At 33.6% G+C, this 72089-nt stretch overlaps 3 protein-coding genes and 1 long non-coding RNA gene across 5 annotated transcripts; 3 read left to right on the top strand and 1 right to left on the bottom strand.

Annotated features, from left to right (window-relative positions):
• Positions 1–14688: 14688 nt before the first annotated feature.
• Positions 14689–28826, bottom strand: LOC111613126. Of its 2 annotated transcripts, none has more exons than XR_002754724.1 (3): positions 28447–28826; positions 19817–19877; positions 14689–14946 (listed from the first exon to the last, which is right to left on the bottom strand). It is a non-coding gene; the product is annotated as an uncharacterized LOC111613126 (long non-coding RNA). The 2 variants fall into 2 exon arrangements; XR_002754723.1 differs by lacking the exon at positions 14689–14946 and adding an exon at positions 15387–15635.
• Positions 21026–32710, top strand: LOC111613124 (rhomboid-related protein 2-like). The gene is made up of 10 exons (XM_023354446.1): positions 21026–21223; positions 23885–24037; positions 24433–24456; positions 24557–24721; positions 26421–26651; positions 28767–28909; positions 30250–30362; positions 30595–30695; positions 30789–30843; positions 30911–32710. Exons 2-10 carry the CDS (start codon positions 23942–23944, stop codon positions 31141–31143), a joined length of 1161 nt encoding a protein of 386 aa, XP_023210214.1. The 5' UTR covers positions 21026–21223; positions 23885–23941; the 3' UTR covers positions 31144–32710.
• Positions 32711–35670: 2960 nt separating this feature from the next.
• LOC111613125 lies at positions 35671–37100 on the top strand. The gene is made up of 3 exons (XM_023354447.1): positions 35671–35683; positions 36018–36077; positions 36635–37100. Exons 2-3 carry the CDS (start codon positions 36035–36037, stop codon positions 37012–37014), a joined length of 423 nt encoding a protein of 140 aa, XP_023210215.1. The 5' UTR covers positions 35671–35683; positions 36018–36034; the 3' UTR covers positions 37015–37100.
• A 1063-nt stretch (positions 37101–38163) lies between these two features.
• Positions 38164–43387, top strand: LOC111613128. Its single transcript, XM_023354448.1, has 7 exons — positions 38164–38245; positions 40055–40204; positions 40285–40548; positions 41974–42099; positions 42220–42549; positions 42622–42752; positions 43202–43387. The coding sequence occupies exons 1-6, from the start codon at positions 38164–38166 to the stop codon at positions 42735–42737; spliced, it is 1068 nt and encodes a 355-aa protein (XP_023210216.1). The 3' UTR covers positions 42738–42752; positions 43202–43387.
• The last annotated feature ends 28702 nt before the right edge of the window (positions 43388–72089 follow it).

Genomic DNA, 72089 nt, shown 5'->3' on the forward strand with positions numbered 1-72089 from the left:
TATGTCTTTTTCACCTTGTGGGCACTAAGAGGTTTTTTAAAGTAATACCTATCGCGGATTCGATCAGGTCCACAATGGGAGCGGCCAAGTGTGAGAGACGAGGTCCGACATATCTGGTACTAGAGTAACTAGACGAATGGATAAGCGGCCGGATGGCCGAGCGGCCAAAGTGGCAGCCTACCGCTCTAGGGACCCGGGTTCGAATCCGAACGAGTGGAAAAATCCCCAGAATTTTTCGGGGGTGGTCCGTTCGGCAGCCCCATTGTGGTTCACCACTCGGCAGCCCCATTGTGGGCCTGGCCGAACCCATAATGGGCTTGCAAAAAGAAGCCCTCTTAGTGCCCACAGGGCGGAAAGAGTTAAAAAAAAAAGCAGAATGGATAAAACCCCGAATACTGGTAGTTTGTCGATGTAAGTTTTAATGGAGAGCCGACCCCTGTGGAAAATTCCTGCTTGAAGTTTTCCATTAAAATTTTCACTCGGGAAGAAAATTACTCGTGTGTTATGTTGTCTTATTCCGCAAATCAAACCAAGACCTTCCACGAAAAATTCCTGGGTTTCTCGCCCGATTTGAATCCTAAGTTTATCGTAGGTAAGCTACCTCGGTCGGCCGGCGTCGTCACTTTTATGTTAAGCTTTTAAAATATAACACAAAATTTTATGACCAATCTGTACCATGGCTGGATGTCGAAGCGGCTAAGTTGGTCTACTGCTCTGGGGTCCTGGGTTCGAATTCGGACAGATCGAAAAATCACAGTCCCTCATCACCCGGCCGCCTCAGTGTAGGCTTGGCCTGCAGAAAAACGTTATCTTACTGCACTCATAGTGAAGTTTAAAAAGATCCAAACTTCAAGCATAACAAATGTTACTGACCACCTTTATCCGGGCTCGCCAATATGCAAGTAAGCACAACACAGAAAAAGAAATTATCAGTATACGCAAATAACATGAAGCTATATCTTACCCTCTAGATTCGTCTATATATAAGTGAAACGGATCATGGATTGTTCTCAATAATAAATTACACGTAAAATAAAAGCATAAATAAAAATGAATTATTGAGGCCCTGTTTGTGCTCACAGGGCGAAAAGAGTTTTAAAAAATGTATTCTGTCTTTTATCTATGAAAGAACGAAATCGAATAGTGACACAAGTATTAATGCACATCACAGAAACTCTTATATTGCACCAGCTTCAAAAAAAGCTGCTGAAATTACATATTGTATAGGGGAAGGTGGAGCAGGATGAGGACGTTAAGGTTTGAAAAGTCCACTGGACGGCAACCACTTTAATGAGAACAATATTTTTTTTTATTCTCAGCAACTACAACATGTGGTAATATATAACACTCAATTTAATTTTGTAAAACGTTTTTAAAAACAAGAAAATTTAATATTTTAAAATTATATGTAAATGCACCATCTTGCCCCACCCGTGGAGTAAGATGGGAATATTATTTTTATATACAATAAAAACACATAAAAATGGTTAAACTGTCGTTTTCTTCAATATTGACACAAGAACAATGCGTCCATTTATCACAGAGGCTACATTTATTTTTATTTTCCGAATAAATAAATATAAAAGTTTGAACTTACGCCTATTTACTTTACCAGACGATACCGTCACTTCGCGCACGCTCAGTTTCGCTATTTTGTAAGCAGACGATATATTTTTTTGGGTGAAAAAAAATTTTTATTTCGATTGTTATCTCACATTTTATTTCTTGTTAAGATAGTATTTAAATTTAAAAAATGTTTTCGCAAATAAAATAAAACGTAAAAACATAAATAATAAATTAATACAGTATATACTGTATAAATTTATTACAATTAGATATGATTTAAAAGTGGAATATTTCATTTTCTATAAAAAAATCATTTTTAAACTTATTATTTTATATATTCAAAAAAATGATATAGAATTATCAATGACAACGAATTTTGTTGACATTTAGTTCCCCAAATAACAGCTAGATGAAAGCGCGTTAACCGCGAATAAACTGACGTCCCCGTCTTACCCCATGGCCCCATCTTACGCTACCTTTCGCTATCTAACAGCATCTACTTTGTATATTATCACGGGAGGTCAGTTTTTGAAACGTCTTTCAGGAGTTTTGACGCCGTTAGTTCTACCTGTTATATCAATCGAAACCTAAAACCCTTTATCTTCTCTCTCCTTTTTTTTTTTTTTTTTTAGAATAGATAAAAACATTCGAGGGCAAGAAGGAGTAACGAGGTTGGGGAGGCTCTGGCATTTCTTTTATAGATAACGAGTTTATAAAAACAAGTCAACTAAAAAAAGGTACTTGAAGCCATCGGCAGCATTGTGACTTTTATAGTTTGACGAAAAACATGTCTTTAAAAGAAAAAAATAATTTTTTTTTTCTCGAAATTTTTAATTTCAAAAAAGAAATACAATAAACTTTAAAAAATAGAAGACTAATATGACATTTTTTAAAACTCCTTCCTCCCTGCGGGTACTAAAAAGGCCTTTTTCTAATAATCCCATTATGAGTTCGACCAGGACTACAATGATGCGGAGCCACTTGGAAAATTTCCTGGTTTTTTCGACCCGTCTAGATTCGGGTTCTCCAGAATTGTAGGCTGCCACCTTAACCGCTCGGCCAAATATTACATTTGTATAATGTTAATTTTTTTAATAACAAAAAATATATATGGCAGAACCTTAATAATGTTCAATGGCCTTGAAAACCATTTCATTTTATTCATTTCTTTATGTAACGTGTTTCTTTACATGTGCATATGTTGAATTATAACCTCGATTTTCACTAGTTATGGAAATTACAATAAAATATGTTAATGGAAAACTATAGCCGTAGAGTATGACGAAGCACAATTGTATCATTAAAACACAAAACATCTAAATCTATTGTATTAATCTTCGGTTAACTGTAACCACGTTTTGTTTTTGAAATTCGTTCGTTATACAAAAATAGTTCTTATGTATTTTTATTAAACAATTCTTTTATGTACAATTTTGTGGTTGTTTATAATACATTCATCACGAATTTGACAGAGCTCGCAGTAAGGGCAACCGGTTCGTGTTCGAGCAACGGTCCGGCTACTTGAAGTTTTCCGGTTTTTCTTCGCTTGTGTAACAACTAAATAGGCGCAGTTTCCCTTAGAAAATCATCCCGAAAGGCACTCTCCATATGTATCGTTCATGTGTTACGTTGCCTTATCCCATCAAACCAACCCCACAACGGCAGGACAGCCGACAATATAAAGATGTCAACCTGTCATTCTAGGCAATAGGGATCGAACTCCGGCGTTTAATCCCAGGCATTTTTCAACCAGATGGCCGAGCGGTCTGCAGTGATGGTCTGCAGTGCATGCTTTATTCAATCACACAGTTCCTCAAGGGACACAGGCATTGACGGTACATAAACTTGGTCTTTCACAAACCCCCACAAAAAGAAATAGCAGGGTGTTGAATCTGGCGAACGGGGTGGCCAGGGGAGCAGGTGTTGTCTGCTGTTGCGCAGCATCCAAACCAGCGTTGGAGAAGAACACGATTAAGAAGCTTGCGTACATTCCTGTGAACTTGGAAAGTTGCCGCTGCTTATGCTGTAAGGTTTGCTCATATAAGGTAATAAATAGATTTATTATTAATTTTTAAAACCGCGCCATTCATTTATAAACACCCNGCGTTTAATCCCAGGCATTTTTCAACCAGATGGCCGAGCGGTCTGCAGTGATGGTCTGCAGTGCATGCTTTATTCAATCACACAGTTCCTCAAGGAACAAGGGCATTGACGGTACATAAACTTGGTCTTTAACAAACCCCCACAAAAAGAAATCGCAGGGTGTTAAATCTGGCAAACGGGGTGACTAGGAGAGCAGCTCATATAGTCCAACCCAGCGTTGGAGAAGAACACGATTAAGAAGCTTGTGTACATTCCTGTGAACTTGGACAGTTGCCGCTGCTTATGCTGTAAGGTTTGCCATATAAGGTAATAAATAGATTTATTATTAATTTTTAAAACCGCGCCATTCATTTATAAACACCCTGTACATACCATATTACATTCAAAACCGCAAATAATACAAATGTAAATCAATGCTTTCCATATATAAAATATATATGGGAAGCATTGATATTATGCACTAAGAGGGCCTCTTTCAGCAAGCCCATTATGGGTTCGGCCAGGCCCACAATGGGGCGGCCGGGTGTCAATACCTCGAATGGGGGTGAGGTGTCAATACCTCAAATTACTTGTTTGTAAAGTTTGTTAAGGAGTGACTCAGCAATGACTGTGTAATGCGTTAACGGTGCATAAATTAGAATTATAAAAATAAATTTTTAAATATTTACTTTCAATAATATTCACATACGGCCGGATGGCCGAGCGGTCAAGGTGACNTTATTAATTTTTAAAACCGCGCCATTCATTTATAAACACCCTGTACATACCATATTACATTCAAAACCGCAAATAATACAAATGTAAATCAATGCTTCCCTCTCAGAATATATATAAAAACTTGTATATTCGGTTTTTTACTTTTTCTTGCCCTGTATGCACTAAGAGGGCTTCTTTCAGCAAGCCCATTATGGGTTCGGCCAGGCCCACAATGAAGCGGCCGGGTGGTGAGGTGTCAATACCTCGAATTACTTGTTTATAAAGTTTGTTAAGGAGTGACTCAGCAATGACTGTGTAATGCGTTATTTTTGAATAATGCCAAATGTCATTATTCAGAAACGATATTCATGTTATAAATGTCATTTTAAATATATATATATATATTCTTGATGTTCTTAGATTTGGCAATTCGCCTGCATAAAACTTGGCCACTCGTAATGAGCAAATTTGAGATCTGTTACCAACCCTCACGCGACACTTCTTCAATAAGTAACATCTTGTAAACTTTATCAGATCTTAAATGATTCGAATATGGCCCACCAGTGGCCGAGTGAATAAAACCACTGAACATTGGTAAGTTGCTCGCGGGTTCGTTCCTGGCCAAATTGTTGACCACGTAGAATTTTCCGGGCTAACGTTCTCATAGAAAGGATCGGAAACACTAACAATCCGAAAAATTCCTGGGATTTTCCGACTTGTCCGAATTCGATCCTGAGTTCCCAGGGAAGTAGGCCGACATCTTAACCGCCCGTCCATCAGGCCATCTGTAAACAGGCATTGAAATAGACGTCCGGATGGCCGAGCGGTCAAAGTGACAGCCTACTTCCCTGGGTGACCCGGGATCGAATTCGGACGAGTCGAAAAACCCAGGAATTTTTCAGGATGTTAGTGCCTCCGGGAAAGATTTTCTGAGAAAGTAATCCCTGTTTATGTGTGAAAAAGCCTGAAAAACTCCACGTGGCCAGCACGTTAGCGAGAAATTTTTCAGGTGGTGGTCCATCCCGATATATCGGCCATTCCTTCATCACCCGGCCGTCCCATTGTAAGTCTGGCTGAACCCGTAATGGACTTACTAAAAGAGGCCCTCTTAGTGCCCAAGGGCGAAAAGAGTTTACAAAAAGTATTGAAACGTGCATAAATTAGAATTATAAAAAATAAGTTTTTAAATATTTACTTTCAATAATATTCACATAGTTTTTGTGTGATCGAACCTTGAATGCGAATCGATTATCCGAACGTATGTTCGGCGACTGTTCGAATTTTTGTTAAACAACTAACACGTGACACAATTCTTCAATTCAATTAATTTCTGATGTGTACAAATCGTATTACGAGTAACACTAACGAACCGCCCGAGGTGATGAGATAGAAGGAATTGGACTTCCACTAAGAAGCTTCAAATTAGCCTCGCGCTAGTGTTCGAGGACAAACTTCACATTTCTTTCCCTTGATATTTACTTTCAACTATATATGGAAATTAATGGAAAAATAATATATATAACTTATTATTTACTTTTTAATTTTGGCATAGTTTAATGTGGCAATTTTACCTATTCAAATGAGAATATTTTGATCTTAATTATGAAACAATTCCATAAAACCATATAGTCGACTATAAAAAATCCTTCAATAAGCTGATTAATTTTCTCTGCAAAATAGTTAAAATTGTGTTTGGAGCCATCTTTTAGGGTATTTTATTAAAATGGGAAAAAGGCTTCGTTTCAGGATAGAGACGAGTTTTGTAAAAGAAAAGAAAAAAAATTAAAATGCTAATAACAAGTAAAATCTTAATTAGGTCTTACCTCACTGGAGATATGACACGTGACCGTCTTTATCTCCCCTCCTCCTCGACTTTAACCATCAAAATTTAATATTATTGATGTCCAGGGGTAGCCGTACACTGGAGTACTTGGGGCACGTCCCTCTATTTTTTTGTCTGGTTTGCTTTCTTCCTAATCACCAAAGGGTCCCCAAATTCCATTATTAACAAATAACAGAAAATGCGTGACTTCTAGTCTATTCTGAATATATGTACTGTACAATAAAAGCTAATGAAAGATATTTATCCATTGTCTCATGTAACTTCATCGTATGTTGACCAAAAATTGGCCTTGAAAAGAAGGCTAAAAATCATTCCTTGTTTCTTAGTCTTGATTGCAACCAGTGCCACTTTGTGGGATTGCTGATTCGACTTTAAATCACAGTGTGAAGCTTCTTGGATATTATATGATGCCTTTTTTTATAGTCTGCGGGTGTCGTTGTCGATGTCCCTAATACACAAACTTTCCTGCAAAATTTCAGAAATTTTTGATAAAAGACACGGGAGTTAATAAGTTAATAAGCTGCGAAGTAGGTGAACAAAATCATGCCTCTTATACACACTAACATTCATATCATAACCTTCTCATACATATGAAGGCCTGTTCTTAGCCTCAAAAGTCTGCCAGCCAATTCGCACGGTTTTGTCGCTAGGAGTCTATTACAAGCCATGCTCATCTTCAATGGCATTGTACTAGTTGAACACGTTTCTGGTGAAATTATTTCGCATAATTTTATTTGTATTAGCGCAAAGGCGAATAACACAATAGTTGATTAATTAAGTGCAAATAATAGTTTTTGAATAAAGCATGTATTTACTATTTTATATTTTTAATTAATAACCTAGCATTTGGCCATGGCATCTATTACTAAGAAAACAAAACTAACAGAAGAAAAGAGAAAATTCAATGTATTTTGGCCAGGAAGATATTTCGTAATTGAAACATGCAATAATACTATCTGCCTTATACTATATAACNTGTTTCTTAGTCTTGATTGCAACCAGTGCCACTTTGTGGGATTGCTGATTCGACTTTAAATCACAGTGTGAAGCTTCTTGGATATTATATGATGCCCTTTTTTATAGTCTGCGGGTGTTGCTGTCGATGTCCCTAATACACAAACTTTCCTGCAAAATTTCAGAAATTTTTGATAAAAGACACGGGAGTTAATAAGCTGCGAAGTAGGTGAACAAAATCGCGCCTCCTATACACACTAACGTTCATATCATGGCCTTCTCATACATATGAAGGCCTGTTCTTAGCCTCAAAAAGTGTCTGCCAGCCAGTTCGCACGGTTTTGTCGCTAGGAGCCTATTACAAGTTATGCTCATCTTCAATGGCATTGTACTAGTTGAACACGTTTCTGGTGAAGTTATTTCGCATAATTTTATTTGTATGAGCGCAAATGCAAATAACACAATAGTTGATTAATTAAGTGCAAATAATAGTTTTTGAATAAAGCATGTTTTTACTATTTTATATTTTTAATTAATAGCAAAAAACGATAAATTTTCTCAAGAATAATTAAATAAAAACACGGTTTTATAGATCAAACATAGATTTTTGGAAAATAAATGTGACAATAAATTATTTTTGGATTTTTTTCATTCTAGCTCATATGTAAATACATGGTATTCCATGGCCTGTAACAGCGCCCCTATCGACGTTATCATGAAACTGCCTTGACAGACTCCAAACAATGGAATTGAGGAGCTAAGAATAGGCCTTGATATATACGAGAAGGCCATGTTCATACATACAGAAAAACTCCCAAATTTTTACATGTCTCGACATTTGGAGGATCTCCGAGTCAAGAAATAAAAAACTTGGAGGGGTCATTTTTTGAGCCATCGACCTATCTTCCCTCTGTTATATATAGCAGCCGGGAAGGTAAAAAATAAAAACAGAAAACTTATTAATTTATAAAAGGTTAACAATTTCAGAAAGTTGTCATTTAAATAGCAATGCAGGTATTTGCATATTTCACAAGTTACAACGAACTCGAAGAGAATAAATGTATCATTCATTTCTGAAAAGTAACACGATATTTTCCTATTGAAATCAGACATAGGGTAACGTGCTACATGCAGACAACGATTCATCGATTTGATTTTTGATATCATGCGAAATAAGTAAACTGCATTAAAAATATTTGCCTTGCATTTTAATTTTATGTAATTTAAATTAAGAATATTTCTAAACCTTTATATTAGGAAACTCCAAATTTTAACCCATTTTCTCTAAAACAAACTTTACTAATTGCTCTTCATGCTGACTCTTTGCATAACTTAATACTTTACACTATGTACTTGTATTATTAAAAAAATCCATTAACGAGTTGCGTAACTTTCCAGGAGAAAAACACTGACATATTAGAGAGGTTGCGGCCGACGTTTTCATCGCGAAAACTTGTACATCAGACGTTCAAGCGCCGCCTTCCTGTAAGCCTAGAAGTTTGACAATGGCATTTGGAACGTCGAGCATGATTCCACTGACGTTCCAAACGTCATTGTCAAACTTCTAGGCTTACAGGAAGGCGGCGCTTGAACGTCTGATGTACACGTTTTCGCGATGAAAATGTCGGCCGCAATCTCTCTATTAACACAAAATTGTGGTGTCATATGTTACGAGATTTTGTTTTAAAAATAACTTTTATATTATGAATTGTTATAAAACGAGAAAAGGCTTAATTTTGAGGATAGAGGTGAGTTTTATAAAAATTGAGAATGCTAATAACGAGTAAAATAGAAGTCCGACTCCATTCGAGATATGACACGTGACCCCTTCTATCTTCCACCTCCTCCACATTTTTAACCACTAGAATTTAATAGTATCAATGCCTTTATTCGNGTTAGGAAACTGTCTAAATTTTAACCTATTTTCTCTAAAACAAACTTTACTAATTGCTTTTCATGCTGACGCTTTGCATAACTTCATACTTTACACTATGTACTCGTATTATTAAAAAAAATCCAGTAACGAGTTGCGTAACTTTCCAGGCGAAAAACACTGACATATTAGAGAAGTTGCGGCCGACGTTTTCATCGCGAAAACGTGTACATCAGACGTTCAAGCGCCGCCTTCCTGTAAGCCTAGAAGTTTAACAATGGCATTTGGAACGTCAGTGGAATCATGCTCGACGTTCCAAACGCCATTGTCAAACTTCTAGGCTTACAGGAAGACGGCTTTGAACGTATGACGTACACGTTTTCGCGATGAAAATGTCGGCCGCGACCTCTCTATTAACACAAAATTGTGGTGTCATATGTTACGAGATTTTGTTTTAAAAAATAACTTTTATATTATGAATTGTTATAAAACGAGAAAAGGCTTAATTTTGAAGCTAGAGGTGAGTTTTATAAAAATTGCGAATGATAATAACGAGTAAAATAGAAGTCCGACTCTATTCGAGATATGATACGTGATCCCCTGTATCTTCCCACTTCCTCCACATTTTTAACCACTAGAATTTAATAGTATCAATGCCTTTATTCGTTATGCCGTTTATCAATGCCCAAATTTGTTTTCTTAACCATTCCCCCCTCCTGAAATATTAAACGAAACATATGAACACTGATTTTTTTTTGTTTTTATTTATTCTTTTATTTTTGACCTTTTAGATTTAGTGGTCTGAAAACATCGATATTTTCAAAAATTCTGGAAAAATTTATGGCAACATAACACATGCGCTATTTGCCGAAAGGAATGCCTCCCGGGTGGTCTTTTATGAGAAACTGGCCACTATTTACCTGTACTTTTCCATGCTACATACACAACAAGCCGGAAAATGAATGCTCTTTATACGTATAAATGAAATGCAATATTTTGTATGAAATGTTTAAAATTTTGTGGCACTCCTACCAGAAATTTGTAGCACAGCGACTAGTTTAGAAGGTTGTGTTTTGTGGCATCCACAACAGTTTTCATTATTCTGAATTAACTTAATGTTTATGGCTTTCGTTCTATTTATAAATTGGGGGTTAACAAGCTTAAATTCTGTCAATTTATTAAATTATTTTGTTGTTCCTGAGATAACGAATGCTTGCATTCACCAGTTTCGAATAGAATACAGTACTTATTTTTAGTATACAAATTGCAATAACATTGTCTAAAAGCTAGGACTAGGTAACTCGAGACTAATATTAATCGAATAATCAGTAATACCGTATTAAACGTGAATAATAAATTGGACCATTGCGTGATGCAGAGCCTAACAAAAATACATTGTTTTGCTTAAATTACCATTTCTATTTGAATTAATATTAATGTTATGCGCATTTTCATTATCAGTTTCTAAATTTAACTTCACAGTTACATGTGACAAAATCTTGGCTTTGAATTTACACGCTGTCCATCGAAATTTAACGGTTTATTACTACGTTATAAAATTAACTGATTTATATAAATTTTGAACATTATACGCAGGACCGGCTTGCCATCGAACAGCTTGGATAAACAACTTCCTAACTTAAATAAATAGAGGAAATCGGCAAATTCCGGATGGAATTTGAACCCGAATTTCATAGGGTGCGGCCATTTTGTAGAAACAAGTCAAAGGCGCAGCCATCTTGCAGAAACATATTTTCTTAATTGGGCTGTAATTTTCAAATTGCAGACCCATATATTCCCACTGTCGTCCATCTGTCCTTCGTTAATCTCGAAAACAGAGTTAGATAGATGAAAATCGAGACCAGATATGAACTGGAAATCACGTGATTAATTAAAAATTGCAGCTCACCATTGTGGCATTGTCACAATATGAGTAGATAACTGCNGGCAAGATGGTAGGGGCAAGATGGGGTACCCCATCTTGCCCCTACCATCTTGCCCAAGTGCACGTTGGGCATCTTGCCCCAACGTGCACTTTTCATATTGACTGCAAACACGGGTCAACTTTATTTCAAAACTAAACAATTTCGGTCTTAAAGGTTACTTCGAATACCATAATATCTTCATCTAAAAGGTAATGTAAAAGTTCGCAATGATGCTTACTTTGTAGAAACTTTGTTGCGGGCGTAAAATTAGATGAAGTATTGCCGAAACGTGGAAAACTGTCTTACTTCCAAACAAAAAGAGCGATTCGGACGTTCTCTCTTTCCGTGATCTCTTTTGAGGTTGACATTTAGTTCCCCAAATAACAGCTAGATGAAAGCGCGTTAACCGCGAATAAACTGACTTCCCCGTCTTACCCCATGGCCCCATCTTGCGCCACCTTTCGCTATCTAACAGCATCTACTTTGTATATCATCACGGGAGGTCAGTTTTTGAAACGTCTTTCAGGAGTTTTGTCGCCGTTAGTTCTACCTGTTATATCGATTGAAACCTGAAACCCTTTATCTTCTCTCTCTCTCTCTCTCTCTCTCTCTTTTTTTTTTTTTAGAATAAATAAAAACATTCGAGGGCAAGAAGGAGTAACGAGGTTGGGGAGGCTCTGGCATTTCTTTTATAGATAACGAGTTTATAAAACAAGTCAACTAAAGAAGGTACTTGAAGCCATCGGCAGCATTGTGACTTTTATAGTTTGACGAAAAACATGTCTTTAAAAGAAAAAAATAATTTTTTTCCGAAATTTTTAATTTCAAAAAAAGAAATACAATAAACTTTAAAAAATAGAAGACTAATACGACATTTTTTAAAACTCCTTCCTCCCTGCGGGTACTAAAAAGGCCTTTTTCTAATAATCCCATTATGAGTTCGACCAGGACTACAATGATGCGGAGCCACTTGGAAAATTTCCTGGTTTTTTCGACCCGTCTAGATTCGGGTTCTCCAGAATTGTAGGCTGCCACCTTAACCGCTCGGCCAAATATTACATTTGTATAATGTTAATTTTTTTAATAACAAAAAATATATATGGCAGAACCTTAATAATGTTCAATGGCCTTGAAAACCATTTCATTTTATTCATTTCTTTATGTAACGTGTTTCTTTACATGTGCATATGTTGAATTATAACCTCGATTTTCACTAGTTATGGAAATTACAATAAAATATGTTAATGGAAAACTATAGCCGTAGAGTATGACGAAGCACAATTGTATCATTAAAACACAAAACATCTAAATCTATTGTATTAATCTTCGGTTAACTGTAACCACGTTTTGTTTTTGAAATTCGTTCGTTATACAAAAATAGTTCTTATGTATTTTTATTAAACAATTCTTTTATGTACAATTTTGTGGTTGTTTATAATACATTCATCACGAATTTGACAGAGCTCGCAGTAAGGGCAACCGGTTCGTGTTCGAGCAACGGTCCGGCTACTTGAAGTTTTCCGGTTTTTCTTCGCTTGTGTAACAACTAAATAGGCGCAGTTTCCCTTAGAAAATCCTCCCGAAAGGCACTCTCCATATGTATCGTTCATGTGTTACGTTGCCTTATCCCATCAAACCAACCCCACAACGGCAGGACAGCCGACAATATAAAGATGTCAACCTGTCATTCTAGGCAATAGGGATCGAACCCCGGCGTTTAATCCCAGGCATTTTTCAACCAGATGGCCGAGCGGTCTGCAGTGATGGTCTGCAGTGCATGCTTTATTCAATCACACAGTTCCTCAAGGAACAAGGGCATTGACGGTACATAAACTTGGTCTTTAACAAACCCCCACAAAAAGAAATCGCAGGGTGTTAAATCTGGCAAACGGGGTGACTAGGAGAGCAGCTCATATAGTCCAACCCAGCGTTGGAGAAGAACACGATTAAGAAGCTTGTGTACATTCCTGTGAACTTGGACAGTTGCCGCTGCTTATGCTGTAAGGTTTGCCATATAAGGTAATAAATAGATTTATTATTAATTTTTAAAACCGCGCCATTCATTTATAAACACCCTGTACATACCATATTACATTCAAAACCGCAAATAATACAAATGTAAATCAATGCTTCCCTCTCAGAATATATATAAAAACTTGTATATTCGGTTTTTTACTTTTTCTTGCCCTGTATGCACTAAGAGGGCTTCTTTCAGCAAGCCCATTATGGGTTCGGCCAGGCCCACAATGAAGCGGCCGGGTGGTGAGGTGTCAATACCTCGAATTACTTGTTTATAAAGTTTGTTAAGGAGTGACTCAGCAATGACTGTGTAATGCGTTATTTTTGAATAATGCCAAATGTCATTATTCAGAAACGATATTCATGTTATAAATGTCATTTTAAATATATATATATATATTCTTGATGTTCTTAGATTTGGCAATTCGCCTGCATAAAACTTGGCCACTCGTAATGAGCAAATTTGAGATCTGTTACCAACCCTCACGCGACACTTCTTCAATAAGTAACATCTTGTAAACTTTATCAGATCTTAAATGATTCGAATATGGCCCACCAGTGGCCGAGTGAATAAAACCACTGAACATTGGTAAGTTGCTCGCGGGTTCGTTCCTGGCCAAATTGTTGACCACGTAGAATTTTCCGGGCTAACGTTCTCATAGAAAGGATCGGAAACACTAACAATCCGAAAAATTCCTGGGATTTTCCGACTTGTCCGAATTCGATCCTGAGTTCCCAGGGAAGTAGGCCGACATCTTAACCGCCCGTCCATCAGGCCATCTGTAAACAGGCATTGAAATAGACGTCCGGATGGCCGAGCGGTCAAAGTGACAGCCTACTTCCCTGGGTGACCCGGGATCGAATTCGGACGAGTCGAAAAACCCAGGAATTTTTCAGGATGTTAGTGCCTCCGGGAAAGATTTTCTGAGAAAGTAATCCCTGTTTATGTGTGAAAAAGCCTGAAAAACTCCACGTGGCCAGCACGTTAGCGAGAAATTTTTCAGGTGGTGGTCCATCCCGATATATCGGCCATTCCTTCATCACCCGGCCGTCCCATTGTAAGTCTGGCTGAACCCGTAATGGACTTACTAAAAGAGGCCCTCTTAGTGCCCAAGGGCGAAAAGAGTTTACAAAAAGTATTGAAACGTGCATAAATTAGAATTATAAAAAATAAGTTTTTAAATATTTACTTTCAATAATATTCACATAGTTTTTGTGTGATCGAACCTTGAATGCGAATCGATTATCCGAACGTATGTTCGGCGACTGTTCGAATTTTTATTAAACAACTAACACGTGACACAATTCTTCAATTCAATTAATTTCTGATGTGTACAAATCGTATTACGAGTAACACTAACGAACCGCCCGAGGTGATGAGATAGAAGGAATTGGACTTCCACTAAGAAGCTTCAAATTAGCCTCGCGCTAGTGTTCGAGGACAAACTTCACATTTCTTTCCCTTGATATTTACTTTCAACTATATATGGAAATTAATGGAAAAATAATATATATAACTTATTATTTACTTTTTAATTTTGGCATAGTTTAATGTGGCAATTTTACCTATTCAAATGAGAATATTTTGATCTTAATTATGAAACAATTCCATAAAACCATATAGTCGACTATAAAAAATCCTTCAATAAGCTGATTAATTTTCTCTGCAAAATAGTTAAAATTGTGTTTGGAGCCATCTTTTAGGGTATTTTATTAAAATGGGAAAAAGGCTTCGTTTCAGGATAGAGACGAGTTTTGTAAAAGAAAAGAAAAAAAATTAAAATGCTAATAACAAGTAAAATCTTAATTAGGTCTTACCTCACTGGAGATATGACACGTGACCGTCTTTATCTCCCCTCCTCCTCGACTTTAACCATCAAAATTTAATATTATTGATGTCCAGGGGTAGCCGTACACTGGAGTACTTGGGGCACGTCCCCTTATTCTTTGTCTGATTTGCTTTCTTCCTAATCACCAAAAAGCCTCAAATTCCATTATTAACAAATAACAGAAAATGCGTGACTTCTAGTCTATTCTGAATACATATACTGTACAATAAGGCCCTGTACACACTAGGCGTTTTTCAACGCGCGTTAAACGCGCGCTTAATGCCGAGCTAACGCGCGTTAGCTCGGCGTTCGACGAGCGTTAGTTCGGCGTTTAGCACTGGCTCAGTTTGGAAATGGACGAGAAAGTAATTGATTGTGTGTGCTCCTCCATCGTCGCTATAAGGCAGCACATATATCTCAAAGCGCCCGTAAAGTGCCCGCAAAACGCGCGTTTTAACAAAAATCTATAAACGCGCGTTAAACGCGCGCTTGGCGTTTGAGTGTGTACGGCTACATAGAACTCTTGGTTCTTTAAAACGCGCGTTAAACGCGCGTTGAAAAACGCCTAGTGTGTACAGGCTCTAAAAGCTAATGAAAGATATTTATCCATTGTCTCATGTAACTTCATCGTATGTTGACCAAAAATTGGCCTTGAAAAGAAGGCTAAAAATCATTCCTTGTTTCTTAGTCTTGATTGCAACCAGTGCCACTTTGTGGGATTGCTGATTCGACTTTAAATCACAGTGTGAAGCTTCTTGGATATTATATGATGCCCTTTTTTATAGTCTGCGGGTGTTGCTGTCGATGTCCCTAATACACAAACTTTCCTGCAAAATTTCAGAAATTTTTGATAAAAGACACGGGAGTTAATAAGCTGCGAAGTAGGTGAACAAAATCGCGCCTCCTATACACACTAACGTTCATATCATGGCCTTCTCATACATATGAAGGCCTGTTCTTAGCCTCAAAAAGTGTCTGCCAGCCAGTTCGCACGGTTTTGTCGCTAGGAGCCTATTACAAGTTATGCTCATCTTCAATGGCATTGTACTAGTTGAACACGTTTCTGGTGAAGTTATTTCGCATAATTTTATTTGTATGAGCGCAAATGCAAATAACACAATAGTTGATTAATTAAGTGCAAATAATAGTTTTTGAATAAAGCATGTTTTTACTATTTTATATTTTTAATTAATAGGAAAAAACGATAAATTTTCTCAAGAATAGTTAAATAAAAACACGGTCTTATAGATCCAACATAGATTTTTGGAAAATAAATGTGACAATAAATTATTTTTGGATTTTTTTCATTTTAACTCATATGTAATACATGGCATTCCATGGCCTGTAACAGCGCCCCTATCGACGTTATCATGAAACTGCCTTGACAGACTCCAAACAATGGAATTGAGGAGCTAAGAATAGGCCTTGATATATACGAGAAGGCCATGTTCATACATACAGAAAAACTCCCAAATTTTTACATGTCTCGACATTTCGAGGATCTCCGAGTCAAGAAATAAAAAACTTGGAAGGGTCATTTTTTGACCCATCGACCTACCTTCCCTCTGTTATATATAGCAGCCGGGAAGGTAAAAAATAAAAACAGAAAACTTATTAATTTATAAAAGGTTAACAATTTCAGAAAGTTGTCATTTAAATAGCAATGCAGGTATTTGCATATTTCACAAGTTACAACGAACTCGAAGAGAATAAATGTATCATTCATTTCTGAAAAGTAACACGATATTTTCCTATTGAAATCAGACATAGGGTAACGTGCTACATGCAGACAACGATTCATCGATTTGATTTTCGATATCATGCGAAATAAGTAAACTGCATTAAAAATATTTGCCTTGCATTTTAATTTTATGTAATTTAAATTAAAAATATTTCTAAACCTTTATGTTAGGAAACTGTCTAAATTTTAACCTATTTTCTCTAAAACAAACTTTACTAATTGCTTTTCATGCTGACGCTTTGCATAACTTCATACTTTACACTATGTACTCGTATTATTAAAAAAAATCCAGTAACGAGTTGCGTAACTTTCCAGGCGAAAAACACTGACATATTAGAGAAGTTGCGGCCGACGTTTTCATCGCGAAAACGTGTACATCAGACGTTCAAGCGCCGCCTTCCTGTAAGCCTAGAAGTTTAACAATGGCATTTGGAACGTCAGTGGAATCATGCTCGACGTTCCAAACGCCATTGTCAAACTTCTAGGCTTACAGGAAGACGGCTTTGAACGTATGACGTACACGTTTTCGCGATGAAAATGTCGGCCGCGACCTCTCTATTAACACAAAATTGTGGTGTCATATGTTACGAGATTTTGTTTTAAAAAATAACTTTTATATTATGAATTGTTATAAAACGAGAAAAGGCTTAATTTTGAAGCTAGAGGTGAGTTTTATAAAAATTGCGAATGATAATAACGAGTAAAATAGAAGTCCGACTCTATTCGAGATATGATACGTGATCCCCTGTATCTTCCCACTTCCTCCACATTTTTAACCACTAGAATTTAATAGTATCAATGCCTTTATTCGTTATGCCGTTTATCAATGCCCAAATTTGTTTTCTTAACCATTCCCCCCTCCTGAAATATTAAACGAAACATATGAACACTGATTTTTTTGTTTTTATTTATTCTTTTATTTTTGACCTTATAGGTTTAGGGGGTCTGAAAACATCGATATTTTCAAAAATTCTGGAAAAATTTATGGCAACATAACACATGCGCTATTTGCCAAGGGGAATGCCTCCTGGGTGGTCATTTATGAGAAACTGGCCCCTATTTACCTGTACTTTTCCATGCTATATACACAACAAACCGGAAAATGAATACTCTTTATACGTATAAATGAAATGCAATTTTGAAGATCTGCAATATTTTGTATGAAATGTTTGAAATTTTGTGGCACTCCTACCAGAAATTTGTAGCATAGCGACTAGTTTAGAAGACTAGTTTTTGTGTTTTGTGGCATCTACAACAGTTTTCATTATTCTGAATTAATGTTTATGGCTTTCGTTCTATTTATAAATTGGGGGTTAACAAGCTTAAATTCTGTCAATTTATTAAATTATTTTGTTGTTCCTGAGATAACGAATGCTTGCATTCACCAGTTTCGAATAGAATACAGTACTTATTTTTAGTATACAAATTGCAATAACATTGTCTAAAAGCTAGGACTAGGTAACTCGAGACTAATATTAATCGAATAATCAGTAATACCGTATTAAACGTGAATAATAAATTGGACCATTGCGTGATGCAGAGCCTAACAGAAATACATTGTTTTGCTTAAATTACCATTTCTATTTGAATTAATATTAATGTTATGTGCATTTTCATTATCAGTTTCTAAATTTAACTTTACAGTACATGTGACAAAATCTTGGCTTTGAATTTACACGCTCTGCATCGAAATTTAACGGTTTTTTACTACGTTATAAAAATTAACTAATTTATATAAATTTTGAACATTATACGCAGGACCGGCTTGCCATCGAACAGCTTGGATAAACAACTTCCTAACTTAAATAAATAGAGGAAAATCGGCAGATTCCGGATGGAATTTGAACCCGAATTTCATAGGGTGCGGCCATCTTGTAGAAACAAGTCAAAGGCGCAGCCATCTTGCAGAAACATATTTTCTTAATTGGGCTGTAATTTTCAAATTGCAGACCCATATATTCCCACTGTCGTCCATCTGTCCTTCGTTAATCTCGAAAACAGAGTTAGATAGATGAAAATCGAGACCAGATATGAACTGGAAATCACGTGATTAATTAAAAATTGCAGCTCACCATTGTGGCATTGTCACAATATGAGTAGATAACTGCTGGTTCCATTGATTGATATATATTATTTCGCTGGCTTTGTTTCTTGTCTTTATTTCCATTTGTATTATATAATATTTACATCACAATTCCTTCATAATATTTTATTTAGATACCAGGTTTACAAGTAAAATATTTCAGTAATAATGAAAAACAGTAGTAAATGGACAACTTAACACCAGATGCTTTACTTGTAAACGGAATATGAATATACTGTAGGTATCATCACTCATGGCTTATCAAGCAAGCATTCATAGCCCCAGAGCAATATAAACTTTGAATAATTAATATGGTCTACTGATTATGAAATTATGTCTACAAGAGGCACAACTGTAAAAATTTGCATTATGTATTTTGACTGTGTCCACGATGTCACGTAACAATATCAGTTAAATGTATCTGAATTGTATACAGAAAATTGCACACCCCTGGTGAAAACGATATTCGGCATCAGAAATCGACAATGACGTCACAAATTACGGTTCTGTGATGTTATTATCAATTGTTCTTTATGAAAATATTCCTTTTCTACTTTATCTAATTTGTGCTTCGTTGAAGCGGCATACCCAGGATCCGAACTAGAGGGGGGCAACTCATATTAGTTTCGAGGAAGTGGGGAGGAAGAGAGGTCTGTGCTGTGTGTCAATTACTTTAATTTTTTTCTAGGGGCAGCTAGCCTTCCCTTCCCCTCTAGAAGAAGAAAAAACTCCCCGTTGGTTTTAGTTTTTCATTTTTTTTGCTCTTTCAGCCCAGAGGATATTAAGAAGCCTTTTTTCGAATTGGTTATGGGTTCATCCAGGCCCACAATATCTGATCAAAATCGACCGATTTTGATCAGACATCTGACAGTCAATATCAAAAACACTTCAGTCGAGATGTCGATATGGATTTTATCGATTTATCAATATTTTACCTTACTATTTGAGCAACGATTCGTTGTCCAGCGTGTTACAGCTGTAATAACGCTAGTTTTACGACCATTATATATTTTACAACGAAATGGCTACCGTTCCGACAGACACGCGCCGCGTCGCTTCGCGTACCTTATCGAAGTAATTATAATAATAAAAGATAATAATAATAAATGTAAATCAAAATCGTAATGTAAAAATGTTTACAAATCTACATCTGTATTATAAGAAATGTTTCAAAAAGTTCTTACCATTTAATTTAAATTTACGTAAGGTGCACGCGTCGAGCGACACGAATTCACATTTTACGAGCTGTTAATTATATAAAAGAAGCCATAGATAAATTTTTTTAAGTATATTAAAAGGCACATTTTCGTTACTTTTAGACATTAAAATTAAAATAATGAATATTTAAAAGAAGCTTATTTAAATAAATAAATAAATATAGTAGTGAAGCCTGCTACGACGCGCGCTGACATTGCATCGCGTCGCGTCGATCCATCGTTTGTTGCTATTTACAATTAACACATCGAAACAATACTTCGTTTATTAAGTTATGCAATAAAATTGCGTAAAGATAAATTAATTACGCACAGTTTTTTAATCTTTCTAATAATTTATTCTAGAAATTTTAATTATTTTGTTTTTTCACTCTAATTATTGCACGCAGTTTGTTATTTCTAGAGAGGAAGAGCATAAAAAAGGGAGAGAAATAGTGATGCATATGACATCGCATTAAAAAAAATAAAAGAAAGAGAAAAAGTCAGGGATGTGGAAAAATGTCGAAAATAAATAAATAAATTAGAAAGGAAAATAAGAAAACGGGAGGAAAATAAATTGTGAAAGCTTCACGGTAGAACGTGGCATTAAATAGCCATTTTTAATGTCGTTTTTCATACTTTTTTATTAAAAAAATAAGAAAAAAAATCTTTTCAGAAAGAATTTCTGGAGATTTTCTCCCGAAAGGAGATTTAAAACATTAATTTTCCGACAATATCTCGAGTGTTGTGAAGTCGAAAAGTTAATTTCTTAGCTAGATAGAGGCGAAATTTCATTTTTATAGAACACATTTCTCGAATTTTGAGTTTAAAAAAGTCATATTCCAGTCGTTCCCTGAGTTTTTTAACTGAAAAATTAACATTTTCGGCTAAATTAACGACCAAACTCTCACTCGTAACGTTCAAACAACCGAAAAAAAAGAATAAAAATTAAATATAACAAGATATATAATTTTAAACAAATTTAAAAGCTGTTAAAACTTATAAATTCTAATTATGTATAACACATTTTGGCAATCAGCTCGGTAATTAATTATAATTAACGATGCGGCAATGTAACGAGATGGCATCGTCCTGCCTTTCAGATCCATCCAACTTCCTCTCCCCAGCTCGTGCTAATGGACTTTCTATCCTCCCCTCCGGCGCGCTGTGGACTCGGCCTCAGAACGTACACAATGGAGTATTGAGAAACCGGCTTCTCGCCAACCTCGGAGCATAATTTTTGGGGGTTTAAACGTCGATCCCGTTCGTACAGCTGTACGTAAGTGTGACGTAAGCATCGGAAGGGTCATCGTCGTATGTACGTTAATTTGACACAGGAAATTATACGGAAAAACATAGAACTTACAGTATATTGGATCGAGACATGCCTCGCTGAAGGTGAGTTAAGTCCAGCATATTAATTATTGAGTATCGAGAGGGGGAGAAGTGGAAGGTGGTACAGGTGGATACAAAGTGTACAAATTGCTAGAATGAATGAACTCGATAGACAAAAGCCGGTTTACTTTCCTGTAGATAGTCACGCCTCTTATGTTTCACGCACCGTCGGCCAAACACTTGCATCCATGCTGACTTAACAATTGTATGTAACTATACGTGCACTAACACTGCACTGTTATATACATTATTACGTCAGTTTAATTCGTATTATATTAATTTTTTTATCTTCGATGACGTAAGTATTGTTATGTCAGCTTAGTATCTATGCTGACGTAACAATGCATGCATAATACTACAATTGTTACGAATCTTATCGTGCGGGTTACATAATTAAATTCTTCGATACAGTCGGAGACTCGAGGGTAGAGGGCATGAATAATTTACGAAATTTAAAGTCATTTTAGACATAGAAATCTGTGAGAAATGCGTTTTAATCTAGAGAGATTGTTTAATAGACCGGATACAGTTGTAGTTTGACAGATGTTTCCAAGGATTTTATCATACAATATGTATCAAATGATCATTATAATAATCATTTCCTCATCTTTTTTTGGAATAAAAATATCATCATCACTCTCGTGTAATCTAAAACTCGTGAAAAATTGAAGAAAGCAATAGAGTATACACACGTAAAGATGACGAACAAGCGTTAAAGTTCGAAGGTGTAACCTAAAAACGTCACCTTTTAACACCCTAAACACTTATTGTGTCGATATTTATATATTATTAAATAAATATTTATAAAATTTGTTCGAAGTTAAATGTAAAATAAACAAGCCCAGCATAGTTTGGTTTTCTGACAGATGTTCACTACAACCCCTGATGATAATGCACTCAACTTATCATCATCATCATTAACTGAGTACACTTATCTAATTTTATAACTATATAAAACTCTTTATAGGAGATATACTCGGTTCAAATTCTGCCTTTTATCATGTACCGTTTGTCTGTCTGGTTGTATAAATATTTATTAAGTTATAAGTAAATTGCATAATAAGTAAGCGAATTTGCATCATTTATCTAAAAATAAATGGTCATAAATTATCCTCACTTTATGATGATTGGGTTGAAAATATAACATTTAGATACTTATACACGGGTGGTAATTTTCTGCGTATAAACAGTATAAGGTTTCTTCATACAATAAAAAGAAATATTCTTATAAATATTTATAACAATCGAGGATGAGTAATAATTTATATCTTTTTTAACGCTATTAAATTACCGTAATGTAAACAAATATTCAACACATCTGCCAAATTAGGTTGATGGATATTAAGTGAGAAAAATCAACTTTACACTTCTCAAAGTTAATATTTATTTATTAGATTAATTAATTTCCAGATTAGAAAGTTAAATCCACATTTTTATTCGCTTCAAAGACTATTTTTTAACCATTTTTTATAAGTTACGTCCAAGTAAATTCTCGCAGTTCGACGTTAAAGGATCGAATCTTTAGTTAAAGTATTCAAAGTAAAGATTTTTTGTTTGGCATTTTTAATTTGAATAACTTTTTTTTTTTAATTTAGAAGGTCACATTCTACATTAACGAGGAATCTTTTATGGCTCTTTAACGACTCGCAATTTTGTCCTTGCCCGGTGGCCATTTTTGTATAAAGATTTTGATGGCTCATCTTTACAATTGGCCATTCGTATCTTGTTCGTTCACCTTTTACTGCTGTATTTTTTATACACTATATGATTTTAATCAACAGCTTTTTTGTAACGTCTTAAACAACTGGATCCTTAAACTGACCAGTAGCCACTTTTGTAAGGTCTTATAACTGGAGCATTGAACTGACCAGTAGCAATTTTGTGTAGGCTTTTCTATAATTAGATCTTATAAACTGACCAGTAGTCAATTTCTCTGAAGTGTTCCTTAATAAGATTTCACAAACTGATTATACAGTTTTTCGAAGTGTCGAATTACATCATTTTATCATTGATCAATGACGACTTTTTACACTTTTTCATCACCACAATAAGAACTTTATCAAAAGTTTGATAATTTGCACGTTTACCTATTGTGGGATTAGTGTCCAGTGACGAAGGTGAAAGTCATCGCATCTATTATAAAAGCGGCAGATTTTATTGTAGCTATTTATAAATTTTATTACTTAGCGGATATTTTTAGGCCACTCAAATGCTACAAGTCCAAATTGAGCGATTACACCATGTATTGGATTTTAATACACTTTCTCAATAAACTAATTGCGAAATTCATTAATATTCAAATGGCTGGAGGAGATTGGAGTATTGTTGTAACGACTCTTCCACCCCAAATAATCCCGTTTTGTCATTGCAAACTGGAATAATACACGAAGTAAATCTTTACAGATCCACATTTTCTCGGTTGTGATCGGATTTTAATATTGATCGCCGAAGCACCTCTGCAGATTTAATGAAGTCGGAGTAAAATATTCTAAGATGAAAGCGGGGGGAAGGAGAGGTGTGTAAATTTAATCGTTCATTTTTCTGAAGTGTTGCCGAAGATGCTGTAGAGATAACGAGTTGTACTTGTACTTCGTTTGGAGATTAATTAATGCTATCCCCAGGGCATTTCTAATAATTTTTCTCCTTTTTTTTATGTCTTTACAGATTCGAAACTCGATAGAAAAATGATATTAAAAAGCAAAACGAATAAAAGCTGACGTTATGCTTCGAGAAATGATGAGATGGCCAGTGGCCATGTTTGAATCTGGAGACTTAGAAGAAGTGGAGTTAGAAGCTCACCATACCTTACTAAATGACGTATGAATATTTTATTACTTTCCTTCCTACTGCCTCTCATCATTTTTATTTTTCTAAACTACACAATTTCCACCTTTTTCTTTGTTTTTTTTTCCTTCCTCCTGCCTCCCAGTGAGGTAAGAAAACTTGAATTTTCGAAATTGCGCGAGTGGCTGCTGTATTTGATTAGATTTTTTTCCCTTATTTTTCAATCGATTGGTATCTCTTCAATCCCCCAAGGAACCGGTAAACTGTTATTTACTTCTATAGCTTAAATTTGATTGTAAGAGTTATTCCCATTGGTCGATCTGCACTCGACAAATTGGATATGTTCCATCTTCCAGAAGAGATATCAAATTGTGTAGTTTGTAAAATTCTCTGGATTCGCTATTAATTTTCCTCTCTTGGTTTTTCAGAAGTGGAAGCAGCTTTTTGATAAGGTTGGTCGTCCTTATTTTTTATTATTTAAGCCCGTAGATTTGATACTAATTCGATTTGTTTCGCTTAACACCAGCTGCTGTATTACTTATTTCTTTTTAGTTTGATCCGGAAGGGTTTGGCGAGATCCCTTGGGACGACTTTCTAGAAGCTTTAGAAAGTACGGAATTTCAGGAGGCTATAGAACCCAGGAAGAGGGAGATCTTGGCTATTAAAGCTGCCGAACAAAAAACTTCTGCCATCTCCTTCGAAGACTTCATCTCGGTAGTAAGTATCCTATTGTTATCACATTCGTTTCGTCACAATATTACGTGCTGTTACGTTAATCTGACGTCGTTTTACGCTTACATTTAAAAATATAGTTACGTCAAATCGATGTGTATGCACTGTTTTAACAAAGCGAATACGCCTCTAAGCGATGCGATCTCGCGTCGTATATTCTAACAGTTGTTTATTATATTTCGTTATTAAATTAATCTATTAAGCACTGTTTTATAGTTTTATTAATCGAAATGTTTCTATCTTTATCATTTAAAAGTACAAAATATAAGTGTGCAAGACGAAGCGATACGACGCGACGCGAAACGTCGAGCGAAAGCGTGCGAGCGAAACGTCGCGTCGCGTCGTTTCGCTCGCACGCTTTAAACAGCTATCATTTTGTTCTAAACGGCCAACATATAGGAGAAACAGTTTAACTTTCAAAAATAATATTATATTATATAAACGGCAGTCAAAAGCTGACGATAATAATTCATTGTAGGATGATATAATGAAGAATTCTTCGAAATTTCAACAATTTTGCGTATACTCGTGCGCCTACGCGCCGTCCCTGTAAAAGTAATAATAATAATAATAATAATTTTTTCTCAGTCCCCAACATCTAGCATATACGCGAATTGTTTAAAGTATGAATATAAATTATTGTTTTAAATAAATATTTTTTATTTATGAGGAAATTATACGCGACGAGACGTCTCGTCGCGTACAGAATCATGGTGTCGCGTCACGGCTGGTCGCATAATTGCCTATTCGAATGCATGCATTTTATTTTGAAGCGTAACAAAAATATTAGATGATTAGTTTTTGTCTACATACAAAAGAGAGTCGCAAGTAGAAAGAATATTTCGCCGCAACGAATGTTTGTTTAAATGTAGAGTGTGACGTACAGAGAAGTAAAGTGTAAGTAAACCGTTCCATTGTTTCAAAGTGGCAAATTTTATTTAAAAAGTTCAATTATAATGCGTAAGAATCCGTAGCATACACGTAAAATAAGAGATGCTTATATACCAGAAATGTCCTGTAACGAACTCGTTTAAACGAGGAAAGGCGTCGAGATGGTGATGTCATTTCCGGAATAAATATTTCACACGTCATTTTCTGTCATAATGCAAAATTTTCATCGATTGTGTTTTCGCTCCTTTGTATTCAACAATGAAATAACAGAAGAAAAGCGCATGAAGCCACGCAACAAAACAAAACAAAATTGATCACTTTTGCTTGAAGATGACCACGTAGGCCCCTTATTTGCATTTTTGTTTGGCTATCACGTGCCTCTGTTTATCGTTTTGTTTGTTTACGTACCTGTCAAATGTTCCTAACTATTGTAATTTGTAATGTATACACGTGCGCTTTTATGGGGGGAGTGTAAACTGTTCGGTTTGGACATAGTTTTTTCTCACGAATGGCTTCATTACGAAGAAGTCTGCTCTACATTTCTAATTTATTTTATTTCAGAAAATTTTCTGAAGCTGGCATTTACGGAAACACCCATCATATTAATAATGTATCCATAGCCATAAAAGTCGTAGAGATCGAGATCTTATCTCGGTCTATATATAAAATAGAAACTTTAACACTTATGTGTCATGTGTGAGATCGTCTTATGCACGTAAATTTATACAGGTTAGCGAACTTTGGAATATAACAACCCGTGCAAACTACTTAAAAGTTATTCGTTTAATTTCAGATGAGTGGGAAGAGGACGAGGAGTTTTAAAATAGCTGTCCATCACAAAGATCGCGAGGTATGGAGCGAACACGATTTTCGTCTATTAACGTCAGAACCGGGTCTGTTCCATCGAATGGTTCACATAATAGCGCAAGAATTCCTTCCAGACGAGAGAGATCGTAAATACTATGCAGATAATTACAAATGCTGTCCTCCTCCTTTCTTTATCATCATTGTCACTTTAATGGAGGTAAATGTTTCCTGCATTTAATTAAATTCAATTCATTTCGTGACTCGCGATACTTAGCTTAGTAGTATTAATGCGATTTTGCGAATTATTTCGTTTAAAAGCCTCTAAACTTCATCATGTTTTCCCACTATACACGCCGTTCATGCCTGTAAATAAGCAATTCACGAATGATTTAATTAACAATATAAGTGTATTTTTTAAATGAACACATAACAAATCTTACTACGTGAACCGTGATGTAGATATGTAAAATACATTCATTTCTGTGTGGATCCGAACTGTATCCTTCACTTCTTTACCTCCTTTCAAACTGAACCTATCCTTCAATATTTGGTTCCTTCCTGTATCTAAATGCTTGAAAACACGAACCCGTGTGTGATCTAAACCTGAAACTATTATTTATTATTCAGTTAGAATATTCGAAAATTGAAGGTTCGAACTCCCTCAGACCTAACAGAAGGTTCAAGAACGTTTCATCCTATAGAGGATCGGAACCAATTCTTTATTCTCAAACCGATCTTAGGTTAGAATATTGAATAACTTATTTTAAAAAGTCTAGTAACGAGTTGAATAATTTTCCCGGCGAAAAAGTTAAAATTGTGTGTGACGCTATCTGTGACTTTATTAAAACTTTTTATATTATTAATAATTACTATAAAATGACAAAAAGTTTAATTTTGAGGATGGAGACGAGTTTAATAAAAGATTGTAAATCCTAATAACCAGTAAAATCTTCATTAAGTCCGACCCCACTCGAGATACGACACATGACATCCCCTCTATCTCCCTACCCATTCGATCTTTAATCACCAAAATTTATCAGCATCAATGACCCAAATACATGAACCTCCCTGCAAAATTTCAGAAATATTCGACAAAAGGCACAGGAGTTATTAAGTTTCAAAATGGATGGACAAAATCGCGCCTCCACATACATATATTAACATCCATACACACAGAAAAAAACCCTCAATTTTTTATATTTTCTTGCATTCCTTGGTGCTTCAAGGTCTCTCGAGTCCAAAAATGTAAAAATCTTGGGTGGTCATTTTATTACGATCGCCATACTTTCCCTCTGTTATATAACATCTGTAAAAGTAGTAATGGGTTCGAACCCATGTTGTGACAAAATTTAGGATGCACGATTTATCTGTTAACAAAACTATCCACTCAGTTTTAATGCAGAAACGTTGTAGTGTCCATCAGATTGGAAATTCTTAGAAGAGAGACGAAAACTCATTTGCAAACTGATAAAAAAGGTGTTATCCTGTATAATTTTATCTTCTCGCTAAGCATAAAAATAAGCGCGTTTACGAGCAATAACGTTCGAACTGTCGCAGTAAACCAAAGATTAATGAGTAAGAAAATGCTATTAGATAAGATGTTTGCATGTAAATATTTTCTGAAATTATTCTTTAGCATTTTTAAGGGGTGCAAACTGTAAAACGGAGCAACAAAATTTGATTTATTTGTATTTAAAAAAAAAAAAAAGAAAGTTGGCAAAACTTTCATCTCTAGAGACCAGGAACTTTTTACGGTTCCAATCTAAAGTTAAATGGAAGAATTATCCGATTATCCGGGTTAAAAAGGCTTCTTTATGTCCGTCTTTTCCCTTCTTCGAATATAGATTTAAAGAACTAAGAGAAATAGTTAAACTCTTCCATTCGAATTTATTATTTTTTTGTGTGTGTGTGATAAATTTAATCCAAAACTAAATTTATCCAATAATAAAAAACTAAAATTCAGGAAGAAATTGGAAATAAAATATTTATAGATAGAAAATGATAAAAATTACCATTTCAATTTATTTTTAGTTTTCCAGATTGCTTCTATTTTCTAGTTCAAAGATTCTTTCTGAAACTGGAATGGCGTCAATAATAACAAAAAACCAATCAAGACGTTTCGTTTAAAATTTTAAACCAAAGCTTCTAATTGGTCGCTCTTAAAATAGCCGGCGAATGAGCGAAACGTGTCAGTTACGTCACGGATTTAATTTCGAATTATTGGATATTCGAAGAACGCCTATATTTTAAAAATTTAATTCGGCATTTTATGTTTACATACTTTATATAATCTATGTATAATTATTTATTTATATTATTTTATTTTTTGTAGTTAAGTGTTTTTATTTATTATACGGTGACGGTGGGAAGCATTACAAGTAAAGGACCAGTACCCATCGACAGCATGTTCATCTATCGTCCTGACAAAAGATCGCAATTTTGGCGTTTTATTTTTTATGTGGTGTTACATGCTGGGTAAGCATATATATATATTTTTTTTTACCTGCAAATTAATTGTATATACACACACAGACAAGAATCTAAACCTATACATACTATTAACAATAAATTTCTATACAGAATAAAAAGTATACTAATATGAGGTACAGTATATAGAAACACGGAATCGTATCCGGGTTGAGCAATCTCGAAAATTAATGGGTGGTTTGTCACGAATACGTCCCACACTCCGTCCCATTGTGGGTCTGGCCGAATCCATAATGGATTGATAAAGAGTGTTTATAAGACAGAATTAAAAAACCCCGACCGCTCAATTGAGGGCCTTCCCAATCCGCGTTGGACTTTTTAAAACTCATTCTAATCTGTGAGCATTAAGAGGGCTTTATTAGCAAGTCCATTATGGGTTCGATCAGGCCTACAATGTGGCGGCCGGCTGGTGAGAAACGGGCCCTCAAAATTTATAATGTTTTCGACCCATCCTGGTACCTTAGAGTCATAGGCTGCCATATTAACTGGTCGTTCCAACGATGGTCCTGGAAAAAAGTTTGAGATGATAAGACAATCTAGAATTTTAGTTTAATACTGTATAAAGGTCACCATTAAAGCTAATTCAACAGAGCATATAAACTAAAAATTATCTATAATTCTCTAATATACGGTTCTAATTTCCCCTCTTCATTTTTTTAAATTCGTGGAAAAAAATGTTTTTTTGTATCACTTTTATAAAGCGAATGCCAGATTTCAAACATGTTTTCTGGGTTATAGGACCATTTCTCTTGTATAAATTTGTATAATAAAACTAAATTATCGTACGGTCGTTCTCGCTTGGTCACGCTTTATGTATCTTCAGATATTTAAGCCAGAACGTTAGCTCTGGAAATTATAGAATAAAATTCAAAGTTGTTTTCACGTCAAGGGACATTTTTAAATATCCGTTTCATCAAAATTTTTCATTGAATAAGTAAATTACATGTTATAAACTGCATTAACGACGAACCAATCAGGATGCTTCGTTTAAAATTTTAAACGAAAGCTTGTAATTGGTTTCAGTTACAAAAAAAATCAACCAATGAACGAAAACTTCTAATTATGTTACTGAATTTTTTATTTATTTTTTCACTTAAATTTACCCTCGTACGTCATACAAATTGATATTCATTAATATTTAATTATTAACCTAGTTGAGGTGGTGGTTTTTTTTCTTTTTGTAATCAATTCCATCAGCTTGGTTCTTAGTTTCTTGTGTGTATGTATATACTGTACTTATAATACTTATAATTTTTTGTGTTGATCGAGTAAATAAAAATTCTCTGTAAAAATTTAAGCTTGAGAAAATTTTCTTCTCGTATTTTCAGATGGATTCATTTAGTATTCAATTTATTGGTCCAGATTTTAGTAGGAATCCCATTAGAAATGGTCCACGGATCGCTTCGTATAGGTACAGTCTACATGGCTGGTGTTTTAGCGGGTAATTTTTTTTAAAATTTATAATTAAATAATATAACTAATGACGTACAAATTCTGAAAAATACCCATTTTAATATTAGTTTGTATAACGATTACCAGATGTCGCTAGTAAGTATAATTAATAAATGTTGCCATTTAGTAGAATATGTGTTTATTTTTAATAATATTTAATCTAGAAAAAATGTTTTATTAATTAAATATATACTTTGTACTTAATAAAATCTCGTTTTCAGGATCATTAGGTACTTCAGTCTTTGATAGAAAAGTTTACTTGGTTGGCGCTTCGGGAGGAGTGTATGCCCTTCTCGCCGCTCACCTAGCTAATGTAGTGTTGGTTAGTTTATTTTGTACTTATTTCATCATAATTTGCATATAGATTTGTCAAAACCTCCCTTCTGAATCGCAAACCAACCGATTTCTTTTACAGAATTACAATCAGATGGAACTGGGAATAGTGAGGTTAATTGGAATTTTTCTAGTGGGTAAGTACGAACATTTTTCTATCTTTGAATATTCGAATGGCACGTGATCATTTTTCTTCCCTATTAGCCAGTGCAGACGTTGGCTTTGCAATTTACAATCGTTATTCCTTGGACTATCACGGAGCTCCCGTGTCGTATGTGGCGCATCTGACAGGTGCCTTGGCAGGTTTGACTATAGGATTGTTGGTTTTGAAGAATTTCGAACAAAAGTTGCACGAGCAAGTTATGTGGTGGATTGCTCTCGGTGTTTATGCCGCATGCACGCTCTTCGCTGTACTTTGCAACGTCTTCGCCGACTGAAGCAAACTCAGGGATCACTAAAGCAATACACCAGATGATTTCAAAATACCCGCAATAGAATATCGTTGTATCTATCATAATTTTAATATTTATCCTAAATATTTCGATTATTGCAATGTATATAAACTCGCATTAGCAAATATTAACTCCGGTATATATTTTTTAATTAATTAACTCGATATAAAATTTACGAAACGTGTCCGTTATCAAGATGGCGACGGTCTTACGGTACGTTAAGTTTACTTATTTCGCCTTCACTATTTTATGGGAGAGTTTCGTTTAAGATTCAGTATCTTAAAACCTATGGAAGATGTAGAGAATTAGAGGATAATTTTAATTTTTAAATTTCGAACTTTTCGGATTGCTACAAAAATTGATTTTTGTAATCCATATGGTGAAAATATTCTTCTGACTTAACTCATTCACAATGATGTAAATATCATATTTAATATTTGGGCCAATTCGAAGGATGCCCGCCCATACATGTGATGCATTTCATATCTTTAATGTTTACATATAATGAAGTATTCATATCCTACAGAATCTGTACTCATCCATGCCACTTGAACCATCCAGACTGGCTGATTTGCATATCAGCTTTTGTTATAAATGGGAAGATAGTTCAAGGTTAAAGTGATAAAGTTATCACTGAAAAGCTGATCTTGAATGCTAATGTATAATTTTCCTGATCCACCGATTACCTTAGATTTCGAGATTAAACTAGACATAAATTACTCAAGGCCTGCAGTTAGGATTGTTTATAGATGACACCTCCAAAGTAAAGATTCTTTCCTTGTTACTGGTATTTAAAAAAATTGTGGCAGCAAGTTGTGTAATTTCTTGGAAAGAGTTAAAATTGTGAGTAGCGCCAACTGTTACGAATTTTATTTAAAAATTCTTATTATAAAATGGCATAGAACTCAATTTTCAGGGTTTAGACGAGTTTTAAAAAAATTATAAATGCTAATGGGTAAAATCTTCATTGAATCCGATCCATCGCGAGATATAATAAATGACCTCGTCTATCTTCCCACTCCCTCGACCTTCAACCACCAAAATTTAACAGTGTTAATGTTCCTAATACAAAAATATTCCTGCAAAATTTCAGAAATTTTCGACAAAAGACACAGGAGTTATTAAGCTTCAAAGTGGGTGCCACCCACAAGCTAACATCCATACATATAGGAACACCCCAACTTTGCATTTCTGGACGTTTCCCCAAGTCCTCCGATTCCAAAAATGTAAAAATCTTAGGGGGCCCATACTTTCCCTCTGTTACATACAAGCTGGGAAAGTAAACACTGAAACAGACCTGGGCGTGCACAACAGGGAACCTTAATTAAGGATTTGATAGGAAGCCATTAAAGATTTGTATACAAAGGTTGATATGCAAAGTGTCTTTAACCTTTTAACACGAAGACCAATATGCTCAAAAATTTGATTGCTGATTTCTTCTCTTTGCCAATTTACAAGAAACAATGGAACTTATTCCAGTCAACTAAAAAGAATTTTTTTTTTTAAATATTGCCTTAATTTATAACAAAGAAATTATTAATTTATTACTATTTATTAAATGCTATTTTCATTTTTTATTTAATAATGTATAAATAAATATATTTATATATATATATATGCTTTTATAAAATTTTAAGAAATTGTATATTTTATATTTAAAAAAAAAAAGAAAATTGTGCGTGTACGTTTTTTAAATTGCTTGTTAAATGTGTAATATATTTTGTTGCCGATTAAATTAAGCAAGAAGTAAAAACAAAAATGTTACATGTATGCAAAATTCGCTTTTCAACGAGTGATTGGAACTTGTCAGGTGATTTGTTTGTGATTATGTGAGGTGATTTGTGAGGTGATATTTTTGTGAATTGACTGTCCTTCGAGACAATCAAGAATGGCATAAAAAATCTGCAATATCTGGAAAATATATCAAGAGTATTGTTTTGAAAATTTCCTCTGATTGTACTTTCAACTATGATCATACAAAAACAAAACGAAAAATAAAAAATAAAACTATTTTTACCTTTATTACAATAAAAATCTTTCGATATTTAGTCTCTTGTCTGTTTATATTTAGATAAATATTACTTTTATGTTTCTCATACAGGAAACAGACTACCTGATGGGGTTAAATATATATATATTATTTCTTTATTGATGAAATAATAACGTCAGAATAACGTGACACGCTGTCAAAATCGACTGTCCAACGGCTATTGTTTCTTTACAAGCTTTTGTTGTCTTATATAATGAATGTCCTTTGATAATAAAACCCACTTCGTGTTGTTATAGAAATAACACTAATTGTGAGGTTCTATAAGATTGCAAAGCTACAAAAATTGCTTTTAAGTTGCTAAAATTTTAAATATTTATTAACATATTTGCAAAAAGAAAAATTTGAATTTAATTTAAATTCTATTGGTATATATGAATAGCAAATAATCATTTCGCTGGGAACGAACGTTACTAATTTCAATGTAGTGTTGTAATTTATTATTAGCAACTCGCATTGATTGAAAACCTTCCAGAGCAAGTGGCAATAACAATTGCATTGCTAGAAAGACAACTTGTCTGGCAGTAGCTGGAAGGGCAGCGTGTCTGGCAGTAGAAATATTTGCATTATTGTAAATATATCAATTGCAACAATGACGATTTCTTCTGATAGAAACATTTAAATTATTATAAGTAAACTTACATCAGTTGCAGCAATAGTGTAAAATGTTTTAACATATGCAAACGTTAATTAAAAATGATAGGCATAAAATCATAAATATAAGCTTAACAACCAGAATTGAGTGTAATACTTTTTAATGAAAATCATTATATATTTCTAAACAAAATGAGGGAATAATGCATTATAAGTAGTGGATAACCCCTTGATAATATCAATTTATAGATGCCATAAAAGTATGCTAAGGTTATAACAGTTCGTAAGGATCACACATCCTACTAGAGATGATTTTTTTTATATTTTCGCAATCAAAACATATTCTAAATTTGTTTGTTTTTTAAAAGAAATTCTACAGATTTCGATTGGAGAATTTTTAGCGGATTTTTTAGGGTAATTTACAGAATTTTAAAGGGATTTTAGAAATTCTGTATTATTATTGCCTTGGATTTGTATGAATTTTCGGATTTAAAGTACTAAATTTCTTTTAATTTTACATTCTTCTCGGCAAAATCAAGAAAACGGTAAAGTACATAAAGGTTATTTGTTCAAAAGAACGATGTCGTCAACCAACTCAATGAAATTATAATAAAGCAATTACGTATAAGGCGTGATAAACTGCAATTACCGATCAAAACTAATAAGAAACGTCTAAATACAATTATATCAGTAATTATCTACTAAACGTTACCTAAGGCGCTTGGCATTCATTAGAAATTAACTCAAATCTCATTAACGTAACAACTTGTGTAATTACGTTTAACGTAAAGTCAAAATATGCAAAATTTTCTTTATTCTAAAACCCTGCAACGTAAACTTTCTAGTGTTGTGGGGTAGGTAATTAGCCAATAAAACTGGAGTGGGAATTTTTTTTTGCCCATTAAAAGAAATATCGAATTTCTTCTTAATGCCTTGAAGATCGAGTGGCATTTGGGGATTTTTAAACGTCAACAAATTTGTCAAAAATCAAAAAAGAGCCGCTAAATGCGAATATTTTCTGTAAAGTGAGTAGAAATTCAAAGTAGCCAGTGTTAAAGTGCACTTAAAGTGTTTTATCGCCTTCAGCATCTACTAGAGACCGCACAGAATAAATTTTAATGTAATTAAGATCGTTGCCCTAAAATATACCTTAAGAACATGATTATCTATGTAAATTACTATACTAAAATACTCAAAATAACGTAAATAAATAAGAAAAATGGGTAATTTAGAGAAGGTAGATAACGTGGAGCGGAAATTGCTGGAGGGTAATAGATGATAATGATGATAAAGTAATGAATGTAGAACTTAATTTTTAGTAAAATTTTCTGGGAATCTAATGTAAAAACTACACAAACTTAGTTTAATTTATACCACAAAATAATATACTGTAAAAAGAATGACATGTGCAGAGGGGGGCAAACGGGGATGGCATAAAAAGTTTCACAAATTGAGATATATAAGTATGCACCCTTAACCTTGGGAAAATCTCTTAAAAAATCAAAGAAATTAAAAAATTAATTAAAATTTATCGGTGTAATTATCGAGTTGCATTGTAATGAAAATTCGAGTCGCAGAAAATATGTGCAACGCGAATTTTCCGAGATAAAAATCTTCTGCAAGACTCAAAAATAAAGATAAAACGAATAAAACTTTGAAGGAAAATAATCTAGTGGGAACTGTTTATAATTTGCAAAATGGAGGGAGACTTTTTTGAAAAAGTAAGTAAAGCGATATTTCTGTTTGCATCTTCATTCGTGGATCATATGACAACGTATGCACAGCTGTGCCTATTGACCAATCGTTAGCTAGATTGACATTTCCTGAACATTTAAATAACCTCTTATCGGCGACAACACAACTGGAATTATAACAAGGTGATTGGTAAGTTCTTGAGCTTCTCTCACCAGAATTTCTTCTATTTTTATTTCGATTTTCGTTTTTTAATTTATTAATTTGAACGTCTCGGCTGTTGCATGCAATACTAAATTATTTGTTGCTTTAAGCAAGAATTTCATGCAACTTTTCTTTTTATTTTGTAGATAATTGCGCATCGATCAACTTTGTTTCTTTTCAAATTTAAAAATTTTATTTTAAAATTATTAATTTTTATTTTTTCTATGTTGGAAAAAAAGCGATATTTTATAATTATTTTAATTAAAATATTTTAAATTAATTAATATTAAACTTTTTGCTATTCTTTTCGCTTTTCCCGCAGAACTTGTGGTGATAAATATGAGCACGTGGATCCTCATATGCATCTTTTGCAGTTTATTCGGTAAGTATCGTTTGTAAAATTAGAATTAGATCAGAATTTATGATTAAAAACGCAAAAATAACTCTTTATGACGTAACTAAGGATGGAATTTAATCGATTAAACTCAGTCTTAACAATAGAATAACATCTTATCAACCCCCAAAAGCTTACTTAAATAATGCCAAGCTCTGTCGAAAGTTGAGAAATGATATATCAATACGTATTTCTTATAATTAGTAACATATATAAACATACTAACTGATAAACTAGGGTAAACTCGTAAAATTCTAGCTTTTAATCGTACTACTTTATTGATATAATTATAGAATAAAACCTGTCTATAACGGACGGTTAGGCATATGCAGCTAACAGTGACAAAGCACGTGGTTATTCCGCGGGGAAGTCTTTTTGTCACTTGTAAAGGTGAAGGTCACCCAAACGGAAGTCACTAATAAGTGAGAACGAGACTTGACTAAAGCTTTAACTTCCTCTTCAATCCCTAACGAGGTCCACACAAAAAATTTTATTTTTAAATCGTACTTTCGACTATTAACTTTTAAAAAATTAAATTGTTTCAGTTATAACCACGCCTGCGTTAAGTACTAAGGAAAACGAAGATAAGAGTCGAATTAGTCACGTGGTACAATGGTCACGAAAGAGGAGCAAAATTTTCGACCATAAGCCGGGCAATTGCTGCCATAATAATGAAAACCTGGCAGAATTTACTGACTGCAGCTGTGTTAATTATCAAAGTACTGGAAGAATTTACGAAATTTTGAAGAGTTTAGCGAGGAATTGGAGAAGAAATGACAACATTTTAGAGAAGAGAAGAGATCTTTCACCTGTTTTGACGTTCCTAAAAATGAATTCTTTCCTCAAGTATTCGAAACAGAAACCGAGTCACTCCATAATCCACTTTGGCAAGAGAATAAACCGTCGTAAAAACTCTAAAATATAAATAAGTAAATAATTCTATAATTACTGTTTAACCAATGAAAAACTGTAAATAAAAGAAGCATATGTATATTTTAAACACGAGCATTAATTAAAATGTAACGTAATTAATTTATGAATAAAGTTAAATATATAAAATAAATATCGAAGTTCTCAGATGGTTACTCAACCGGTAGAACCCCAAACTCCCAGCAAATTCTTTCATAATGTCAAGCTCTTATACGTCGAGAAAAGGTTGGAAAATGGCACAGATACTAAATTTCGATCTAAAAATAATATTTTATTAAAAATTTAGCTACAAATTTAATATTTTTTCGAATTGTAAAGCATTTAATGTACCTATTTAAGGTGTAAATATACAAAAACTTGTTCTCTGTATTTAGTTAAATGGCATTTTTTCTGTAAAATGATGCGAAATTTATTATTTTAAATTCAATTTACGTGGTAATAAGAATAATTTATATATTTTGCAATATTTATAAAGAAATTTTTAAGTTTTTAGAGCGGGAACGTAGCTTTAAAGGATAAAATTCCTGTTGTAAGTTAGAGTAGATGAAATATAGAAGAAGTTTCGAACTGCCTTATTGTTACTTGTCCGTTGGAGACAGGTTGTTTAACCAGACGAGACAAAGTACACAATTGTCTATCGAGTGAGCAATTCTGTAGACAGCAAAAATAAAGAAATAAGAAGAACGAACAAGTTTAAAGGCGGTTTCCCTTTATATATATATATTTTGGCAATACAAAGGAGGACAATAAAGAATGATAGATGACGTGAAAGTGGCCTAGTATCAGCAGGAAGAGAAAACGTGCAACACGGAACTTGCTATAACGTTCTTTCGCGGCTCCTTTCCGCTCGCGCATCTCAAGGTCAGATCCTTAGGAGGTTGTAGTTTGCCTTCAGGATTTAACAGCTTTACCTGACCCATCAGAACGTTGACCGAGGTTAGGAAGGTAGAAAAATAGCTTATAGACAACGTCTATCGCGCGACCTTTTGGCCAACATATATAAAAACGTCCCGGACCACACTTCCGGGTTTACCTGCAGTGATTATGTTTATAGACGTATGACTCAGTCGACAGGTCGAACGGGATCTACTTAGGTTCTAACACTCCTATACCCCGCTTCAATATTTGACTTATACTTGGGGAGATGCTGCGCCAATTTGGATTAGTTATCGTCGTCGCTTCGTTTTTTTCTACCGGGAGTGCCCAAAATCGCCCGGTGACCCTCGGTAAGTACACTTAAACGCTCGAAAATTAATAATATATCACCGTAGCAACACTACCTGCCTTATAACGAAGTACTAACAGCCTTACATCGAGGTAATGTACCATTCGGACAGCCTATCTAACATACTAACAGCCTTATACCAATATAATTCTGAAGGCTTATACCTCCAAGCAGCCTCATAAACCTTCAGAACAATAATACTAGCATTTACAGTATTTTTTATAACAATAAAAAAGCATTATACTAACAATACTAATTCCCTTCTATCACAGTAATATATCTTCAGTTTGACGAAATTAAATTCGTTCATTAAAAATAAGCAATTTTTAGGTGTTGCAAAGTGTTGCAGAAAATAAACAAATTAACTTATATTTTGACGCTTTAATGAATAAAAAATATATTAGAAATTAAATAATTATAAAGGCAAATTCAAAATGAAAATAAAAATCATTCTTGTTTTTAAATATTTAAATTAATATTTATAATTATTGTAAGACTATAATTATTATTAATTAATTTTTTTTAACTTGCCATTTTTAAAAGGAAATTTTTAGGCACAGATCTGTAAAAAAATGACTTTTAAAAAAGTAGAAGAAATTATTCTCCTGTTCTTAAAATAAAGTAAAATAATTTTTCCTAGTTTAAATAATTATCCCTAATAATTTTTCCTATTTTTATATTATTTTGTTCTCCTATTCCCTGATGTATATTTTCCTCTTATTGAATTAGGGAAAAAATTTTCCCTACATTACAAAGGGGAAAAGATACATTATTTAATATCTAGTAATTAGTAATTATTTCCTTAACTGTAAATAATTTCTTCTTCATTTTAGAATTTTTCCATTAAGGGATATTTCCCTATTTTAAGGAAAATTTTTCTCTAAAATTCCCGAAAAGTCAGGAAACAAAAATTCCAAGTTTGTATAATAAAAAATATTTTTTTCTTATTTTTGAAAGTTTGTGTCGATTTTCTAATTTAAAAAATTTAATTTGTTTTCACCGAAATATAAAATNTATAAAATTTATATTTTTTTTATTCAGGAAAGTTGTTTAATATTTTATATAAATAAAACTAAAAATTACATACCTCATTTAATTAATAAAACGATTTTTAAATTTAAATTTTTAAAAAATTCGTTTTGTTTACTTTTTAAAATTTAAAATTTATGACGATGGCAAAATACATTTCGATCATTGGCCAGTATTTTCAAGTATCAATGACGCAACAATAAGATTTTTAAAAATTAATCATTTTGTTAACTAATTTAAACATTTTATGCAAGTTACGAATATTTATATTAAAAATAATTATTTTTTTTTATATATCTCAGTATTAAAAGCTTGACCTGTATTTAATTATTTATCGAAATAATCATTTAAGATATTTTAATTGTGTTTCACGATAACAGATGGCGACAATATCCATTTTGACGCCTTATTCATATTTAATAATTTTTTTTTAATTATAAATTTTTTAATATTATTATTAAAAATAAGTATTCTAACCATTTTATTTTATAAATTATGATTAAAATATTTTAAAAAATATTTACTTAATAACATTCAATACGTCAAGTTCTGGAGAGTATTATTACGTCATCAAAATTTGAAATAACCAATAGTAATTGAATACAGTCGTTAAGACGAATTTAAATTTAAATTTATATAGAGTTAATTAAAAGTTGTTTAATTAATAATACTTTTTCTGTATTTAAAACACATTTTTATATATAGTTTACTTTGTAGAATTAAATATTAATAGAATTTCTTTTTTAAATTCTCGAAAATTGATGTTTTTGCTTGGTATCAGGTGACATTTTGACAGTTTTTCGGTATCAAAATTCGGCCTGCACAGGAGATAATGGAGACGAGGGAGTTTGCATGAGTTACGCAGAGTGCGTCAGAAGAGACGGTGCGACTATTGGATCGTGTGCCAGGGGATTTAGCTCGTGCTGCTTGTGTAAGTCAAGGGGAAAAAAACGCGCTCTGTCACGCGCAGAAAATCGGAATTCTAACGATTAAAAAAATATCTACCCTCAGTTAAATTCACGTGCGGAGGAGTCACTAAGCAGAACGAAACCGTTTTCGTTAATCCCAATTATCCGAGCGTCGAGAATGGAACGGACACGTGTCAAGTGACCATCGAGAAGTTGGAAAACATCTGTCAAGTCAGACTGGATCTGATCGAGTTCAACCTGTCCCAACCGGATGAAAATGGACAATGCACTACAGATTCTTTTATGGTTCGTACCACTGTCGGAGCCAGACTGCCCATCATGTGTGGAGTCAACAAGGGACAACACCGTAATTAACGTTTATTTGTTATCCTTATGTGATATTTTTATCAAGTACACCAGGATATATCTTGGTATTAGAGTATACAGCTACTAATTAATATTCGTATGTATATACGATACGGTGACTTTAATACTCGCAGTATAGTAAAACTTGTTAAAACGGAAGACCCTTTATAATGATCCTGTTATCAGATAGATGATAAGTTGGATCCACCAAAAATAGGTTACATGTTTATATGTCATGATTATATTTATCAATAGTTAAATGCCAAGATATATGCCAAGGTATACAGTTACATAATTTATTTTCACATCTATGGCCCGTCTACTAACGTATGTACTGTTCAAAATGGAAATCCGCTAAATGGAAATTCGGTACCTTGCGAATCCGGCTTACACAGGTTTTACTGTATTATATACTATCCGGTAAAGTTTAAATTACTGTACGCTATAGTTTTCTCTTCAATACGATTATTATTTCACATATAGTAAAACCTGTGTAAACCGGACACGAACGAACAAACCGAAAAATTTTTCCCGTTTGGGCAGGTTTCCGTTTTATTAACAGGTTTCACTGCCATACATGCTAAAGTTTTCTCATATTAAAATGACATAATAATAATATAAAATATTAAAAATTTAAATTTAATTCTTCTGTTGATATCAATTGTAAATATAGTTAAAAAAATTATAAAAAGTAGTGATAAAATAAGTACTATTACAGTAAAACCTGTTCAAAACAGAACCGTACTAAAATGGGAAAGTATTTAATACCGTGCGAATCCGATTTACGGAGGTTTTATCGTATATGAAGTTATTGATAAAAATCAATTAAAACTTGTTTGACACGAGCAAAAGTCTGAATATTTATATCCACAATTAAAATATTTATCGTATTATTGTCATTATTATTTGATTTTAAAGTTATAAAAATTAAAATTCTAAATGTTATATTGATATTTCTTATTGTCCGCCATGAAAAGTTTCTTGGAAAGTGAGTAGTTTCGAATCTATGCATATTTATAATCCAAGAATTTTAATTTTTCTTTGTTGCCTATTGTAAGCGGATTTTGCTAGAAACATGAGCTAAACACTTGATGAATACGGCTTCTTTAAATAATTCAAACAGTGGTTAAAGAATTAGATGGGAGTTAGAGAAATTAAATTGGAGTTAGAGAAAATTAAATTAAACTGTAATGAAAAATTTCGTAGAATAAACTGCCGAGTCAGCAATCTGTAAATCTATAACAATGCGAAACCTTAAAGACAAATAGCTATTTTTACGTGTATTCATGGAAAGTACATAAGATGTGGGTGTCCGTTGAAATTAACCTGCTTTAGAAGAGTGTTTCTAAATCGAGCTACTCTTATATAAGTTAAGAAGCCATTTTATTATATGTCATAACAGGTAAACAAAGCTATTATCTTGCAGTGTACGTGGATATGGGTAGAGGTTCCGGAAATCCAGTAGTCCTCAGTGTTGTTAGCAATGGAGATAAGATGTCACGAATGTGGAAAATCAAAATAACCATGATCGAATGCGGAAGTTTAGACATGGGTGAGCCTAAAAAAATATAATTGTCATCCTCCCCTTCTAATGATTAGGTTGACTTTATAATGTAGATTTTACGTCTTTTTTCCAGAATAATAGGACTATATATATTTTCTCTCCTTGTAGCTCCTTCGGGATGCCTTCAGTACTATCGTAGTCCCAGCGAATTGGTACGCAGCTTTAATTATGGAACTTTACAGAGAAACAAAGTGAGGTACCTGAGTAACTTGAGATACACGGTTTGCGTCAGAGTAGAAGAGAATTTCTGCTCCATAAAATGGGAAACGGAATCACCTGGTTCGTTTTCGTGGGGTCAGCCATTCGACGGGGGTTACAGCGGAACAGTGTGCAACGAAGATGACTTCATAGGTATAGATCAAGGTTCAATCAGTGGATACGGATCGGGAGAAGACAGATTCTGTGGCACCAGATTGCTCACAACTAATTCCGTTTTGTGTAAGTAACACTTTGCTGTTTTCCTTCTGCAGAAAATTACTTTTCCATCTTACGTATTTTGACGTTTTACAGCTCGTAGCAAACCGTTCATGCTGAAAGTCAGAAGCAATAACAATGCAAGATTAAATGCCAATCACTCGCAATATGGATTCTCTTTAAGATACGTTCAGTTACCTTGTATGATCTAATTTAAATATCGTGTGGTAAGTTACGTTTCTCTTTCTTCCTCCCGTTTAATTAGCATAATTCATTTACTATTATCGCTTTATGCTAATTAAACTTTCAAAACAGTTAAGTGTAGTTGTCACTAATACAATACATGAAAAATAACGCTAGTTTAATGGAATAATACAATCGTAACTTAATTATAATCACATTAAAGTTAAATGTATTGTAAAAATTGTGAGGTGGGAATAGAAATTTACATAGAATTGACTCATCATACTGTATTTAACATAATAATTGGTTCGTAAGAAGAGTCACAATACTCATTAACACAAATGCAAACATTTTAATGAAGATACAGGTTAATTGTTAGTGTATTTTCTGTTTTTTCACCTTAATTCTTGTCCATTTTTACTTTTATGTTACTAATAACTATAATTACAAATGTCTTTACCAAACACACGATTAATTATAGTTAATTTTTCAGTTTTAGGACTGTTCATCGAGACGGAAGAAGAAGAAAATTAGTCACTTCACTACAATCATCATCTACTTTATTTATTTATCAAAGTATTCATTTATATTTATTTCACATTTTGTATTATTTATATAATAATATAGAGGAAGACAGCATATTTTTTTCTCTCTCTCTCTCTCTCTGCGAATTAAGAGATTTAACTGCCATAAATTACTTTTTAATCATTTAAAAAATGTCATTTTTTAAATTAAATATAAAGATTTCTCATCCAGGAAGAAGAAGAGATAAATAATATTAGTTTAGATTTTTTTCTTTTTTTATGTTTGATAAAAGAGAAAGCCGAAAACGGAACCAAAAACAGCATTTTAACGTTTCTGTAGATGACACCATTAAACTGAATGCCTCGTTTGTGGGGTGAATGACTTCTTGACGTCACCTTTCTGTGTTGCCCCACAGGAAATGAGGCGTCACCCAGAGACTACCTGACTTAGAGTTTCGTTTAGTCTATGAAATACACTTGAAAATTTAATTTGTCTACCGAAAAAAAAGTTTATAGATTTGTTTAATAAAATTTTAATTTAATTTACATTGAAGTTTATGAAATATTTATTCCTTCCCACCCTTTTTTGTAAATTATTAATTTCTGCAACCGGTTTTATTGATGTATTTAAAAGACACCGGTTTGTAGTGTATAAACTGGTGTAAAAACAGTGTGATAAAGAAGCAGTATGCGCTATAAATCAATTGTTATTTGAGATATACAACGTGATAGACAGACGGACCTTCATCATTCCCATTTAATGCCTTCTAATTGATTTGTTTAATTAAATCTGTAAAATTGTCATTTAGTGTTTAATCTACGGGAAATGTAATTTCCCAACAGGATATAGGAGTTAATGGAGTTTAGTGGGTGTAAACGGGAAGTTATAAATGATTACGACTTTCTAAATGCTCCAGCTTGTCTAACGTTACGTAATTAAGATCACTTGAGGATTACAAGTAAATAAATTCACGTGGAAGGTCATGAACTGAAACAAATGAATAATATTTTTACGTATATTTTACAATTTCCACGTTGGTATCAATTAAAAAACATATTTGTATTCTTTAAAGGAAAAATGGCGGCATTTTAAAACTAAATAGCTTTATCCGGGTTCAAAATGATGTAAAAAAGTAAGAAAATTGATTGAAATGCTTCTAAATGCTTTTTATTATAATTAATATGAAAGAATTTTATACATAAGCTTAAAAATTATGCGTGAAATCTAAATAGACGTATATGGCACATTGTAAATAAGCAAGATATTTAGCTATTTTAACGTTTCACATAAATTTCTTTAATGATATGACGCTATAATTATGACGTTTTCTACATAGACAAAGCTGTGTAGAAATTTCATTCATAAGCATTCAAAATTAATATAACTTACATTATAGTAAACATAAAATAATTAAGATAATGTGTTCTTAGAGACACCCGTTTCAAATTTAAAATACTCTCTATAAAATTCATAGGATAGACCAAAGGTTCCATTTTAGAGTTGAGGCCTTCTAATTAAGATTGCAGATTGTGTTGCAAGTTGCAGAAGTATATCAACTCAGCATGCGCCCTCAAAAATGAGTACATATTATTTAAATATATTTTAGCAAATCACACTAGAAGCCACTGAAGGCTCCTACCTCTGGCATAGACAATATAATCTTTCCACCTTGCGAGCACAAAAACAGGGCCGTTTTCCATACCCATCGAAGGTTCGGCCAGGCCCGAGATATCCTGGACTGACCTCTCACAAAAATTTCCTGGGAAGCCTCTTGCCCGGATTCGATCTCGGATCCATCAGAACGGAAGGCTGCTGCCTTAAAGAGTCAGCCATCTGGAGGTAATAATTCTACCTAATTAAAGAAGAATTAAGAAACTTAGTCAGTGGCGAGTTATAACTTCATGGGGCACAGGCTAATTTGAATCAGAAGACCCCATATATAGTGTTGACTTCAGACACTTTTCTTCGGGAGAAATATATATATATATATATATCCGAAGANATGCGCTATAAATCAATTGTTATTTGAGATATACAACGTGATAGACAGACGGACCTTCATCATTCCCATTTAATGCCTTCTAATTGATTTGTTTAATTAAATCTGTAAAATTGTCATTTAGTGTTTAATCTACGGGAAATGTAATTTCCCAACAGGATATAGGAGTTAATGGAGTTTAGTGGGTGTAAACGGGAAGTTATAAATGATTACGACTTTCTAAATGCTCCAGCTTGTCTAACGTTACGTAATTAAGATCACTTGAGGATTACAAGTAAATAAATTCACGTGGAAGGTCATGAACTGAAACAAATGAATAATATTTTTACGTATATTTTACAATTTCCACGTTGGTATCAATTAAAAAACATATTTGTATTCTTTAAAGGAAAAATGGCGGCATTTTAAAACTAAATAGCTTTATCCGGGTTCAAAATGATGTAAAAAAGTAAGAAAATTGATTGAAATGCTTCTAAATGCTTTTTATTATAATTAATATGAAAGAATTTTATACATAAGCTTAAAAATTATGCGTGAAATCTAAATAGACGTATATGGCACATTGTAAATAAGCAAGATATTTAGCTATTTTAACGTTTCACATAAATTTCTTTAATGATATGACGCTATAATTATGACGTTTTCTACATAGACAAAGCTGTGTAGAAATTTCATTCATAAGCATTCAAAATTAATATAACTTACATTATAGTAAACATAAAATAATTAAGATAATGTGTTCTTAGAGACACCCGTTTCAAATTTAAAATACTCTCTATAAAATTCATAGGATAGACCAAAGGTTCCATTTTAGAGTTGAGGCCTTCTAATTAAGATTGCAGATTGTGTTGCAAGTTGCAGAAGTATATCAACTCAGCATGCGCCCTCAAAAATGAGTACATATTATTTAAATATATTTTAGCAAATCACACTAGAAGCCACTGAAGGCTCCTACCTCTGGCATAGACAATATAATCTTTCCACCTTGCGAGCACAAAAACAGGGCCGTTTTCCATACCCATCGAAGGTTCGGCCAGGCCCGAGATATCCTGGACTGACCTCTCACAAAAATTTCCTGGGAAGCCTCTTGCCCGGATTCGATCTCGGATCCATCAGAACGGAAGGCTGCTGCCTTAAAGAGTCAGCCATCTGGAGGTAATAATTCTACCTAATTAAAGAAGAATTAAGAAACTTAGTCAGTGGCGAGTTATAACTTCATGGGGCACAGGCTAATTTGAATCAGAAGACCCCATATATAGTGTTGACTTCAGACACTTTTCTTCGGGAGAAATATATATATATATATATATATTATAAAAGATTGATTTAATACGCTTCATGTCGGTGAGGACCCCAGGCAATTGCTCCTTTTCCCCATAGGATAACGTGCCACTGAACTTAGTTAATTAATATATAATTCGTGTACGAGGGCAAGGAAATCTTTTTAAAATTGAAATATTTGAGTGTTCGAGAATTATCTTTTCAATAAAGTAAATCTTGAAATAAGTTTATTTCGAGAACATTTATGTAAGAAAATTTACTTTCTGTCAATAATATAAGCGGAATAAAGTTATGTTAATTCGAGTAAAATTTTATAAAATACATAAGTAATGCATTAAACGTGGATATGAAAGTGAAATGAAAATATTTTCACTCAGTTCTAAGAAATTCCGTAAATAAAGTTAATAAAAAGTTTATAAATTTAATATTTCAGACGTTCGACACTCCTACATTTATTTCCATGTGGAAAATTTAAATTATATTTCTTGCCTCGTGTAATGATTATCCTAATTATTGTGAAAGAGGTACAGGAGACTTCTGTTTTGTTGCTTGTCTGTTCATTTAGTGATTTCCAGTCAAAAATATAATAACTTCGGATGATTATGCAACTCCAATTTTATGTAATGTTTTCATCAAATAGTTTAAAAGAAACAATCGTCCATATCATTCGCTGTCGTGATTGAAATTAATTAAATAGGTGCTAAAACTAATGTAATTACGTATATAGGCACTTCGTAAAGTGTTGCAATAACATCAAAAAATTTAAAGTATAATAAAGAATATAATAATATAATATAACAAATTTATAATTATTTTTTTAAAGCATGATTGGTTATAAAATTAAGATGAAATTCATTACTGTATCACTGTATTAATAAATATCAATGTAATGCTCATTTTATAATAATTAATAAATGTGTAGTTATAAAGCTAATTTATAAATAGCTTTTAAAAAATTCCAAAAATAAAATTTTAAATTAAATTATTTGACAATAAACTGACAAATAATGCTTGAATAGAATACAATGTATTGAAACAAAATATGAATATTTGTTGCCATAGCAAAATAATGCTAAAATTTTCTTTTTTACAATTAAATAGTCAATTTTATTTTAATTAAATAAAACAAAAAAATATCAATTTAATGTTGTTCGTGCATAATTTTTTTGTTTACATGTTCTGCATTAATATTAAAATTTAAAGTTTACTACTAAAAACTACTGTAAAAATATTAAGTCTTTTGAATTATATTTGATATATTTAAATGTGAGAAAAATATTAAATCATTACACTTTAAATCCATACCAGAATAATGTATCAAATGCACAATTCAGCTAAATTATTTTTACTAGTATTTTGAAAATGGATGTACGAACACAGAAGCATTTTAAACGCATCTGATACTTACATTTTTTTTCTCCAGAAAAAACAATCTATGTTATTGAAATAAAATCTGTTTTTAAACGTTCAGGATAAAAGATATGAATGATCAGTGGCAAATAATTGTTGCTATGAAAATGAAAAAATTAAATATAAATAAAATCAATTAAATATTATAGAATCTCTAGATTATAAGAATTAGATATATTTAGATTTCCATCACTTCTTTTAAAATAAAAATTCTATCAATAAAATTAATGTAAATTTTATTTAAATTGAATTAAGTATAAATTACTATTAAACTAAATTTTTTGCAGTGTTTTATTAATAAATATTGAGAGTATAAGTCAATACCATCGTCATAATTTTATTTTTAAATACAATATGATCATATTATAACACATATAAAACAAATGTAATTTTTTCATTTTTTTATCTGGATTGTCGATATCATTTATAAATTTCCATGTATAGTTCGTTCCTGGACACGAAGAGTATCCACTCGTTTAAACCACTTGTTACAAACTTTACACATATAAACTCTTTGAACTGCATCGTGAATCATCCGTTGATGTCTGCGCTGCATTTTGCTTTCCTCTGCTTATTTGCAGGAAATCTAAACAATCGAACGTCTGTAGATTTACTTTTACAATTTGGTACCAAACAATAACCCATTGTTTAAAGGTTTGAGTACTTATATACACAATAATAGTCGACTCACGCAGGAACTACGTGTGGAGTATAGTCTATCGACAAGTCCCAAAATGGCCGCTGCCGCATAGAATCACGGGAGCGTGTTCTGACCTTCATATATAGACCTTGTTCTATTCTAATAGCCCGGGACGCCCCCTAGTGGACGTTCTAGCAGCAGCGGTGTCATTCCGTGGTATAAATAATAAATTCCTATTAGAAATAAAAATAATAATATACTGAATTTCTCATGGCGTACCCTACTAAAATGTAGCCAAAAATTCAAAAAACCGCATCGAATAACAATATACTGAATTTATTGTTAATTTAAATAATAGCTAGGGGCACCCCTAGTGGCCATTTTTTGGCATACAGTGACAGAAAGAAAGAATCCGGTTTTTCAGCTTTATATAGTTAGATAGTTACTTTGCACGTTTTTATTTTATTTTTTTAATTAAATTTATTATAAAAAGAAATCTTGTAAATACAAATTTATTCATCTCAAACGGCAAGTTTATTCATCCATTTTTTATCAAAACATTTCTATATTTATTTTTGTTCTTTTATATCAATACTTTTAAAAAAATATAATAGAATTATTATTAAAATGATAGAATTTTATAGAGCAATAGAAAATTTAAAACGTGTCAATATCGACCCGCCATTCTTCGTACTTTATAGTGTACGACGTGTCGCGAAGTTACGCTCCGACTTTTTTAAAGTAATAACGTTAATAAAATTTAAAAAAAATAAATATTATATATTATAAATTTTATTAACGAAATAAAAATAGCAAACCAAAAGGATAATTATTTATTTAAGAATAACTTTTTTACAACAGACTAATGTAATTTTTTACGTTTGAATATAATTTAATACAGAATTAAAATTTTTTAAAGCTAAATTAAAATAATGATTTCTATCTTCTGAGTAATCAAAGTGTAAGAAATAATAAAAATTTTGCATACGCGTGAATCATACAGTTATTGCAAAATTATAATAAATTATGTTCATTTTGAATTATTATGTTTCAAATAATTAAGAGCTGAGCTTGATGGCGCTACCATAGAATTTTCGAATGAGTAGCAGTGCTTTAATCTAGTCTTCGGCAATGTTAGATGGCGCTACGATCGAAGATGACATCACTAATTACATTTTTCGATCTCAGCGCCATCTAACTAGGAAATAATGGAAAACAATATTTATGATTTAATCGTATTTTTTCATCAATTACGTAAATATAGAAATTAATATGCTAAAAAGTAATTTTATTTATAATTTAGTGATTTCATAATGGAAAATTTACAAAATTTTTTATTAAAAATTACCAAAGTAGACTTGCTACCAAAGCTTGTTTCTTAAAGTATTATTGTTATATTCGAAATTAATGTAATTAATGTAATAACAACATGAACGTCGACTAATTTTATACATAAACATTTTTTGTTACATAAAAATAGGAAACAAAACGAAAATTTACTAACAATACAGGTATACCTCGCCTTACGTCGGTAATTGGTTCCAGGAGAACGACTCAAGTCGAAAAACGACGTAAGTCGAATTTACTTGTCTCCGAATCTACTTGCCACTAGGCTAAACCATAAATTACCAATTTCCGTTCTGTATTTTATTTATTAATGCATTTTTAATAATATATGGTTAATAAGGATGTATTTTAAGCTTACAAACAAATAAATTTTAGTTTTTAATATAGTACAGAAAAAAGTAATTTAAATTTACGAATGCATGTACTGTACTGTAAATACAGTATACTGTATACTTGTAAATGTATATATTATAATATGATTTTATGTGCTTTAAACATTTTTCTAGTGATGTTACGACTTTAATATTTGTGGCGGACAGACGTAAAGTCGAATAAAATGACTTAAACTTGATTTTTATTTTTCCATATACTTTCTTGACAAACGACGTATAATCTGGAACGACGTAACTCGAAACGACGTAAGTCGAGGTATACCTGTATTAGTAAGAAAAACACAACTTTCGGAACTTTTATAGTTTGTTTTTTAAATACTAGAAGAACACAAGATCGTGAGGACGACTTCAACTTTCTTTCAATTCCAGTTAGTTTTAGCTATTTTACGTATTTTCACAAAGAAAGACCGCCGAAGAATGTCTACTCCACTGTATGACTTTGTCTTCTGCAGTGTTAAAGTGACGTATTATGAAAATTTCAAAAAGATATTTGTTTTTTAGATCGAACAACTTATATTTTTACGTTGTAAACAATCGGATAAGACCTCGAATTGGCTTCTATTACATTTATAAGCAACTTTTTTCACAAAAACATTATTTAAAATAGTATTTTTGTGAATATAAGGATTCTATGCCATCAGAACTTCATCCAGGTCCACAATGGGAGAAGCCGAGTAATGAGAGAAGAAAACGATATTTGATAAAACTATCCAATACTGTTATGATTTCGATCCGGATTCGAAACCGGGACCTCAAAAAGGTAAGCTCTAGAAAACGCGTTCGAATTCGGGATGAAATGTAAACTGGAGGATCCGACTATAATTAGGTATTTATTTTAAAATATTGAAATTTAATAAATCAGATATAATATTAATATTTGTAAAAACTTAAAATTTAAAGTAAAAACATAATGCTACTGTATGTTGGAAAGCATTTATAGCAAAACTGGCAAATAAAATTTAACCAAACGATATAATTTTAAGTCGAAATTTCTTCTCTTTATATTGTAAACATTTCTAAGAATTCACAATGACTCGAAAAAGACAATTATAGTCTTTACTTTATTGTCAATGGAGAATAATAACATATAAAAGTAATATTGAATTATATTTATAAATTACAATCATTTCTAATGACATGCAACATACAATCGATGCTAATGGATAATATTCGTAATACAGTACAGTAATTGAAGATATTCATCAAACGATGGTTAATTGATGTCTAATTGAAAGCTTAATTTAAACGAACTTAAAGTTCACAGCAGAATTCTTATAGAAAAATCAGAAGTTCTCATTAATCTGAATAACAAACACTTAATTTACCGAGATGAAAGGGAATAAACTAGCATATCACTAATATAACCACACAAATACTTCAAGGTTAAGATAAAACACGTGTCGCCATCAGAAATGACAATTTTCGTGCTGCTCATGTACGTTTTATCTAATTAATTATTTAACTTCGCTTAATATTTAAATTCGTTATATTAACTTCGTTTATACTATAAAATTCGATTAGCTGCACTACAGCATCAACTAAATGTTTTTATCCTTTGTCTTGCAGAAATACGTACGTCACTGTTGAGGTACTTTTATTATTTCGTTCCTATTTGGAAGTAATTTCAATTATAACTCCTACTTGTTTTTAAATAAAATTAAAAATAATTTTAACATGGCCAACAGTAATTTATGTTTAATAATAATATAATAAATATAATTACAACTTTTAACAAGATAAAACTTTGCTTTAGTCCTTTCTTTCCGTTGTTTGCACCATCCGCAGTTCATAAAATCAGTTTTTTTCTTAAATTGGAGTGTCCTTATAACTAGAAAAATCAGATAATTGTTACGAAAAGGTGAAATTACTCGAAGTATTTAAAATAATTAAAATAATTTTTTCTTCTATCTGAAGATTATTATACAATTGTATTATGTAAGAATCTTCAGAGCGAAGAAAAAATTATGATTAAATCGAATTTAAAAATTATTTTTGAAATAAATCCACCAATTTCATTTAAATTTCTTTTATTTAATAAAGAAATCGCTCGAGAATTCGCACTATCTTAAATATACATCCATTTATTTTTCATAATATTTTGTTTGTTTGCATAGAGAAAAAAAATCACGTTAAAAGTCTTTTTCCTCTTATTTATTCTTAAGCCTTTGTGTCCTTAATATACAAATTTATTATTTAATTATCTACTATGTCTACTCTTTCTCATTTTGCATGACTTGGACACTAGTATAATAAGTCCTAGTGATATGACCTGTCCTAGTAGACATTTAAATAATAAATTAGGACACAAAGGCTTAAGAATAAATACTTAACAATTTAATAATTGTAGCCGATATTCTGGTGGACCGAAAGATGCAGAGAACGGGAAGAGTGGCAGAAGAAATAGAGAAATTAAAAATAGATATATTGTACTTAAGAAAATGCAAAATGGAGGCCATAAGATTACCACCATTAAGCTTACTTGTAAGTATCAGCAAAAGTTTACAGACACGATGTGGATAAGATAAATAATCTAATTGTAAATTCTAATAACAATTATAAAAAGTATAAACTGAAGAAATTATTAAGAAAAGAAAGAGAAAAAACGAAAGCACCGGAAAGTTCTTTGAAAACAAATATAAAAAATTAATTAAGAAAATAGGATATCCATCACTCAAAGAAAGAGAAGAATGGAAGGAAAAATTAATAATAAAAATGACAGATGTTGTAGTTCCAGTTCCGATAAGAAAAACATTTAGGAATGAACATTAATGGACCAGCAATAATGAAAATGGGAGATTTCGTAGTATTCACAGAACATCTATTAGGGAAATTTCCAGAGGAGGAAAGAAACAACATAAGATCAGGTATGCAAAACATAATTAAAAACCAGAAATTAAAAAAAAAACAATAAATAAAGTAATAACTTATAAAAGACAACTCAATAATGTAAAAATATTTTTAACAAATAATAATGTAGAATTATTCCAAGGTGTCAAAACGAAACAAATAATAATTATAAAAACAGATATGAAAACAGAAGTAATAAAGGAATCAATACAAGAAGGAAGATATGAGCAATTAGAAAAGAACCAAATTAAAAAGCTGAAGAGGTTATTGGATAAGGAATTGGAAAAATTAAAAACAACAATTAATAACGGAAAAAGATTTTTAAAAATATTAGCGAAGGTTTAAACGCGAAAACGTGTACTTCGGACGTTCAGTGCCGTTTTCTTTTAAGCCTAGAAGTTTGACAATGGTGTTTGGAATGTCGAACACTATTATTCCACTGACTATCCAAACACTATTGTCAAACTTCTAGGCTTACAGGAAAGCGGCGCTGAACACGTTTTTGCGTTTAAAACTTCGCCCTCAACCTCGCTAATAGCTAATAAAATAAATTTAATACCAGAAAAAATGGACTCAACCAAAATATATTTATATTATAAAAGTAATAAAAAAACAGGAAATAACAGAAGAAAAAGATAGTATACTCATTTGATTGTACAGTACTTGCAGACAAAGAAAAAGATATATCAGAGAAACAAAGAAAATTGAAAATATGTATAAAGGAACACATTCGTGCTATTAAAGGTAATTATGCAAATTCAGCAACGGCTGAACACTGCAATACAAATGGATGCGAAATAGATTTAAATACAATCAAAATAAAGAGAAAAGAAAGCAATACTTATAAAAGGCCACTATATGAACATATCTACAGTATTGTACATTAAAAGACAAAGCAATAGAATTAACAACAACTTGGGAATAGAAATCAACCAATCCTGGGACAGTATTATCGACAGGGGTAGAGGGTTGACATATTTATACTTAGAAATGCGATAATGGTCCAGGCAAAGGGAAGTGATGTATAAATTGTGTATAGGTAAATCAGGCCAACAATAAAGACTTTTCCTTTTTTCTCTGGATACATTTCCTCATTTTGCAGGACTTGGACACCGGCATAGTAAGTCCTAGTAATACGATCTGTCCTAGTAGACATTTAAATAATAAATCTTTTTCCTCTTATTTGAGACTATATAAAAATTGAAAATTGTATTTTTCATCGCAAATTTTAATGAAGTTACTTATTTTTTAGCAGATAAAGAAGCTACATATTGAACAATAAAGTCTCACTCTTCAGAAGGACTCGGTAGTGGCCGAGTGGATGAAAACTTGTTGGTGAAATGATGGTTCATACCTCATCAGTCGGCCATTCATTCATTCATTCATTCATTCATTCATTTATTTTTAACATGTAGTATTTACATATTTCCTGACCCCGCTGAGGCATTATCAGGAGAGAAACATTACAATAAATTTAAATTAACATTACAATATATGAATATAACAATACAATTTATATATATGCATTTTTCGTTACACTTAAAAAANGACGTCCTCCTTATCCAGGACACAAACATGTACGACTTTGACGACCTCAGGAATCTTCGTAAGCTTTTCACTGGATACAACATTTATATCTCTTTTGCCCCCAGAAGAAGTTCTGGTGTTATTTCCATGTTCAAAAAAAGGCTAAAAGTCAACGATTTTAGGACAGATTCCAATGGAAGAGCTCTTGCAGTTGACATTCAACACAACAATAAACTGATCAGAATAATAAACATCTATGCACCGCCTTCACTCTCTGAGAGAAAAGAACTATTCAATAGCCTGCCCAATTACTTTATTGGCGGTAGGGAAATAATCATTGCAGGAGACTTCAACTGCATTTTAGATCCCCTTGACGAAAACGGCCAGCTATTCCCCGATGGCTCACGCAAAATTTTAAAAAATATAGTAACAGACTACGAGCTTAGTGATGCATACCGTACAACCTACCCCCAATTCCCTGGATTCACTTGGGAAGGTAAAAGTGTAAGCAAACAGTTAGATAGAATGTACCTCAGCAACAATTTAGGCAACATCAGTAAAGTATATGTCAACTACCTACTCAACAATGGCAATAAACTGTCTGACCACAAAATGCTTAACATTAAAATAAACATAAACAATAACATCAAAAGAAGAAACAAATCAAAGTCACTAATTAGATTTTAACTGACAACACCTTTCAAAACAAAATCAGAAAAATACTAAATAGAAACAAAGATAACACAAACTGGGATAAATGGCAGAAAGATAAAAAGGAGATAAAAAAAACTCATCAAAAACACTTGGAAAACCATAAAACACAACAACTTCAATAGAATCAAACAGCTACAAAGAGAACTTAGCCAAAAAATTATTGAGAAGGATAGTGTAGCAGTAAACAAACTTGAGGAAGAAATAAGCATAAAAATTGATAAAAAGACAAAAAACAACTACCTAAATTACAGAATGTGTAAGATAGGAATCAAAAGGGAGGCTGAAAATATCTTTAAAAAGAAAAATAAAGTCAAAACAACAATCAACTTCAACAGTCTAACCATCAATAATAATATTGTATCAGATGAAAATCTAATAATTAAAGCTTTCCATAATTACTACACCAGCCTTTACAAAAAACCCAATACCAATTGGAAACTTTGGGAGGACATCCGCAATCTCATAATCCCCATCAAAGACAATGATAACATTATCAACTCGGTAATATCCAAGGACGATATAAAAAAAGCAATTACAGATCTTCATATTAGGAAAGCCCCAGGCATAGATAATCTCCCTGCCGAACTCTACCGTTACTTTAGGGACAATTTTGCAGACATCTTCCACATTCTTTTCAATGCTAACACTTTTAATGACGACTTAAATTGGGGCAGAATGAATCTCATCAACAAAAAAGATAATGAAGGTGGACAGGTCGAAGATTTTAGACCAATAACACTACTCAATATGGAATATAAAATATATAGTATAATCATCGCCAAGAGAATTGAGAACATTTTCCACCCGCACATCAGCCCCACCCAAAGTGCAGGCATTAAAAGCAGGGCAATTCAGAACAACACGATGTTCCTGAACTTAATAAAAGACATATACATCAAGAGAAAAGCCCCCCTCTCCATCCTATCTGTTGACGTCAAAAAAGCCTTTGACAAGGTGAACAGAGAGGTACCGTGGAAACTCTCGAAGCCTATGGTCTAAACAATGATGAAATTGACAAAATCAAAATCCTTTACCATGCACCCAAGACCAAAATCAGTATTAACAACCATTCCTCAGACTTCATCAACTGCGATGCTGGTGTAAGACAGGGATGGGCCGGCCCTGTTCCATGATCCTCTTTACTATATATATCGAATCCCTCCTGAACATGATCAGCAAAGACAAACTTATCGCACCATTTTATATTCCTGGTCAAAATAGTAATACCAAATTTATCGCACACGCCGAAGACATCAATTTTTTCATAACTGACAACATCACTCTCAAAAGAATTATTCAAAAGATAAATAATTTCAGCAACCTCACTGGCATGACTATCAATGAAAACAAAACTAAAATTCTTAGAATCAATGGAAACATTAAGCACGACATCCCTGGTTTCAACACTGTAGACAGCATTAAAATACTGGGGGTCTGGTATGGCAAAAATAGTAACCAGAAAAATCTCAACAACATGATCACCAACATTAAAGAAGCAACATCTGACTGGGAAACCATATGGCTGTACCTTCCAGAACGTGTCACTGTGGCAAACAAAGTCCTTATTGCCAGGATTATGTACACTCTTTACATAACTAATCTCAGCAAATACGAAATAAAAAAACTAGATAATATTCAAATTCATATGGCATAATGACTACGAGCCTCTAACAGAAAAATAATAAAAAACTGTATCCAGCAAAGAGGTTGGAGGGTGTGGGACCTCAAGAACCTTGAGTTCTCCCTTCAACTTTCCAATATGATCAACTCAACTCTCAACCGCAATCATCCTCTCTATGACGCCACATACTACCTCCTAGGACCGATCATAAAATGCATTGACAAGTCTACTGCTAACAAACCTTTCCTTCTTTTAAACTCCAGTAAGCTTAGCCACTGGAGAAAGGTCATTAGCATGCTCATCAACAACAGTCTAATTGGTGACAAGATAAGACCCAGCACCATCTACAAAAAGATCCATACTCAATCTATCAACACCAATCTCAACGATCCATCTGTCAACTGGTCTAACACATGGTACAATATGGAAAGGATCCCCGCCAAATGGCAAGAAACTTCCTGGCGAATCATAAATAACATCGTTATGACCAAAGACTACCTCCACACCTACTGTCACATGCGCAGTGCCAAATGTCCTCATTGTTTAAAAGACAAGACCATCTTCCATACGTTTTATGAATGCACCACAGCTAAACAGGTATGGAACTGGATTAATAAAATTTTCACTACAAATATTCCCTGGTCTTGTGTTAAATTCCACAACAATCTTCCAGTTAAGAACCAGAATAAATACTGCCTGAACTGGATGCTCGCCTTAACTAAAAGACTCTTATGGAAGGCAAGGTGCGCCTCCTCTTTGATAATAAAAAATGGAACGCAACTCTGATAGTTAACAAAATCCGCGAAGACTCTAACCTCAAAATCACCAATGACAAGAATCTGCTAATGGATAAAGACTTTAACATTCACTATGTCGGTACCATTAATGTTATTTTCAAAGAAATCAATAATATGTATATGTTTAATGATCAATGGTAACAACACTACATCTCTTGTCGCTATTGTTCACTTGTATCTCTGTTAACTTTGTTGATACTATGTCCTCACCATCATTATATTTGTATTCCTACAACTTGTATGTATGGGCTTGTCCCGATTTACTACATTGTTATTCTCGTTGCTTGCATGCACATGCACTCATAATACCTATTTGTATATATCTTGTACATATTTCGCTCCTGTAAATATCTCAAAATATTATGAGCATATTGCCTATTGTAAAATCAAGTATGTTATAAGTTAACATGTTATTTGTCATAAAATGTACGGATTAAGCCATTCATGTACTCTTTTAATCAGCGTGTTGCTGACATGTAATTACTAATGATTTCAATAAACTTTAATTAAAAAGTATCCGTTCACCTTTCTTACTGATCTGGTAAGTATCTGGATTTTGGTTATTCCACTTTCCTTTAGCCTTCTCTTTTCGCTGAAAAGTTGGCCTGCACGTTTGCAACACAACGTGTATTCGCTGACTGGACAGCAACTCTTTTCCCCTTTTGTGGTGGGTTCGCCCCCACACTGTCCCCTGACTCTGGTGTGAATTCACACCAGGTTTTCCTGTTATCCTACCCCCTGGCTATGGGCCTATCGACTTCCCCTTCCTTTTTCCAGTGCTTCCTTTTGGTCTTAGCCAGTTGTGTTATAACCATTAGTGCATTTGGATTACCATAAGTGTGCTATTTAAGTGCCAATTTGGATTTTGATTACAGTGTGCCGTTGGATTAAAGTGTGCCCGTTGGATTACAGTGCGCCATTGGATTACAGTGGATCATAAAAATTCAATTGGATAAACATTTTATGTGTATGTGTGTGTGGAAAAAAAGGAGATTCCTATCTGTTCAATGGGGTAGTGCTTCTGTTTGTGTTCCGTCCTTAGAAAATCAGAACTTAGGATATTTAGCTTCGACAGATGAAAATAATACATCGCTGGAAAGCACTTATCGCAAGGATTCCATGAGTGAAAAAATTTGTAATTTCCGACTCGTAATTCGAGAGTTACGAGTGTTCGAACTTTTCGGTTTTGTTTTGTTCAAACCCCACGTGCGCCATCCGATATCTTTATCGACGGCCTTAGACGGCAAATTGTACCAACTACGTCATATAAAAATTTCGCTCTGTTATATATTACAGTTCTCGAGATATAAACGGATAATAAATTCACCGTTAACAAAGGGCCGTTCCGCCACGTGCGTGTTAGCCGATCGGTGTCGGCCTAGCGTGGAGGCAAATTTTCGTAACTGCGATCTCGTTTTTCGGTGGAAGCACCATCTCAGCTCCCTTATCAGTTTTATAAGCGCGATCGGTTTTGATAGGCGGTTTAACGGACGGGTGTCTAGCCGATCGGCATCGTTGTAGCCTTTCGGCGATCCGTTGTTTTCTCAGTTATAACCTCGAGCCACGACTTACACTCAGTTTACTGTGCTTGTCGGATTGTCGGTTAAGGGATACTTACGTCCCGCGACTTAACTGTTTTAGTATCTAAATTATTATTAACAAGCCGATCGGCGAATTCGAGCTAAACGGCTCCAGAGGACAAAACACTGGTAAGAAACTTTTCTGGTAAGAACTCCGCTCATTGCAAAAAATGGAGTCACCCGAACCAACTAAAAAATTAGATATGTCAACCGTACCAGCAACACCAGCTGAACCAGCTACATCGAGTCCGCCGGTAAGTATCGAAAACCTAGAAGACAAAATACTAAAAGAAGTAAGTCAACATCTGAAAAAAGTAATGGATCTTCTTCCCGCTAAAAACAAACCCTCACTAAACACCGAGGAACAAAAAGAAGTAAAGGACCGGGCGTTGCAACTGCACAGTTGCGTCTTCAGATGTTCGGAATTCTGCACGAGATGAGGGCCAAACTGGAGGCCGCTCCAGCCCAGATTCCAGTCCAGGAACCGCAAACAACGACGAAAACATACGCACAGGTGGCCAGCGCCAACATCGACATCAGACCCAGCCGCACAACAAGAACTATATCAGATTCAATACGCATGAAAGTACAGGTGGAGGGCTCTCGAGGTACCCACGCAGTCCTCCTGTACCCACAAGCTAAGGAGGAAGGCCAAAAAATAGATATGGATTAGGTTACATCAGAAATAATCAAAGAAATCAAACCTCACAAGCTTAAGATAACGGTAAAGGCCGTCCGTAGGGTCAAGGCAGATGGAGTGTGTGTTAGGGTTGGCAGCGAGAGAGATAGTAAAGTATTAAAAGAAGCCATAGAAGCAATACCGAACATACAATCAAAAATTAACTGTAAGATATCCAAGGGCAGAAAACCCAGGATAATACTACTAAATGTCCCCAATGCCATATCAGAAGAAGACATCATAGAAGTAATGGCAGAGCAAAATAATATATGGGGGAACAAGACGACGGACAAAATAATAACTGCGTGCAAAATAAGCACGATTTTAAAAAATGGCAGAGTCAAAGAGAACTGCTGAAACGTTGTTCTGTCAGTAACACCGGCCATCCGAAACATTCTCATACACCACAGACACATATCAATGTCGTGGCTTACGATCTACATCGATGACTTCATACCACTTATAAGGTGTTACCAGTGCTGTGGTTTTGACCATTATGCACAGGACTGCACAAACGTTAAAAAATGTAGCCACTGTACGAAAGAACATGGCTACAAAGACTGTACGAGACGGCAGAAAAACCCTGTATGTGTCAATTGCAAAAAAGCAAACGAAAGTCTCCCAGAGAACAAACAGAGACTGGTCAATCACAACGCATTCAGCAACAGCTGCCCGCTCCTCCAACGACTGAAACAGCAACACAAACAATAACCAGTCGACAGAGGAAATGATAACAAATAGTCAACACCGGATAACCAACACGATAAGAATTCTGCAAATAAATGCCCAAAAGAGTAAGGCAGCCAGCTTGTTGCTTATAAAGACTGCAAACGATACAAACAGCGATATAATAATGATCCAGGAATCCTACACTATAGACAACACCATCGTCAGGTTTGGGAACTGGAAGGTCCTCGCAGGCCACTACAACACACGGCCGAAGTGCGGGATCCTTGTCTGCAACGACAAACTAAACATTGCTCTCATCCCGTGGCTTTGCTCGCCCAACATCTGCACGGCGATGACATACCAAGAGAATCCAATATACCTATTAAGTGTGTACTTTTCACCCGAAGAAAATGATGAGAGCGGCATCAACGAGCTGGTAAGTGTCACAAGCAGAATTGACATTAAAAACGTCATTATTGCTGGGGACCTGAACGCTAAATCAGCGACCTGGTTCCACAATAAGGAGGATAAAGGGGGAAGGTTGGTGGCAGATTTTATGGATGCAAACAATCTTACATCAGTCAATATGACAACACACCCGACTTTTCACACTCCCCATGCAGAGGGCTGGACGGATGTCTGTCTGGTTTCTGCAAACCTGGGCTATCGAATCTCTGAATGTGAGACGATGCTCATTCCGTCCGCTAGCGACCACAGATACCTTTTCACCCAGGTGTCCAATGTCATAATCGAAGAACAACAAACCAATCACCACAAAATGCATACTAATTGGAAGACGTTCTGGGAATGTTTTAGCCAACAATGGAGAAACTACAGCTTCCCCGATATAAAGACCCAGGAAGACATAGATAATTATGCAAATTGCATAGTACAATTTGGACTTGATCACTTGAACAATCTCTGCAGATCTCCAACCTCCTGAACTCCATCCTTTCTCATCAGCACCCCCTTCGGGATGTGGCCATTTATATCCTTGGCCCTACCGTCAGGCACATTCTGCCCGGCCAGCCCAACAGACCCTTCCTTCTAGACCACGGGTTCCCAACCTATGGGTCGCGACCCAGAAGGGGGTCGCGACGGGCTTTCTGTAGGGTCGCCAACTTATACAGTTAACTAAAAACAATGTTCACTGTAATGCAGTTTTTATTTTTAATGGTGTCTTGAAGTTTGAATAATTTGATATACAGTAACACGGGTTCCTATAGTTCGGATTCCTATATGACGGCGAAAAAATTGCGACGGTGTCCGTACAAACATGGTAAAAAAACTCCTATAATTCGGTAAAACGTCATCGGGCAGCCAAACTACTTTCCGCCGTCCAGCGCCACGCTACGGAGAGTTTAGGCGAGTAAGTTGAGTTTACTATCGTCTGTACAGTANGGGGGGTGATAGGAATGATTCAAGAGGGATTATGTTAAGCACTAAGCTTAAAAATCGTAATCGCAGCTTTTTTAATATAATCACGTTGTTTTAATAAAAATCTGGCATTACAGTCATCAGAAAATACGATTATATCGTTTATTTATGTAATTTTTCTCCTTTCTAACGTTTCTTATGTTTATATTATTGTAATTTGATCCAAAAATGCAAAAGAAAAACATATCTAGTTTCACTTCCGTTCAAAATCTCTCAGGTTTCACTGCCTGGCATCGGCTTCCTTTGTAATTGGAGAGAAATGGGGGTGGAAGTCAAGGTCACAATAGTAAATGTTTATTACCTTTGCAGAAGGGTGTGAATCACACTCGTTTTTAACGTAAGCAAACCGATAAGTTCTTTATTACAGTGTTTTATTATCTTAAGTTTCAACGATTGACATCCACTCTCTTTGTAACTGGACAAGGATTAGAATTGAATATCAAAATTACAATAGTAATCGTTTATTCCTTTCATTGAAGATATTCATTTCAATCCCCTCCATCGCTAATACCAACAACGATTTCTGACAACTGCTTTGATTCTGTCGTCTGCTCCTTGTTTCTCTTTTTCTCCGTTAAGTGTCGCCTCTCGTTCTCTCAAAATTTAATAAAATACTTATTCGTTTGAATATGAAAATTAGCTAAATTAGAGCTGAAAAACAACAAAAATTTAATAATCTAAATTAACCTTCTAAAAATAATTTTAATTATAACCTGCATTTATTATCTATTTATTTCCCATTGCTGCGCAACAAAACAAACCAAAAAGACAGCGTGATCTAAATTTTAAGTAATTATAAATGAAATCGCTAAGTCTGATAGCGTCACAACGGTTTTTGTCGCGAAAAATCAACGGCATAAAAAATAAAAAAATAGATTATGATAATGCAAATTGTGAAAATTGTAATATTGTTGTTAATTGCATTTTTATAAAATTCAGGAATTGACACGGATTCAGTTTTTAAGTATTATTATGTGAAGTATTTATATTATGAAGAGAACAATTTACATAATCCAGAACATGTCGTAAATTGTCGAATTTTTGATGGTCGGCTTATTAATTTTTGATTGCTTCATTTTATACATAGAAAAANTTTTTTTAATTACCTTATTAAAATGTCTTTTTCAATAGTATCGGGGTCGCGGGTCACTTGGCTTTTATAAAAAGGGGTCGCCACCCGAAAAAGGTTGGGAACCGTTGTTCTAGACAATGATAAACGCCTTACCTTATGGAGAACCACGCTCAACACACTAATGAGCAACGACCAAGTTAATGCAAACATCAAGCCAAGCATTGTATATCGTAACATCTTCACCCAATATCCGAACAGTAACATTAACGACAATGCCATCATCTGGAGTGAAACTTGGTTAAATCTCGGCAGACTCCCTGCGGAATGGAGAGAGACAGCATGGAGAGATATCAACAATGTGACAATGACCAAGATGTACCTCCATACGTACCATCGTATATCCAATGCAAGATGTCCAAGATGCACTAGAGATGAAAGCAGTTTTCATCTCTACTATGAATGCTCACTTCCAAATAAAATCTGGAAATGGTTTTATAAAATCTTCAAAGTCAACTTCTCTTGGAATACAATCAAATACCACATGAACTATCCGGTAAAGAATCAGAACACCTATTGTATTAATTGGTTGACTGCTCTCTCAAAAAGAATCATATGGAAAGCGAGATGCGCACTTCACTATGACAAGAAAAGGTGGAATGCAACTCTTACAATCAANTTTATATTATGAAGAGAACAATTTACATAATCCAGAACATGTCGTAAATTGTCGAATTTTTGATGGTCCGCTTATTAATTTTTGATTGCTTCATTTCATACATAGAAAAAATTTTTGTCTAAACAATAGCGAAGAATTTTGATGTTTCTTATAATATTTCGAGCTCTGTCAATTTTTGATATTAGATGATCGAGTTTAGCCTAATACGCGATTATATCACATAAAAAATTAAAAAATAAAATTAATGTGTAAAGATCTAACAAAATTATCTGTTAAGTCTTGAAGACAACCTTCTTATGAGTAAAAACTTTGTCAATTAGTCGATTTACAACCCAGAAAGAAGAATTTGTTAATAGAGTCATAAAACAATTAACATTTATAGACACTTGCGGTAGGGGGATAACGCGAAGTCTATTAACAAATCTTTCTGAATTAGTCATTGTTCATCTCCATTTACATATAAACCCCATGACAATTGTGAAACTTGAGATAATTTACAGCTAGTTCAAACTTGACTCGATTATTTTTTGCGTTTTTTGGATCAAATTACATAAAACTAACATTAATTTAAAAACAGTTTTGTCAATACACAAGTAATTTATACTATTAGAAAAAAAGCAAAGTGCAGAATTTAACGGGAAAATTGTAGTTCCTTTACGAGATAGATAAAATTTATAATTTTATATTAAAAACACAAGGTCCGAAAGATCGACCGCGCCTCAGGCAAGGGTAAGGATTCACTTGACTCAGGAAGAGTGCAAAATTGTCAAAATGCACTAAACTTTCGTAGACGTCTATTTCATTCTTAGCCTATACTTTATTATTTCACAGAAATTGCATGATTATTTAAATGAATTTACGACAATTCTTGACATTATTCAGAGAGTAATTAAGGAAAGCATTATATACACTGTTAGCTTACTGCAAGTTTATGTTACGTTTTGTTTGTTTAATTTATAATGATAAGTATACAGTAGAAATGAAATAAGTGATGGATATTCTAATAACACAACTTAGATGGAGATATGAAAACATATGGGATTTCGTCTGACTACAAATTTTTAACAGGTGAAAAATTAAAGTCCATTGAAAATTTTAAAAAAGTAGCTTGGGATTTATTCTCTAAATATCTAAACAATATAATTTTCTGTTAAATTATTACTAATTTCAAAAATAAGGCAATGACTTTAATCCCAGATCTTAAAGCAGCTACAAGTTTAAATCTTATAAAAAGGATTAATGAATATAGTTTAGTTTATCAGAGCGAATCAGAAAATACAAAAATATTAAAACAATTAATGTGCCAACAATGCAAATATATTTAAAAAAGTAGTAGTAGTAGTAATAACTATAATAATGTTCAATGATAAACTCCGTAAAATAAAAATAAAAACTTTCTGAATTAGAAGTAATGTAATAAAAGCAACATCAACTCAAATATGTTTATATAATAACGTGAAGTTTCGGTAGCCTGGCAGTGAAGCGACCTGTCATTCGTGTTAATGTGATAGGTTTGATATCGGAATAATACAAGAGAAGAGAACTTCGTATAATGAACGGAAGTGGCGGCCAATGTTGGACTAATGAGAGGCGATACTGAATGGAGAAAAAGAGAAACAAAGAACAGACGATAAAATCAAAATAGTTGTCGGAAATCGAAGATTTTATAGATATAAGAAAAATAAGAGCGACACTCAACGGAGAAAAAGAGAAAGAAAAGAAAAGCCAGACGACTCTTGCAATATGCCTGATCCAGTAACAGAAGAGATTAGAAAATTAATTATTCGTCACAGAGAGGAGGGCAAAACCGTGCGCGAGATAGCCGAAATGTTCAAGCTTACCTCGCGCACAGTTGTCAACATTTCAAAGCGTCACCGTGAAACTGGCAGCGTTTCAGCAAAAAGTTGTCGGAAATCAGGATAATAGAACGTTGTTGATATAACAATGTGGTGGATGAAATGATTTTTTTTTCAGTGAAAATAATAAACAGTTATTACTGTGACCTTAACACACAACTCTACCCCTTCTTCAGTTACAAAGAAGCATATGTCATTCATTGAAAGTTGAAATAATTGACACTGTAATAAAGCACTTGTCGGTTTGTTTACGTTAAAAATGAGTGTGAATCCCTTCTGTAAAGATAATAAACATTTACTATTGTGACCTTGACTTCCATCCCCACTTCTCTCCAATTACAAAGGAATTGAAGAGAAGCGAGTTTCAGTGCCTGGCATCGGTGCAAGGCAGTGAATCCCGCTTTTGGAATAATTTAAAAGGAAGTGAATCTAGATATGTTTTTTTCATTCATTTTTGGACAAATTACAGTAATATAAACAACAAAATACAAGTAATATAAACATAAGAAACGTCAGAAAAAAGAAAAATTATATAAATAAACGATATAATCGTATTTTCTAATGGCAATAGTGCCAGATTTTTATTACATAAAAAAAACGCGATTATATTACAAAAAGTTGTGATTACGATTTTTAAGCTTAGTGCTCAACATAATCCCTCTTGAATCATCCCTATCACCCCCCAATAAATCATACAACGGCGCAGTCCATTTTAAACCAATGGGAGCACAGGTAGAAATGATTGACAGGTCAAATGACGTCACTTACGTGACGTGATTCACGTCACGATGAGGAAAACCATTTTGCACTGGACACAGTTGAAAGTAAAATCACAGTCGTGTAATTTTGGACTCTGATACGTGACCAAATCGTTTATGGAATTCAAGACCACTCTATATGGGAGAAATTGCTTCTTGAAACAGATTTGACATTGGGGAAAGCTGTAAGTATTTGTCAATCAGCAGAAACTACTCCAGAGCAAATGAAAACCTCTGGATCAAGCATATGTTGACTTTATCTCCAAAGGGCAGAATTACCAAAAAAGAACATGGTATATTAATTAAAGAATACGAACAAGACTGTCTACCAGAAACAGTTATTAAAAAAGAAATGCTTGCGGTGTGGAAAACTTCACAACAGAGACACATATTTGTCCAGCGATAGGGGAAAATGTAAAAATTGTGAAAAGAAAAACTATTTTGCCAATTGTTGTAAATCCAAATTTAAACAAAATGTGCGGGATGTAAAGAACACATAAATAAACAAATTATGAGTGAAGAATATACATTATTCAACTTGTATAAACAGCATACTGACCGATGGTATGCTATTTTACAATTGGAGGACCAGATAGAACGTTTTAAAATTGATACTGGGGCTGAAGTAAATCTAATTAGTTATAACACAAACAATTGAAGAAAAAACCTCCATTACAAAAATGTAAGACCAAGGAAGTTCCATACCAACAAGGGGGATGTGTCAGTTGCGGGTGTCCAGAGAGAAAATACAACAGAAGTTATCATTTATTGTTGTTAAAGGCAATTACTAACCTGTTCTGGGAGTAGAGGCATCAGAAACCATGGGGTTTATTAAAAGAGTGGAAGGTATTAGAGAAACTGATGATGTATAGAAAGCATTAGACTTTTGGGATGAATTCAAAGATCTAGGTATCTGTTATAGAAACAAATTTGCAAATTTGTTTTTACAACAGATACCTATAGATTTTTATGTATGGCTGATGAGGGCCTTGTGTACCGAAATGCATACCAGTAATAAAGTTACATTCTGATTGTAGAAGTATCATTTTAATGTTACCGGTAGCAGTGTGGTAAGTCTCTGTTATCTCTATTATTGCATTTGAGATAGTATTTTCAAAAATACAATACATTCCATGTTTGGCAAAAAAGACCAAGCAATCAGATCATTGCTGAAAAATAGAACGGAGTTCAAATGGAATTCGGAACATGGAGAGGAACTAAATTAATTGAAGATAATATGAAGTAAAGCACCAATGTTAATCTATTTTGATACTGAATGGGAAACAAAAATCTCGGCGGATGTCTCAAGTCAAGGATTTTGAGCTGTTCTCTTACAAAAAGTTTATAACAACTGGATACCAGTTGCTTATGCAGTAAGACCATTATCTAATGGGCTTGTGCTCAAATCGAGAAAGGAGTTCTCAGTTTAGTATTTGGATGTGACAAATTTCGGAGTTATGTTTACGGAATGAAAATAATTATAGAAACAGATCACAAGCCACTAAAATCCATAGCTAAGAAGAACATTAATGACATGCTGGATTCCCTCCAGCGACTTTTTATTAGACTTGTATTATATGATTTTGATATTTGTTATACACCTGGTAAATCTCTGTATAAGCAGATACTCTCCAGAGCCACATCAAATGGGGGAAAATCTGAAACAGAAGATGATGATGTAATGTATGTACTGTAGTTGAGACTATGCTACCTATAAGTGATCCAATAATAGAAAGAATTAAAAAATTAACTGACAGATAATGAATTGCAGCAGCTAAAGAGAGCCATAGAAATAGAAGACGAAAATAGAGCTGGACCCTATGAAAGTGTGTTTGATGCACACTACTTTTAATGACCTTGTGTTAAAAGACAATAGAGTAATTATACCGAAAGGCAAGAGAAGAGCTATTGTGTGCAGATTACATGAAGGTCATCTGGGCATAGAAATGTTTAAAGAGAGCTGGTCAAGAAGTTTACTGGCCAAGCATCAACTCAGAGATAGAAAATTCTGTTAGCGAACATTTACGAATACGGATACGGTTACATTACGGAGTTTATAACTCGACCCTAAATGTTTGTCTTAATTCTGATCAAAGACTGACTTTTTCATTAAAATACAACTATAAAATTAACTACACTCATGTAGTTAATTTTACAGTGGGCTTCTTGGACCACAAATCAAACGTCCAGCTATTGGCGCTGTTAGCCGTAGCGACATAATTTAGAACTAATGATCACTCGGGGTCCAGTCGGCTCGCGCAAGAGCAGTAGCGAGTGAGCGCAAAGAACACCAATTTTCGAAGATCATATCGTTTTTGCCGAGAAAATTATATTTCTCGGCAAAAAAGGTGTTTTGTTTATCTTTAGTTAGTTGCTGAGCGCTTTTGATATTGAAGATCGTATCGTTCAAAAAGATATACGAAATAGTAAAAATATAGGTAATTATTGATAAGCAATACACCACGTTTTCTTAATTGTATTTACAATCGAGACATACACGTTAGACATGTCCAAAACACATAGCGTGTACGTCTTAATTGTAAATAAAATTAAGAAAACGTTGGCGTAGTTGGTGTATTTTTTATCAAGAATTACCAAAAGTATAGATTATAAAAGAAAGGAACGATTTTAAAGTCCAATAATTCATAACCATCTAAATACTGTATTACTAAAATACTTATTTTTATTTTACGAACGAAACTATTATATAAGATGTCACAGGAGGATGTCGTAAGTGAATCTACATCTTGCAAAAACTGCAATATGTAGAATCCACTGACTTCTGATTGGTGATGGTACCCTCGAAAGTTAAACACTGCTCGACTCGCTTTACGCTTGTTTTACGACTTATTCCGGCATAATATATCATGGTCACGTGATTAAAAGTATTTACGGCGAGGGTTTTTACGCTAGTAGTCTCGGCCTAAGTCAGAATTCTAAGCGTCTTACTGGGCGGAGTTAAGAATTTCTGAGCATTATTGAAAGATTATTCTTTGCTAGACAACTAGGAAAACTGGCGGAAAACGTTAAAATTAAATAAAAATAAATATAATAGAAAATTAAAATAGTAATTTCGTCTTTAAAAATGAAGTTATTTAATCCAGCACGAGCAGCTGTTATACCCCGTTCGCACACAATCCACGACTCACTTCAATCTCGATTTACCCACAATCTGGATTGTGACTGTCGCCAGTGGAACGTCGTGCTGTTCGCACAGGTAACTCGCTTGAGAAGAACCCGGCTATTACACGCGATGATAAAATTGACATAACTACGCGATAAGTCACGAACACCAACAAACAAAATGGAACTTTTGGTTAGAAATAAATACTTTTTCTTGCCGTATATCTAATAATAGACAGATGTCATCGTCTCTTCAGATGTCTTTTTTATTTTTCTGTCAATAGCCGGACACGTGTTCAGCAGCCATCTTGTATTTCCTCGCGCGCGTGGGATTGTGGGATCTCTCTTATGACTGGATCTAGTTTCAAGAACTCTCTCCAGTCGATCGCGATTTAGCCTCGTTTCAGTCGAGATTGAAACGGTCGAGAGCGTTCGCACCACGGAACTCTCTCCGACCTTAGTCACAATCTAGATCGAAATGCTCGGTGCGAACGGGGTATTACAGTGGTAAGCGCAAAATTCTTCAAAACAAAAACAAAGAGAGACAATGACATCACTAAGAACAGTAAGTCTACTAAAAGTAGTCTGAGTAAATGAGTAAGAATTCTTACAGTGGGCAGAGTCAGAATTAGCATGAATATCATTCAGTATCGTGGCACAGCCTGACAAAGTCAGAATTCTGCGTTACTGAACACGGCCCAGTTTATCTAGTAACCATGGCGTAAACTTACGCCGCAAAGCGATTACAGCGCTCGAAGTGGCAGAAATATTTATTACTCGACTTTCGTGGCATTACAGCGATTGGTAGCTGTGGTGTTTACTAATTTAGTCTGTTTTTAAACCAAATCTAGTCTTTTAGTTTTGAGTTTAGTTTATTTTTTCGATTTGGTTTATGGTTTAAATATATAGTTTATATTTTTGCATAGTTTTTTCTAGTCTGTTTCTTCAATACGCTTTTACTGTGTTAAAGGAATTATTTTTTTTACGTTAAAAGAATTGTTTTTTACGCATGATCCAACCGTAACATAATTATCAATTTGTATCATAATTTACAAACAGATGCAGATAATAAATTTGAGCGTACCGTAATCGATAATTATATTTTTACCATTTTAGATTTTTTTATTTTGGTACAAAATCCTCAACAAAATTATTTTAATTGAAGCGAAGCAATCAAGCGTTCCGTTGTAGCGATTCAAACTGACAAATCTCGAGCAATTCGAACGAATTTTGCTCTAAAACTAGTAAAATTGCATGTTGTGGCGGGACCGAATTTTAAAGTTCTGCTTAGAACGGGAGATTTCAGAAGTCAGAGATTATTCCCGTGTTAAGTCAATGGGAAAATTTTTCTTTGCAAAACGTAATGAAACTAGCGCGTCTACCCGACATTCGAAATACAGCGAAGCTCTGGCCAAATTTTTCCCTATTTTTTTCTGGAAAAATTCACCATGAATATCTTAAATGAAAGTATTATACCTTGCACAGAAATTCTTTTCAAAAAACAATTAAATTGATTCAATTTAGATAAAATCCATGAAGTTGTATTTTTACATATAAAAATATATTATGTAAAGTTTATCATAATTCTATTATATTATATCATAAAATTACAATTTTCTAGCAAAATTTTTTGCATTTTTAGAAAAATTTTACAAATGAAAAATTATAATAATTTTATTATATAATAAAAATTAATGTTTATATACACATATAGATATTACATTACATATTAATCATAAAGTTTTACAGTGCTATGCAAAATATATTACACATACTGTACATCATATTTAAAAATCACTGTCCTTTAAATATAATCATTTTTTTTAAACATTTGTCTTACTTGTGCATTTCTTATGTTAATACAGTGGAACCTCGGTATACGACCTTAATCCGTTCCTGATGTTTGGACTTATACCGAATAGGACGTATACCAAACCAACCTTTCCCATAAGAAGTAATGTAAAAATGATTAATCCGTTCTCATGTAAAAAAAATGGCTGGCTTTAAACACCTCGCTATCCTGGCTAATTTTTGGTTGATTCTTCATGAGATCAGCATGTATCTTTTTAGCTTTCTCGCAAATAATTGCTTCTGTTGCTACTAGGTTTGCCTTATGTTTCGCACATTTCAAGTGATTTTTAATGTCAGTTCTGATATGCTGTCGCCACTGTGCACACTGTTTTTTAGTTATCCAAAGCAAAAGCAATTTCTCACGTGATCTAATATCCTCGATCTCTGTTTAGAAATTGATTTAACCCCTTTCACAACGTTAGCAGAATAATGTCTTTATTTTTCACGATTGTCGATATCGTCGTTCTCGGAATACAGTATGCAACAGTTAAATCTCAAACACGCATACCACTTTCATATTTCTCAACAATCTCTTTTTTCAGTTCCATTGTGATTCTAGTCAATTTTTTAGTTTACTGTT

The sequence above is a fragment of the Centruroides sculpturatus genome, unplaced genomic scaffold (genome assembly GCF_000671375.1).
Source record: "Centruroides sculpturatus isolate CEXI.00-Female unplaced genomic scaffold, Cexi_2.0 scaffold1821, whole genome shotgun sequence".
Lineage (NCBI taxonomy): Eukaryota > Metazoa > Arthropoda > Arachnida > Scorpiones > Buthidae > Centruroides > Centruroides sculpturatus.

Excerpts from the sequence above, each read along its gene's own strand:
- LOC111613125 (XM_023354447.1), top strand. The coding sequence starts at position 36,035 with ATGAGCACGTGGATCCTCATATGCATCTTTTGCAGTTTATTCG. Across the intron at positions 36,078-36,634 it reads CATCTTTTGCAGTTTATTCG|TTATAACCACGCCTGCGTTA; the intron begins GTAAGTATCGTT and ends AAATTGTTTCAG.
- LOC111613128 (XM_023354448.1), top strand. The coding sequence starts at position 38,164 with ATGCTGCGCCAATTTGGATTAGTTATCGTCGTCGCTTCGTTTTTTTCT. Across the intron at positions 40,205-40,284 it reads ATTTAGCTCGTGCTGCTTGT|TTAAATTCACGTGCGGAGGA; the intron begins GTAAGTCAAGGG and ends ATCTACCCTCAG. Across the intron at positions 40,549-41,973 it reads AGTCAACAAGGGACAACACC|TGTACGTGGATATGGGTAGA; the intron begins GTAATTAACGTT and ends ATTATCTTGCAG.
- LOC111613124 (XM_023354446.1), top strand. The coding sequence starts at position 23,942 with ATGCTTCGAGAAATGATGAGATGGCCAGTGGCCATGTTTGAATCTGGA. Across the intron at positions 24,457-24,556 it reads GGAAGCAGCTTTTTGATAAG|TTTGATCCGGAAGGGTTTGG; the intron begins GTTGGTCGTCCT and ends ATTTCTTTTTAG. Across the intron at positions 30,844-30,910 it reads AATTGGAATTTTTCTAGTGG|CCAGTGCAGACGTTGGCTTT; the intron begins GTAAGTACGAAC and ends CTTCCCTATTAG.